Source organism: Typopeltis vanoorti, chromosome 17 (genome assembly GCF_054136105.1).
Source record: "Typopeltis vanoorti isolate ZY-2024b chromosome 17, IOZ_Tvanoo_1.0, whole genome shotgun sequence".
In the NCBI taxonomy this organism is placed as follows: domain Eukaryota; kingdom Metazoa; phylum Arthropoda; class Arachnida; order Uropygi; family Thelyphonidae; genus Typopeltis; species Typopeltis vanoorti.
Genome location: NC_143565.1, coordinates 115,652,136 through 115,724,224, shown reverse-complemented (window position 1 = coordinate 115,724,224; position 72,089 = coordinate 115,652,136). Strand labels below are relative to the sequence as shown.

General features: G+C 37.2%; 1 protein-coding gene across 2 annotated transcripts; it reads left to right on the top strand.

Annotated features, from left to right (window-relative positions):
* The first annotated feature begins 32,221 nt into the window (after positions 1–32,221).
* On the top strand, positions 32,222–70,261 carry LOC150097823 (GATA-binding factor 6-A-like). 2 transcript variants are annotated; one of them, XM_090407290.1, is made up of 6 exons: positions 32,222–32,804; positions 44,605–45,467; positions 52,255–52,436; positions 68,467–68,592; positions 69,585–69,714; positions 69,843–70,261. In XM_090407290.1, exons 2-6 carry the CDS (start codon positions 44,702–44,704, stop codon positions 70,136–70,138), a joined length of 1,500 nt encoding a protein of 499 aa, XP_090263416.1. In that variant the 5' UTR covers positions 32,222–32,804; positions 44,605–44,701; the 3' UTR covers positions 70,139–70,261. The 2 variants fall into 2 exon arrangements, with proteins under 2 accessions (XP_090263416.1, XP_090263415.1); XM_090407289.1 differs by having other exon boundaries at positions 52,255–52,463.
* Positions 70,262–72,089: the final 1,828 nt, after the last annotated feature.

The window sequence follows — 72,089 nt, the reverse complement described above, 5'->3', positions numbered from 1 at the left end:
ACATCGCCGAATTGAAGCTATTGGCTCTTTACTTTAAATAATTTATGGGTGCACCTTTTTAACAACTCGTATAGCAGAGAATATATGTTCTTTTCGCTATACCCTTGGTATTATAATTTGGTCTAGCAACTCACTGATGAGATCTCAATAAAGATGGAAACCGGTCTGGGTAGTGACCTCCCACCATAATGTATAACATCATACATCTCCTAGGAGATGGGTTTTATATTATGGAAAATACTAAGAATAGCGATCAGAACTTTCTCCACCTTTGCAACGAGTTGCCCTAGTTTGTACTACTTACTAGGACTACTTGCATTAGCTCACGCTAATAGTCGAAGATACTTTTATAGTTTACTATATTCGGCCTGAAACTCTCTGATTCCAATCTTTGAGTTTCTTATTCGGTTTTAAAACAATGTGGGATTTAATATCCCCTTAATTTAAATAATGTTTTAAATCGCCGAAACGAAACCTATTGGCTCTTTATTTTAAATAACTATCTAAACACATTTTAACAAAACCTGAGAACTCAATTCTCAAAAAAGGATTCAATTTTGCCCTAAAACCTACTGCCATTCCTAAAAGAGAATTCATCTGCAACTTAGAAAAAGACATCTCGTTGCTACCACACCCAATAGCTAATCACTTACGATTAAAATGCAGCATAATCCTCTCCGCTCCGTCAAGATCTCCTAACACCAACTCTAACCAAATGGAAAGAAGAACACCACTCAAATTAAAGAATAATGAAGACATTATCATACTTAAAGCGGACAAAGGCAATAATACCGTTATCTTAAATACAAAAGATTATCAAGAAAAAATTGAAAATCTATTATCAGACACGCCTGTCTATGACGTTCTCAGTGCAGATCCTACGCAAAAAAACCATAACGACACCAATGAACTATTACGTGGAATGATTAACTGGCCTATAGAAATAATAAAAAAAATAAAATCCATGCACCCAAGATTGTATGGCGTTCCTAAAATGCATAAAGAAGGTATACCATTACGTCCAATAGATGATGGAATATATTCTCCCACTTACCAACTGTCTAAATATCTAGCCAAGATTTTACAACAGCACATTCACAACTCGGATACTTATATCATATCAAAAACTCACAACATTTTATTGAAAAATTAAAAAACATCCCTATCTCTGAAGATGATATACTAGCAGGCCTTGACGTCACATCTCTGTTTACAAACATTCCAGTTGTGGAAGTCATCCACATCTTAGACAACTTGTTCCCAAGAAACATCACTACTTTGTTCAATCATTGTTTAACTTCGAACTCTTTCGTTTGACAAAAAGACGGTCTACAAACAACTTACCGGATTAGCCATGGGTAGCCCCTCTCTACTTCTTGTGCTGACCTATTCATGGAAGACTTAGAGGATAAAATCTTATCTCAAATTACCCCAAAACCGAAAACGTGCTACAGACATGTAGATGACATCTTTATCATTTGGAATCATACGAAAGAAGAACTAATGGATTATCTCAACCAAATCAATAGTTTCCGCCATACCATCAAATTCACATTGGAAATTGAAAAAGATGAAAAACGTTTATTCCTAGACATTCTAATAAAGAAACAAACCAATAACAGTATCAACCTGTCTGTGTAATGGAAGTTACCTCCATTTCAACTCGTCACATCATATATCCCAGAAACTTAGCATTATCCATATGCTTAAGAAAAGAGCTATACAATACACCACAGACCAAGATGACTTACAAAAAGGATTAACTATAATATCCAGAGAGTTATTCTTAAATGGTTATCCCAAAAGACTCTGCAACAAGATTCTCTTTTCGGATATACCACAAAGACAACATGACACCCAATACATCAGTACTATAACTATTCCATTTGTCAGCAGCATTTCCAACAAATTGGCTATCCTTCTAAAACCACACAATATTAGAGTAGCATTCAAGTCGGTCAATACTATTCGGAAATTTTTATGATCACCGAAAGAACCTCATAAATTTTACAATTACTCTGGAGTATATAATATACCTTGCTCCTGTGGTGTTAGTTACGTTGGTCAGACCTCTAGAAGCTTCGAAACGAGAGAGAAGGAGCACATAGGATATGTCAGAAACAACCAACAAGATATATCAGTCCTTTCTTGCCACTTTGCCTGTACCAACCATCTGATTGAGTGGGATAAGAGTCATATGCCCTATATAGAAGAGAACTACCATTCCAGAACCTTCAAGGAGGCTGCTATGATCACCCATTCAAAAAGCAACCTAAATAAGAATCAAGGTCTAATCCTACCGGAAATTTGGAAAGCTTTAATGAGATCACTAAACATCAAAGAAATGAACTTTCACGCCAATTACATTATGTCTCGCAACAAATAAATCATGTTCCCTAGACACGCGCATTGTCTCACGCACAGTAATAATTTTGTATGAATTAGAACTGTCAGTTAAAACCTAGTCTGTTACCTTCATATCGCTTACCAATTGTATTCAAGATGCCGTACTGAAGATGCCGATAGCTAAAATCGATGAAACATGTAGGATGGTAAATTAAAACTCACTTGACTAACATTCCAAAAAAAAAGTGTTATTGTTATTATAAAAGTAGTCAAGAAAGAAAATCACACTATGAGTTCATCTGTTGTTTCTGGCTAAATGATGAAAATATCGTCTACATAGCATAGCCAAAGTTTTGGTTTTTTATGATAATTGTTTAAAGCATTATTTTTAAAATGTTCCATAAATAGGTTAGCCAAAGCCGGAGAGAGGGAAGAGCCCATAGCCAATCCTTCTTTTTTATTCCCAAAATTTGTCTTCATACCTGAAAAAAGTATTATTTATACAATGTTTATAAAGATCTGCGATGTCCGGAGGAAGGAGATCTTCAAGGAGATTCACAGTTTCGTTTCTTGGAACATTTGTAAAAAGACTGATAACGTCCAAACTTGTAAGATGTCTGAAGGTCCAAAGTAAATATCTTTTACCTTCTCAATAAAATGTGCACTGTTCTTGATGAAAGATGTTTTTCCTGTGTGAGGTAAAATCATTTCTATGAACAAAAAGAAGGATTGGCTATGGGCTCTTCCCTCTCTCCGACTTTAGCTAATCTATTTATGGAACATTTTGAAAATAATGCTTTAATCAATTATCATAAAAACAAAACATTTGGCTATGCTATGTAGACGATATTTTCATCACTTGGTCAGGAACAACAGATGATCTCATTGCTTTCAAAAATTACCTGAATAATTTATATAAGAATATAAAATTTACTTTAGAACAAGAAGAACTTAGAAAACTTCCTTTTCTTGACATCCTATTAGAAGTCAATGAAAAAGATAATAAACTTTCTTTCTCAATATATAGAAAACCCACCGACACAGGAAGATTTCTCAATGCTGCCTCACACCACCACCCTTCACAAAAAATAGGTCTAATAAAAAACCTAAGGGACAGAGTGCATAACATTTCCAGCATAGAAAAACAGAAAAACGATGAACTAGAATATCTATCACAGATCTTTCAAAAGAATGGTTATGAAACCAAGACTTTCAAAAAAATCCTCCACACATCTCCTACAAGCATCTCTCAGAAACAAGATTTCAAAAACACTATCACGCTTCCATATATCAAAAATATTACAATTTTAATTAAATTAAAATGACAAGATGGCTAAATTACTTAACAAATATAACATCAAAATAGCCTTTATGCCGCTGGAAAAAATTTCAAGATTTCTACATCTCCCGAAACCTTCTCATAACCCTTTATATAAACCAGGTGTTTACAACATTTATTGTTCTTGCGGCATCTGCTACATAGGACAGACAGGACGATCTGGGTAAATTCGCATGAACAAACACCAAAAAGATGTACAAAACAGAAGAGAACACAAATCAGGTCTAGCTTTCCACACCACTTCCACCGGCCACAATGTACTCTGGCAGAAAACAAACATGTCTTATATAGAAAAAAACTGTTACATAAGGAAATTTAAAGAAGCTGCAAACATGCTTAGAAATCCAACACAATGCAATAAAAACCAAGTCTTAATTCGTCTTAATTCTACACCAAGTTTGGTCAGCTTTGATAAAAAATATACCTCAGTCAGGCCTCGGACCTTATGATCGTGAACAACAGAACGGGGCATCATCCAGCATTGTTTAAACTTAGCCCTGCTTTGAAGCTGCATTCTGATTTTTTTTAATTTTATAAACAGTCAGACGGCTACAACTGAATAGTATGAACTATTAATTTCTATTTTTTTGTTCTAACTTTCAGCTACCTTTTACCCCTGAAGATGTAAGTCAAACGACTTACGAAACTTGTCGGGTTTTATTTCTTTATTGTGCTTTTAGCTTAATAAATTAAAAACAAAAAATGTGGTCCGATTACCGGAATATGCCTTATGATTAAAAGTTAAGTTTCTAGTATTAAAAAACTGTTAGCTGACCAAGTAAGACTGATGGATATTAAACAGTCCAGGATGTTTAGTTATGCTTTGTGGAAAATTATTATCAGTATGAATATACTATTACACTGAAAAGATATTATCAATATGCTCTCTCTCTCTCTCTCTCTCTCTCTCATGACTGAGTTATTGTATTTCATTACCTTGTTTAAATTTTTATTCATTTCACGCATCGAATATAACTGAATAATTCGTTTTTTTTTATTCCTTTAGAAAGAGAATTTAGATGAAACATACACGAAGCCCTCTCCTGAGTAAGTGTAAGTTAGAAATATTTTAATTTAAAAATGCATTACATCTAACTAGTAAATATGTTCAACTTACTCAACGTAAAATTTATAAAAACAAACACTTTGAAAGAGTGCAAAAAAAGACTCTTTTTACGAAGATTTACGTTGCTATTTAAAAAAAGAGTAAAATACAAAAATAAAATAAAAAATTCTTTTTCATACATTTTGAACAAACACTTATAACTCCGTTTGACTTTGCAGGCAGCTTAAACCATCCAAAATAACCCTGCACCTTGATAGAGATGTTCTACAATATTCTTTCAAACCCAAGTTTGAGGTAACCTTTACTTTCTTTTTTTTTTTGTTTTGCACAGAGATTCTTTTTATTTTATTTTCAACGCAAACTTTGTTCTCGATATATTGCGAACAAATATATTCACAAATCTGATTCTGGATGATGGTTGTATTTTAAAATTATCAAAATTACTTGAGAAGAATCGTTTCATACTTTGATACATGAAATATATAAATAATAAATAAAAGAAAAGGAAACTAAAGATAAGCAATATGTTAAATATATAATTTATAAAAGTACTTCATTCACTCAATTTCTTTAAAGAAATAAATATATACCAATCCATAAAAGGTATGAGCGGAAGTCTTAGAAAAATATTAATTTATTTAATTTAATATTAAAATTAATTAATATTTAAATATTAAAATTAAATTAGATTACGGATTATAATTAAATATAAGATATATCAAATATTATTTGAGAGAAAAATGATATGTATATATATATATAACGCCATTTCTTTTTCAAACAAATGTTTTATAACTACACACATGGCACGTAAGTGCTGCCATCTCGTGGTTCCTAACACTAATATGTTCTTGCTAAAACAGTAACCTTCAAAGCCGATTTTTTGAGTTACGGTGGTTTTTTTTTTTTTTTTTTTAAATCCAGAAAATTACTTTAGTCTTTTGACTAATTTGTCTCTTACTCCATATAAATTTGTTCCGATAGCTTCCTACAGAGAATTCATTCTCGTTATTTCCATTTTTGCTTGCTTTTGTTACTGATTGATAGGATAAGTGATTCAGTTGATTCTTCTGGAAGGCTTCTGAACTTCATAAGTTGTCCCCTGCGTTTATATTCTTAATGATCCATTTATCCGAAGCACGACAAACAGGTACAAAGATGACTTCATTTTGCAATTATAAATCATCCGTATGAAAAAAAGGCTTTGAAATTTCCACTGCAGCCTTCAACTTTTAATGGAATTGTGAGAATGAATTAATATCAGACTTCATTCTTACACTGTTATTGCTCTACTGAGAGTTTCAGTCAGCTACGCGCGTGCACACACATACACACAGAAACAAAGTCTTCGTGTTCTGTTGTTGTTTTCCACCGATTACAGTGATATCAAAAACAGACTTTATAATGTGGGTATCGCAAGAGTCGGGGCAGGGAATGGGAATACTGATCGAGTCCATCAGAGAAAAGAAAGAAATTCGTGATGGATCTCAATCTTCGTGCTAAAATAGCTTCGTCCAGCGCTGAATCAGTTTATCTTCTGCTATTTTTAAGGATTACTTAATTTAAATCTATCTTTTTAATTTATTTTAAAATTTTAAGTAGCATGTTATTTAAAATATTTCAAATATTTTAAATAACATGCTCAAATATTTTTCAAAGTGCAATATTAAACTTTAGAAATTTTTAAATATTTTTAATTTTTTTTATTATTATTTAATAATAATAAAAAGCCAAATGAATGTTCCTTTACAGTATATGACTTACGATAATTTTAACAATACGAAAACAAAGTCTTATCCATTCTGTAAGAAAATTATAATTTTGCAATTTTTCAAATTTTGGGGATGTGACTTTTTTTAGAAATGGTAATCTGTTTCCACGTAATGCGCATTGCGGTATTAGAAAACTTCTAGTATGGAAATAAACCTTAACCTAAAAACTGGCCTCAGACTATAAAACGGTATTTTTCAAAGTACAACAACGTAGGCTGGTTCGTGGATTTTTTTAGCAGAGGAACGTTCATTCTTCATTCGGAATTATTATTTCAATGGGATGAAACTATTTCACACAAAGCGCATAATGTATAATTAAACTCGATAAGTTGACTTAATAATTATGAGTAATTTATTACTACCGCGCAGTTAGCCTTGTGGCCGTGCGCTTCGCAACCATATGCATGGGGAAAGAGCGTCCTAGGTTCGGTGACGGGAGGAGCTGAAGGATCTTCCTCAGCCATAGCCAAGTTAGCCGGTCATGGACGTGGACAGCAGGGTTTTTCCCCCCAGTTTATCTGGGGGTTTTCATCCCGAAAAGCAGGCAAACCGGCCTTGAAAACTCAACACTACAGACATACGATACACAGAGGAGTAGGGTTGACTACCTTATCCTGTGAACGGCTTGAGGTCCGATGATTAATAAACCCTCGACACCGCAAGGTAAAAGAGGGAAAGGAAGATGAGATTACATGTACTTACAAATGTTATTACGGCATACTGTTTAAAAATTCTCCACTGAAAATTCTGATTCAATTTAACACTGTCTTTTATAGTTTAATTAAACGTAAATAAGTTCGGTGTACTAGAAAGGAGAGGATTTGAATCCATCATCTCACTTTATAATGCGTTAATATCGCCTAAATTTCTTAGAGAGGAGATTAGATAACTTTCACAATAACATCGATTTTTCAATGAAAATTCCGGACCGTAGAGCTTCCTTAATTTCCTTCTCTCTCTTTTCTATTCTGTAAACTTTAAATTTAATCAAATATAAGTCAAAGTATAACGTAAAATACCTAATATTTGTTCTTTTTTTTTTTTTTTTTTTCAGGAGAGAATTCTTCACCAGATGACACTCGTGTGTGTGGTCACTGAAAAAGATGAAAACGCGGGAATTGCTCAGAATGACTACGACAAAATAATTCCCTTTCCCACTTCCAGGTGGGTTGCGGTTCTACTGATACGGGAAAGGAACTCATTCTGATAGCTGTCTTTGATAGCAGTGTTGGCGGGTTAGTGCAGTGTGGTGTGGTGTATGCCAATCCCATTCATGGTGAGGGGAATGATTGAATTAGATTATTATACGGCAAAGAAAAATGAAAGGTTGAGAAAGCGAAACTGATATCACTGAAGAAGAAAATTCACTTTCTAAAACGCATCCAAATACGTTCACATAACTCTTGGGATGCTTTAGACCACATCGACCAGATGTGAAAATTCGGTTTTAATAAAAATGTCAACGAGACAGCAGAAAGTCCAGCTGACTTTCACTATAGAAATGCCATAATGATTGTCCAGGCCAGGCTCCTTGGGCCTTGCGCTATTCTCATTCATTGCAGTCAACTATTCTTATGGTGTCCATGAGTGCGCAATGTCAATGAGAGTCAACTGCATTTTGTAGCTTTAGGAATCCCGATGTGTGCTCAGAGACTGGCTTGAAGATGAGTTCGCAGTGCGATACACGCATCCTTTAAGTCATAATAAATTGAGTTTAATCCTTTATCCAAGTGTGAGCAAACAAAGTTTGCGCCTTAAAATATGTTCAGGACTGAATATGGTGTTGTACTACCTTACTGGGATAAGGTAGTACAACACCGGGGAACTCGTAGGAAAGTTGGACCAAGCTAACAACACTCCTATGTCAGTATCTTCCATAATGCAAAACACATCTCCTTGCGGATATGTCTAATGTTATGCATTAAGGGAGGGGCCACAACCCAGACTAGTTTCGACCTTTATTGAGATCTCTTCAGTGGGAGCCAGGCTCAGAAGTGGAGATACCAAGGTGGAAGAAATAGGAGAGGTCATCTTTACCTATACAAGTTGCCAAGAGGTGTGCCACCTTTTTCATTAAATTACTCTGGATTTAGAGAACGATGTAGAAAGTTTATTTTTCACTTGGTACGGTAGTACAACACCTATCTTATCCAGGTAAGGTAGTACAACACCATATTCAGTCCTGACGATATTTTCAGGCGCAAACTTTGTTTGCTCACACTTGGATAAAGGATTAAACTAAATTTATTAGTCTAACCAAGTGAAAAATAAACTTTCAGCATCCTTCAAGTGTTTGTCACATCTTTAAAGCAAATACAACAGCGCAATGTTTGAAAACAAATTGTGTGTGTGTGTTTTAATTTCTTTAAAGTTTTTTGTTCATCTTCTGGAATTCTCAGACATACTCTTTCCTCAAAATGGGATTTCAGGTTAATAATTAGTTATACTATGGAGATTATGTGGATACGTACAATTCAAACTTACGTTTTTTTAATTAATAATTTCTTTTTTCGTTTACAGATTATCGAAGTTTTCAGCTACATTGGAGGTTATATTGGAATTTGGCTTGGAGTGTCTCTTGTTGCTGTCTGCGACCTTCTTGAGAGTTTCGTAATGGTGATAAGATATCTATGCTGCTCGGCTGCTAAGAAAAAAGCGCCTGCATAAGTATTATGGATTCAATCTTGCCAGCAAAGTTACTGGAATTCTAGATTATTACAGATGTTATCAGAGTATTTTGGATTTTTCAACCACCTAGGGAAACTGTTTCTGAATATTTATAAATAGATATCCATATTTGAATATAAAGAAAGCATTTATTTTTAATTTAAGTGATGTTCACTTTCCTGAAGTAATTAAAGTTTATTCATAATGAATTATTCTCGCAAATTTCTTGTGTCAGAGAAGAACTGTCTTTTAGTGTACAAAATAGCACAAAAAAACCTCGAAATAATTGATTGAAAAAAAGTGAACTTATTTTTAAATTCTATCAAATCCTCAGAAACAGAAAGGAAGCGATCATCGCAGAGTTCTCTTTCACGATTCCGAATTACCTCTCAGTCACTTCATGTTTGTTGGCGGGATGAACAAAATGGAAAATATTTTATTTCTACTTGCGACCGTATATATAGAGAGAGAGACTCCGACCCTACGATACGTTTTTATTTTGTACTACCAACCAAACTGAGAACGAGCAAATGAGGATTCCCATTTGCGTCCTACTGTAATCATTAATACATGAATAGCTTTATGAAACACGGAGAGTAGAGGGGAGAAAAAAAGCGATTTATAATCATCACAATATCGGAACAAATTAATAAATTATTACTATTAAAATAATAATTCTAGTTAAGTAATATAACGTGTTTGTTTACACTCCTGGGAACTTTCTGATATTTACGACTCAAAAAAAGAACTTTGTTGGGTTCTTGGAAAGAAGTCAACGAAAACCCCAATGAGGAGAGGTGCGTCGTATCATTTAACGAGCCACGTGTTTGTAGCCGGTGTAAATTGGAGAATATGATGCTCTCAAGTCAGTGCAATAGTGTCCGGATGAAATGGCTGCGATTCAGTTTGAATGAGACGTTATGATAGAATCCCGTGTCGCAGGCCTAAATGTTCGACAATTTTTCACAAATTGGATATCCAGGTCAAACAATTAGTGACACCATACCGAGATGGAAGTGCATGGAGCCAACTGAAAGTGCTATTTGTAGTGGACGACTCACCGCTCACTGACAGTTACTGTGGGGTGCTACGAAGGATAATATGCAAAAACCGCCTTTCGTGGGCACACGCGTCAATGCGGAGTTCCGGGCATCCACTGGAACATAAAAACGTTCAGAGCCAATACTCACAGCGTGGGTTTCCATGGTAAGACTGCGATATGCAAGCCCCACATTTCCCGACTCAACGTGCAGCATCGTCTTCGATGGTGAAAAGAGCGTGTACGGTGGGACGTGGAAGCTTGGAAAGCTGTGTTATGGAGCAACGAATCACGATGCACCCTGTACCGAGCAGACACAGCGGTGTGGGTGTGCCGGATGTCCGGTGCACTTCTATTACCAGATTGCGTAACCCTAACCATGAAATGTGGAGGTGGCGATTTGATAGCATAGTCTTAATTTTCCTGGTTTGTCCTCTGACCATTTGTGGTGCCACGTACAATGAACTGTGAGAGGTATCTGGACATTCTGGAGAATGAAATGCTTCCTATTCAGTGCGATTTTTACTGAACTGATCATTGACTCTCTCATGAAGACAATGCACTGTCAGAAGGCTGCTGCTGCAACTGCGTAGTTTGTGGACATGAACGTCACACAAACTCCACAGAGCCCTGGTTTCAACCCTATTAAACATCTGCGGGATGGATTGCGAAGTCGGGATGAGGTCAATCTAGGATTGCTGCAGTCATCACAGCGAAAGAAGATCCTTCGTGTTATTAAGATAGACGCCATTGCTGTTTGTTCCTTACACTATGTTGTCCACATACTTCTTTACAAGCAGTGTAGTCACCAACTTTTGCGAGGTTTGCCTTTTTTTCAGACTATTTCCGGAATTAGTTGATCTTTTAAGCATTCGAGCAGTATTTATTTTACCAGGAGTTTTAACTGAATTTTAAGCGCAAAACTCAGAGAAAAAAGATCGCAGAACACAAGCATGAATACATAAACATAAATGTTAGTTAGAGTTAAGAACACTTTTCGCCGAAGATGCTACGGAAACACAAATTTATTTATTTTCTTTTATTTTCAGTCAGTCAAATTGATAAGTCGCTTAATAATCGCAAAGATAATATTCGAAAATAATTCCAAATAAATTGAACTTTAATGAATGTTATTATCAAAATTCAAACATTAATGAACAATAACGCAAAATATTCCTCTAATAAGGCAAATTTATTTAGAAACAAGGTGAAAAACCTGACGACTCGTTTGCATAGTAGACCGGTTTCTTACTTAAGTGGTCATGAACTGTAGTAAAAGTGGACATTCAAAAGAGTAAAAAAAAAACTTTTTTACTCTTTTAATAGATGGATACATAACATCCAATATTGTCGCAAGAACCGAACCTTCCACCAACAGTATACGAGTATTCAATCCTCGTATACTGTTGGTGGAAGGTCAAAACGCCCTCCGATGAAGAACAACAAACATCCAGAAGAAATTCATCAAACACATTGACATCCTTCATAATAGATCTGAACTTAGTGTAATAGGTTAAGAAGTTTTGGGACATCTCCATACAGCTAAGACTGACCCCAGCACGATCTTCATAATTGACTCTCTGATATAAGAACCAAAAGAAAAGCCCGGTTCTGAAATAGGAAATACGTCTCGATGCTCTCCCAATAGACAACTCTCATAATCGCCCTCGAATGAGTTTTGAACCTTTTAAACCACACTTTAGATAGGACATAACAGAACGCAGATTACTACGTCAGCCGCTTATTCTCTTTTCCTGCTAAAATTAGGGAAACTACTTTCGACACAACGACCCGTGAATAACCATGTGTTTCCGTAAGTAAATATTAAGACGTTTACTGAAGGAACGGATAGTGTCGCCATCTGACGACAAATGATTCTAACTAATATCCGAATAAATTTCTTGCTATAGTATTTTTTTTTTTTTAATTATGTTTTCAGAAGCGTGAAGAAAATACCATAAGGAATCGAAGTCGGAGATTGTAAAGGTAACTGCAAAGAAAGTTTTAATGAAACTATAAGGAATGTCAATGGGATAACTGAAATAATAAAATCAAGAACAAGCAAGAAAGATCTTAAGAACTCTTATTCATTTAAGATGTTCGACTAGTGACTTCACATCACTTCCTTCATTCCAGAAGACGATATTTTTCAATATTTCCAGCATCCTTTCTTTCGAAACGTTGATTCAACTCCCTTAATCAACAGGTTGCTGGGTGGAGGGGGGGGGGAATTAGTTCGTTGTAAACTTTGATAAATCAGACTAAATAAATAGAATCGAATAATTTTATATAGAACAGAACTATAAATGTGTGTTGGGTGCGTTTTAGAAGTGGTAGTTTATTAGTTAATTCATTTTATTTAATTAGAACTTCAATGCGTTAAAGCTCCCCTCCAGCTACGTTTCTATCTCATAAGATGTGATATACTCTAAAGGTGCAAAAAATAACACAGCAATAATTATGTGGTAGAACTCGCACTGTTATAAGCCAAATATGATTTGAGGATTCAGATTCGCGAGATGGCTGTAGTTGTCTGTCGCGCTCTCCCGGAAGCCTTTATTCATTGGTGCTCTCGATCACTAAAGGCTCGAAGGTCAGAGACTGGGTGCTAAACTGCCTTCAAGTAAAGCTAAAAGAGCTCCTCAATAGCCGAAGCAGAAAAATAAAAATTTTTTTTCAAAATGGATACTTTGTGGCATTCGTAAAATTCGCATAATATTGGTAAAAGGACCCAAGAGATTCGCAGAAAAACCTCCCTACCCTCCAGCTACCGTCTAGACAGCGCACCCGGAAACAAGAATCATCTGGTAGAGCAACTTTTACCCACTCTTCAAAGATTGGTCCAATGACGGCTCTCAGATGCAAAGTGGAGATGTGGTCGTCCATTACTGGGCGTAAGCATGAGCATCATGACTGAGTGCCTGCTTTAGAGAGGAGTACGTTGGAATTGTGGCATGCGAAACACTCACTACCTTTAATTCTCTAGTTAAATTCCACGGTCACTCATTTCAGAGTTTTTTGTCTGTCATCCACCACGAGAATCAATAAAGCAGAAGACAATTATTGACCCAACGAATGTTGTTATCCTACTCTTGGTGCACTTTAGCTACAGCACTCCACAAACAGCCTACAATATTGGCGGTTTTCTCTTTGTTGCCAGTTTTCATCCGTTGCCTCACAATCTGGCCTTTTTCGAAGTCCGTCAGATCGCAACACTTCCTTCATGTCGATCAGGAACTTTGAATAAACCGATGGTCGTACACCTCCAGTATCGGGCATACTGGATATCTCCGTGATACCAGTGCCATCTGGTGGGGAGAGAGATAGTCTACTGTGAAATAATAGAGCTGATCATAAACTATGATGGACTACGTATTTATTTTATTTTAATTATTTATTTTTACCAGATGGAAGAAAGGCATCAGAAATGCTACATTTGGAAACCATTGGTCCACTTCTCTATAATGCCCTGTGAATCTCCCAAAGTCATCATCACAAATTCCATTCCCTTTTCCTTTAGCCTAGGTTACGTAAGCGACAAGAGTAAATTAACGATAGAAAGAGGTTGGCAGCAGGATTTCTTTTCCGGTCAACTCGGCTTTGCTCTCATTTACTGAAAAGACACACACCTCCGATGACGGACATAATTCCCTCGCTTCACTTCGTTATAAATGCTTCAATCCTAACGTCAATCGTGGTCTATAAAAACTGGGCAGGAAATTTTAATGCCAATGTGGATAATTTTTACGTAAGTCGATTTCCTTTATTCGTGATTAGGAATGAAAGAAGGCGGAAGAGATAAGACAATTGGATTGGTTCCAAAACAAGTACAGAGAAACGGAATTGTGGGAGTTGAAGGAAGTACTGAAGTAATGAATGTCTGCGATGAGTTTGATAAAACGAAGGAGTATTTTAAGAGAGATGATTTGCACTCAGACGGATTGGGCGCTTGGCATTTAGAACATTTCTTGATAAAGGAAGAGCAAATGGTCAAAAACAGGTAAATGGGATTTGCTAGGGAGGCAGGTGATAGAGTCAGCCGTAAATAGTACTGAGGTCATCAATCTCTGTGAATTTGGGATTAATTGTTCGCAGAAAATTAACAGTATACACAGTGAGCTAATCCACACACAGGAAGGTTATGGGAGGAAGGGAGTATTGCAGTTTATGTATACTGATGCTCGAAGTATTCAGAATAATTGCGAAGAATTTTTGTCATTACTTAGTACAACTTGGCCAAAAAATATAGGAATTGTGAGACTCGGTTAACTAAGAATGATACAGTTGAAGGTATTGAATGTAAGGGGTACAGGCAGGACAGGGATGACAGAATGGGGGAGGGGTTTTACTAATGATAGACGAAGCGTTAACGCCAAAAAAGGTAGAATTGCCTCAAGGTGACACGTGTGTAGAGGGAAGTTCGTTTGAGGCTGTTTGGTGTGAGATAGAAATTAACAAGGAGAAATATGTAATCGGTTGTTGTTATAATCCAAGGGATTCAAGGAAGAATGTAGATAGTATGTATTGGCAAATTAGCATGATGAGTGAAGGTCGAGTAATTATTATGGGGGATTTTAACTTTAGGAATATAGATGGGGAGAAGGAATGTTCTCAAGGAACAAAGGAAATGGAGTTTATACAGTTGTTAAGAGATAACTACCTGAGACGGCATGTAATGGAAGGGCCAAGAGATTCTAGGGTGTTAGATCTGGTAATAGAACCGGATAACATATCAATAAGTAATTTAATTACACTGTCTCCACTTGGGGAAAGCGATCATGTGGTCTTGACCTGCCTGGGAGATTGAAAGACTTGCTGAATATTCTGTTAAGAAGGGGTATATGTGGAATGACAAGGCTGGTGATTATGACAAGCTGAGAAGTCAGCTTTCAGCAGTGCTATGGCATGAGAATTTGAAGGGGAAATATGTTGATGGTGAATGGGAGATTGTCAAGGAGTATTTAAAGAAAGCTGTATCAGACTGTATTCCCACAGAGTCAGAAGGAGAAATCAAGTAGGACTAAGATGGATGAATAATATTATTAAGCAGGAGATGCGTTTAAAGAAAAGGTTGTGGAGAAAGTATAAAGAAAAAGTGATAAGCGTTCCCATGAGCAGTACAAGGTACAGGCAAAGAGAGTAACCTGTATGGTAAGGAAAGCCAAAGCTAATTATGAGAAGAAGCTAGCTGATGGGTCCAAAAGAAACCCTAAGGTGATCTTTCGCTATGTGGCAAGTAATAGGAAGAATAACCATGGAAAGATTACTTTAAAAAGTGTTAATGGTAGGGAAATTACAGAAGCAAATCAAATGGTTGAGTTCCTCAGTGATCATTTTGCAAAAGTGTACCATCTTGGTTGTGATAGTGCAGTGTCAAATGTGTCATTGACTGATGAGAGTCTAGAGATAGACGAAATAGAGGTGCATAATATATTACAGAACCTTAATGCTAACACTGCCATTGGGTTAGATGGCATATCGGCCCATGTGTTACGGGAATGTGCAAGAGAATTAGCACCACCTCCTCTAACCAGGCTGTTTAATTTAAGCCGCAGTTCTGGTAAAGTACCAATAGAGTGGAAAGAGGGGAAATAATTCCCCTGCATAAGGGAGGCTCCAAAAGACAGAGGTAGAAAATTATAGACCAATCAATATATCTGGAGTGGTGGTTAAGGTTTTGGAGAAATTGGTAAAAATTAGAATTCGGAACTGGGTGGACAGCAATATGATACTCTATAAGGGGAAACATGGTTTTGTGAAGGGTAGATCTTGCCTTAGTAATTTGCTCACTTTCTGTAATAAAGTAACAGCAGAGTTGGTAAAGGAAATCCTTACTCAGTGATACTGCTATAGTTTGCAAAGACATTTGACAAGATTCCAGACGGAACTCTGTTGCATAAATTAGAGCAAATGGGTATGGATCTGAATCTGGTGATTTGGATTAGAGGATGGCTGGGGGATAGATACCAAAGAGTGGTTTACCGAGGAGCTGAGTCCAGGAGAAGGCAAGTGACTAGTGGTGTACATCAATGCTCAGGGCTTGGTCCTTTATTGTTTAATTTGTACATGAATGATATTGGAATACTTTGAAAGAAAAATCCACTTGTTTGCTGCTGATGATGCAAAAAAAAAGAAAGAAAGAAATTGTGTCATATTTCGGTTAGAAGCGTACGATGTTCGAATTCACTCCGACCATGACCTTTTCGAGCTCTCGATATAATTAACTTTTCCCGTTACTACAACTTTAATACTGTCGTGTACACAATCATAAACCGCAAGTACAATACGCTACTGGGTACAGCGATTTTCCTTCTTGGTGAGGGTAATCATAAATGAACGTTATATCATTGTATTTAGTTTCATTTTCTCCTTATGAATGATATGAATGTCGTATAGAAATATAAAAAATAATAAACCTTCCATACCTTCTCATATCGTTCACATTTTCGTTAAATAATCCTTTGAAAGACTCGCATCAATCTGCATAATTTTTATCAACCTACATCGAATACCCAATTTTCTTCAAGGCTTTTTTTCTTTTTTTTCTTTTTTCATTCTTTCGGTAGCCAAGAAAATAATACACACTTGCTTACTCCGAATTTTATTATTCACCATAAAAATTTAATGAATGAAAAAATATGTATTTGACAATATCTTTGGCAATTTGAAATCAAAATTTCAAACCAAAATTCGGCTATTTCAAATCATGTTAAACTCATGTTTTAAAACAATTATGTAGACAATACTAAGCGCAATATTTAAATTATAATTACATTAATACTCTATGGCACCGTTTCCCAAACTATAATTCGGGTGTGGGGGATATCAAATTAAACAATCGATTTTTAATGCAAAGAAATTTTTTAAAATGAAAAATTCTTACCCCTTTAACCACTGTACCGGATTATCATAACCTTGCGTGGGGTAAGTGACATTAAAACACGGAGGGAGGTGTTTTTTTTTTTATCATTCATAGTTTGATATTCTCTGATAACATATCTCATACTATATTTTAATTTTTTTTTTCAATGACTGGTATTCCTCCATCATCATACTTTGGGAAACACGGCTTTTTTGGATATACAGAATTCTAATGGAGTATTTGGCGACGAGAGTTCTATTTCAAAATGTAATTGCATTTAATCATACAATAAAATGTAATTGTCAACAAGTATAATACTGAGCATGCACGTGCATGTGTGTGTGAGAGAGAGAGAGAGAGAGAGAGAGAGAGAGAGAGAGAGAGAGAGAGAGAGAGAGGTTTAAAATATTTCGATATATAGACTTTCAAATCCATGTAAACGAAAATGGACCTGAAAAACCCTACTCTGTTTCAAAGGACTGATCAAGTTATCCAGGTCTTGCAGATAAGAAGGAGCTCAGAAACATCAAATAAGAAATCTCTTCACGTATACTAAATTTAAAGATAATAAGGAAAAGAGGAAAAGAATCTCCGTGGGGTTGACTTCCCACTGCAGAGGACCCTGAGTATTCTTCGACTTCGGTGGAAGAGATTATTCTCATCAAAACCTGAAAAGTTTAGAGCTATGACCGAAATCATTCGAAAGTTGAAGAATTCGCTCATATAAGTTTACGATGAATCGGCACAGAAAAATTGTTAAAACTTCAGGAAGAGCTATAAACTTATCACATACAAAGAAATAATCAATCGGAGCTTTGCAGCCCATGCTGTAGATACCACCAACAGATTCAATTGGAGGAAAACCACTCTGCGCCATCGCAGCAAAATTAGAAAAGAAAAACTCTTTTTGAAATCTGCCTTCAGAAAACAGCCCAATCTGCTTACACAAAACTTTTCCCTCTAAAAAAATGGAAAACTTCGATATCTCAGTTTACATCATAGCTCACCGACAGGGGCCCACCGAGAGAGTTCCACCTATTTAGCACTCTACTCTTTAATCCAACTTGGTTTGGTGTTGCCTTTGTCTGTGCGTGGGTTATAAGTTTTGTATTATACTCTCTGAAAATGCTTCTGTCACTGAGACGAAATAGTGGAAGAATTAAATAATATATTTTACTCCTTTTCCCAGTGTTATTTCACTTCATTAAGACCCGAGTTCCTATCATCAATTTAATCCTTAACACACGAAAGGGATTCACAATCTATCCTGAAATTAAGTGTTAGGTTCCTTTCTTGAAAAAGAATCGGAAGGAATGATCTTCTACGGATCTAATTGATAATTTCTCCATTCTCGCAGTGTTCTTCTTCTGTTCTATCTTCAGGTAGTACGCAGAAGGGATTGTTCTGCTGAACTCTCATTTTGCCATTCTTCGGCTTAGTATATAACATGACAGGAAATTGCTAGACGTCCATTCACAGCTTTAGAACTGCGAATCCACCAAGCAAAGTTCTCTTGTTACTTTCCATCTCTCCATTTTCTCTTGAACACTCTCCTTACTCATAAGATGCCCCCAAAAGGACTACATTACTGAAAAAAAAAACATCAATAGGTTCCCTGTTATAATACGATGCAGGTGCAAAGCCTACTCTACATCCTCCATCTCTCTCTCGTGTCCGTGTGTCAAACTAAATATTTATTTATTTATTTAACCTTAATAAACTAGTAAATAATCTACTTAAGTAGTAATGAATAAAAATTATAATGTTGAAAATTTGGTATATAAAATATGAAATCTTTAAATATTTCATGCTTTTCCCGCAGATGCTCAAACTGCCAATGAATTTCATTTGAAAATTTGTTTCAGAGAAAAAGTGATTTTAAAATCACGGTGGCCTCTTTAAATCTGCCGTCATAGACCATTAAAAATTCAGATTAAACATGAGCTATGAATTTTATGACGTGGGTCCAGATTATCAGTTAAATAGAATTCCAAATAGCTCATTAACCTGGTCATCTTACTGTGTTTTAACATCATTTATAAAAGTTGCTTGGCTCACAAATAATTAAACTAGACCTTCCAGTAAAGCAATTTCTATGTTCGTGTGTTATTTATTTATCACGCATGAATGTATTTGTAATTGTTTATAAGTTTAAGAAAATCATCTGAGATAATCAATGTAGAACCAAAAAAAAATATATTTTTATCTTAGCAGTTTCAGTTTAGTTATAGTTTTCGACATCAGATGGCGCAATCCCTTTCCTCTTTCCTTGACACTCCCAGGTAATAAAAAGGAAGTAGTTGTCTTCTGAAAGGTGAATGTCATTCGATAGCAAATACATTATTCCACTCTGGATTTGTAAGCCATCCTAAATTTCTCTTACTGAGTAAGACTGCTGTGTTACTCAAAAGGGAATTGATTATCATAATTAGCCACTGACCTTGACCTAATTACGCTATAGTTATGTCTTTCGATTAACAAGCACAATCACCAATTATCGCTACATAAATGTATTGGGAATATTCAGTTTATTAGAAATTTTAATATATGTCAGTTATAAATGTCCTATTTTAATGTATCGATGCCATTCCGCTAAGGTTTTTCTATAGTGAAAATAATAAAATTCAAATGGTTTGTTCCAAAGCACAGACGAATTTTTTCGGTTCTATATTTCTGTCAGTTGACACTGTTTATGATGGATTCAAGTGGTGGCAGCGATCAGTGTCTGAATGTTACTTATTGCTACCGTCAGTGGTTTCTGGTTTTGTTTATTAACATGAGTCTCGGTTACTTCGTAAGTTACCCAGGTGGGAGATGAATGACATCACCCAGCGTGAGCCCATCGACCCGTTTATCGGAGGCCTGAATATATAAAATTGAAAAAAAAATAGAAAAAATATATCCCTAGCTTGTCCACGGTACAAAATTTACCATATTTTCAGATACCCTTTCGATAGTGGGAATAACACAAAAAAGTGAGCCAACGTCGTATAATCCGAGTTTGTAATAGTATTAGACTTAACTCCACTGCTCAAACGTTCATACTCCATATCATACAGCGTCAATTGAAATTAGCGTCACCCACAACGTGGATGCACCTTTCGGCAATCTCGATTAAGACCATGCATTAAACCTATTCAAAAGGCAGGAACAGCTGATCAAGGGAAAGTAGCCAGGCCAAATCCAGTTCATTGCCTCTAAGAGGTCCGAAGCAACTCAGGCTCTAAGGCAAGAGTGAATAACGTCTATAAATTGCGTATGTTGTTCTGTTTTTATGGACGGAAAATCATAACGACCCCGTATGGGACCGGCTAACTCCCAGACATGGATGACATGGCTCTAGAAGATCAAGGAGACTATAATAGTCAATCTTCTGCGATATCCAAATAAATGATTACAAGTTCCAATGGATCCCAAAAATGAAGTAAAGAATAAATAGAGAGAGAAAGAGAGGGAGATACGAAAAGTGTCCCCTGGGAAGAAACCATCTGGAAGAAAATACTTAACCACCAACCGACCAAAAGACAATGGACGACAGTGGTAATTTGTCATCAAAAATCAAAGAATTAACATCTGCGTAAAGCTAAAAATACTGAAGAGGTTAACCAAAAATATCACACGTTTTCACTCAAAACCTCAAAGATCCTGAAAGTGGTACTTAAGGAATCACAGAATTGTAGATGAAATAGAAGTTGACGTAGTCAGTTGCAAACTTGACCGAAATAAAGTCAGCAGTATGCATATGTCAGTGGGCAAACTGCGGTTGCCTCATCAAGCAAACTACAAAGAATGTAAACAACTTTCTAAAAAAATGGCAGATCCCTCACAACCGGATAAACTGCAACACTTGCAGTCTCGTCAGGAGAGGTGTTTAGTGGAATTCATCGAAACAAACCTTACATGGGAAGCCAAAAACAGATTTGTTAAACATATGCAAACAATTTTAATATATCAATGACTAAAAATGCAAACAACCTGACTAATAAAGTCCCCCAACTGTAGGAGTTTGCCAACCGATACGATATAAAAAAAATAATCCTAATCAACGAGACACATCTTCGGACAACCCTAAAATCAAAGGAGTGTTTGGAGTGTTTCTTTCGTCAGAGGAAAAAACTTCCCTTAATGACAACGAGTGCATGTTCCACACCCCAATTCCTTGGCAAACCGAGAGCCAAATAAAAGGCATCTTCGCCAAACACATCAAATTCAATTCCATACTCAACCCGCGTAGTGATCTAGAAAATAGACGGTTCCTTCACAAAACAGAAGAGCAATTCCGACATATTCTCCTACCGCACGGAGTCATACAGCAGCATATCCCAACATCAACAAACTCCAGATCATTGAAAATAAGTGTCAGCACATGTCGCTAGAGCCCATGAATCAACAGGAACACACAAATCCACCACTGGACTATAATCCCAAACATATCTACGCACCTCAGTCGCTAAGTACTTACCAGCTAATCTTCTAGGGAACAAAGTACCATTAACAGGAAACAAGTGGAAACACATCCAACCGCAATATTTCTCACCTAAGGCTCATACAAAAAAAAAAAAAAAAAAAAAAACGGTCCCCAGTAGCTGAGCGTTCTTTCTCACAAAATGTTTTCACATAGTTCTCAGTTAACAGCAGAGGAAGGAAAATAAATTGTTAAAGGTTCATCTCGTTTTCTGATTATCATTTTATCGTGTATATGATGTATAATATGAGATGATTGATCATTGTATTGCCACTGATACAAGTGATGTTTTATCTGCGACGCCACCGCGGTGATATACAGTACACCTTCACAAGCAAATAAAACAGATTTCGATCTTGGTTTGTAAAACAAGAAGACAGTTTTGCGGCTTGTTGGCTGATCTCGCGACTAATATGAAACATATAATTACATCGATATAGTTGTGAGAGGGCAAAAATCATTGAAAAACTAGCAGATTAATGATATAAAATACAAACCAAATTTATTTTAAGTTCAAATTATTTATTTTAAAGAATTAAATTGCAGTTCGAAAATTATTATTATTTTCTACGTATCAGATACATCGGAAATAAAATTAAAAGTTATCTTTAAAACCACACGTTAAAAAAACGAAGATACTGTTGGAGGAGGGGGGGAGGTGAGACATGACCAATAACGCACACACACGCCCACTCTACTTAAGTTTACACTATTGTATCTCACAGTTTATTTTTTTCAATCCGGTTTGAAGATGATAACTTAAAAGCGCTTTCTCTTTGCGTATTCTGGATTTCACAATCTTCTTCATCTTTTCAATCTCAGTAAACAGTAATAATAATAATAATAATAATAATCCACGTAACCAAAAACAAAGGGGGGGGGGAGAATGCTATCTACGGAAAAAGCCTACAAATGCTTAAATTTAGCTATTGAACTTTATTATTTTGTTCTGAAACATTAAAAATCTGTAAAGGACTGTTAATTCATTTACTGAATGAATTCACACTTCTTAAAACATCGAATCAATTAAGATATCCAAAAGTTAACCCCTTAATTTTTAGCGTGATTAAAATAGTTGCTATTTGACACTAACGCTTTCCCTCTGGATGTCCCAAATTGTCCTAGTTCAAGGACAATTTGGCACCTGCCTAAGATCAGCATTAACTACTGGGAAAATTTAGCATCGAGCAAACAGGAAATCAAACCAGGACAAAGCCTAAGATTTGATCAAATTTCATCAGAAAGTGTGTTAATATATTCGGCAAACATAACTCTATGGAGATGGCAAGTTCCACTTCTTCCACACTGTACTCATTGATACCAATATATTTTATTATCAAAATTGAAAGAAAATATCACCAGAAAATCTAGCAGAGTATTTTATACCACAAATTTCAGTCCTCTCGTAGATCCAGCAATGAAGGTTTCTTATTTCCTGATACGCTTTCTTCTCTTGAACAAACCGTCCACGTGATTTAAGGATCATGGAGCAACCTATTCACTGCTGCTTCCGTTCTGGCATTGCAGGGACCAAGGAAGAAGTGGATAAACATGTCTCATTGCACAAAGTCGTTTTATCTTAGAACACTAAAATCTTATAATTGCGTTTTAAAAAAGCAAACCGCTTGGTTTGCATTGAGAGATCTGCATTTTCATGTAAAAGGATAAAAGGGAGTACGCGAAATTATTAGAAAGATCCCGAGATGTGTCTAATCTTTTTGAATTACTCATTCTTAAAAGTATGCTGATTTTTTTGTGCTACAAAAGGCATCGCGCCTAACGAGATTCGAACCCAAGTCAAACATTTTTACCAAAAGGCATCCTCGACGCCCTCTGATCTACAGAGGCTGGAAACAAGTTCACTCCGAGGATAATTTCACATTAGAGAATAAAATATTCCTTGAAACGTGCAACGATTACATCAAGCTTTGCTATAAAAATTAACTACACCTATTTGTTGTTCTCTTTACGTTTATTTTGTTTATCTTTTGTGCGTTTTGTTTAAGTGCTTTTTACACACGCGTGATAATTTCTAAGCAGTTTTAAATTTCTAAAAGCGAACTCAGACGAAAGAATTAAATGAAAGTATAAAATTACAGACACTGAATTACATAATTGGAAAGATAGTTTTCGTGATTATACACGGAAAGGACTAAAGATGATAATATTTCTGAACAGGATTAAGTAACTTTCGAATCTCACGCTTAACTCAATTAAGGAATCTGTTTGTTTGTTTTTCTGCATCGGACAACAGGAAAAAAATATTTAAAAACCTTCCAAAGAACCTAACATTGTCAACTTTCAAAAAAGGGATATAAGACATATCCAGAGAAATAAATTCAATTTGCGAATTATGAAAATTATGAATACACACACACACATACTATTTGAATTTTTTTTAATTTTTCTCTAGCAGCTGTCATACTTTTTTAAAAAAAAAGTATGACAGCTACTACAGAATCCATTATATGTAAACAAGAAATCAAAGAAAATAAATGAAAGGTTATTGAGGTAAAATATTCAGAACAGAAATGAATGACTACGGCATCACGCAAAATGAAGTAGAGGAACAGCAGTTTAAAATGTCAATAGAATATCTGATGGCTTAATAGCTTTATTTGGAAAAATAAGGACAAAAAAAGAAGTAAAGAACTGGATAGCAACGGGAAGGAGACAAGACATCGAGGAAAAGCAAGAAGATGGTTTTGAATATAACAGCGATTCGAGAATTCGAAACGCAAAGCGCAGAAACATAGGGGGAAACTATGACTGCGATCTCCAGAGTGAAGACAAAATAATATACTACAGAATGGCAATACGAAAAATCATCCAGAACAACACGAAAAAAAAGGAGAGCGACCTCCGTAGTGGCTGCTAGTTATGTACAACTGTTTTTTTTTCTTTCTTTCTTCTAGATGGGTGAAGCAAGAATGCTTTTTATCTTCCCCGTTATCCGTAGAGGTCAATGTAAGGATAGGGTGTTATTGAGCTATAGAAAGCTCTGATCATGGCAGGAGAGTAACAGCAATAGCCGAGTCTCAGTTAAAACTTCATTGACTACAGCATTGCCATCCATTACCCTCCCTGGGTACCCATTTTAGTCGCCTCGTACGACATGCATGGACTACAGTGGGCGATTTCTAAGTAAAGCCCTCTCTAAAAATTAAGACGATCTCCCGGGCCACTCCCTACGAGTGGCCGAAAGACAGACCAACTCAGGGTTGGTTCCACTCAGTGAGGCTCCCCCAACACTGAGCAGAACCTCTCATATTCCAAGGAAAAGCATCCACCGACAAGGTCCCTCAAGGGCCACGCCGGATAACACCCTCCACAGAGACTGAAAATGCTCTCTCAGGGCAAACCCCCCGGTTGGCCCTCCTATGACTCCATTTTTAATTGAATTTTAATTGAATCCAACCAGATGAAGACAGGAGACACAGCAGAATAGTTGCTACAATTTGTAGCAATGGTTCATACCTGTTTCAATTGAACAAAATAAATCAGTCGAGTTAGAACTGTATACTTTTTATAATTTGTAAATAGAGGGCATGCTAATTCCACGAAAGCTTATAAACCTATCATGCGTTAATACCGTAGACGGGCTATACGTTTAGATAATCCGAAAAATCTTCTCAAGAAACAGAGCAAAAATTCGTGTGCCACCTGAAGACTTTCGCAAACGCTACCAGCTGTTATTCGAACCGATACACTTCTCGGTTAGAGAACGGGTAAGCTATCCACTTTGCCAACTAGGACAGCATAGTGCACGTACCGTTATTTAGTGTCATGAAATTAATTATTAAAGTGTATATACATTATTTTGCACATGAGTTTAAGTTTTGCTATCCTATAGTAAAGATCCTATATTAACACGGTCGTTCCATTTCAAGGGTAATTTCAATACAACACTTCTCTACCTCAGTTTTAGCCAAATACTAGTAAATCGTGCGAGTTTGGGGTTCGTTGAAATTACGGAAGCAAATTAAAGCTGTGAAGCCATTACATCAGTTAACTCCCGCAAAACCTCCTGTTTTGGGGGAGCAACTACTTTTTTGTTGTTGTTGTTGTTTACTGCCGTATGAGACCAGTTCACTCACTTTTAGCTGAGTTAAGTATTGCATATTTCATCGCATTATTTCAAATTCTGTTAACTCACCTTGAGCTGAATATCAACTAAACTTGAGAAATATTAATCTCAGACACAAATATTGGGATCAAAATTGATTTTCTCCACCATTGAAAAAGTCTCATTCCATTTCCTAATGCTTCCGTCATATAAGCGAATTCTCTCGTTCCTGAAGCACACAAACCAGCCTTAGAACATAGGCAACATATTTTGTTCAGAATCAAACACGTGTTGATTCTTCGATCGAGGGAGGAACCGAGAGGGGGGATGACAAAGATTTACAAGTGTGCTACTATAAATAATGACGTGTTTTAGGCATAACTCGGCTATTCTAATTTATAGTGAAGTACAGAGGTCATCCTTTACCAAATCTAGAGCGCATTCGTATGACGCCATCGTCCATAGGTCAAGACACGGAGGGCTTCGTTTGTCGGGACGAAAGAGTCTCTTCCATTTCTCATACCCCCCTCCCCCCAATTTCCAATGCTTAGACTACGAGACGTTCTGATGGGCGCCGGTATTGGGTTACCATAGTAACAGCACCGTTGACACTTGATCCACAGATGGGTGTTGGGTAGAGTGATGACAACGTTAGTCCCGGATTATTTAAACATGACCTTCGCCTTCCAGCGCTCCGCCAAACACGAAGATTGTTCTGTGAAGTGGATTGCCAGAGAAACGGCTACACAGACAAGGCTATTCTGGCTCCCCGAAACCGTTTTAAATAAACTACCCTTCCAGCATCTTGGTGGTCGCAGGGGAGGAGGGAGAGAGAGAGGGCCGACGGCAGTTGGAGCGTTTCATTCCAGTCGTTTATGTGACTTCCTCCATGCAACAAGTGGCAGCGGAACAAGAGCGAAAATTAGAATTATTACGAAATCTTCTGAATGCATTCTTGCTAATAAAGCTTTTCATCCCCCCCCCCCTCACTTCCTTTCGTTGTGCAAACACTTAACTAGCCAACCATCCCTTTATGAGGATTTGCCATACTATTTCTATTTAACTGTTTATTAATCGGTAATTTTTTTTCAACACGTGGCGCCATCTATCTATGGAATCTGTGTTTCGTTAGAAGTTAAATTTATTTAAATAAACTTCAGTTATAAACTGACAATCCTAACGTAAATCAGTGTAGCAATTCAATCATTGAAAGCCTTTTTTTTTCTTCCGCTATTAAAAGCTTTAGCATAAAAAAGAATTCCAATAATCTGTACCGGTAATTCTGGATATGTTGGAATATATTCATAATCATAAAACAAACAAAAATAATAATATTGACCAAACGTGTCTACTCCGTAGCCAACAGGCTGTGGTAGGTTCGAATCCAACCGTGGATATTTCTGCATATCTTTAAATAGAAGATCGCAATCTGTGAAAAGAACGGACAAAAAAAGGTTGACCACATAAGGAACAAACTGACATTACGTTTATTAATTATTGGTATTGTTTTTGAGGCTACTCTGATATCATTCGAATTTCAAGAGTGCATTTTCAATCATTATAATAATACTCAGTAACTGTTTCTAATCTGAAGGATAGACTCCTGCTGCCTCAATATGTGGCTCATATGAAATGTTTCTAATGCCATTATTATTTTTTTTCATGAAGTAGGTGAAACAGTCGAGTAATAAATTGTAAAAATCGGTTTAATAATGCGATTAGCTGCTGTGTCGGAGCCATTTTGCTTCTTCAAGAAACAGTTGGATTGTAAATTTAGACTGGACGATGAAAACTGTATCGCCTGCGAATGAAAAAGAAAAAGAAAAAAATAGAGCACTGTTTTCAAAGTGCTCTATTATTATTATTATTATTATTATTATTATTATTATTATTATTATTATTATTATTATTATTTATTGAAAGAGGTAAAGACACTCAAGTGTCAAATGGAGCACATGCTACAAAAAGAAAGAAAAAAAGAACACTTCAAATTGAGGGAATAAAGAAAGAAAATACAGAAGACTTAAGCAACATAATGCAACTGATCGGCAGCAAAACTGGGATTCAAATCGCAACCACAGATATCTCCTATATCAACCGAGGCCCACAAAAAAAATAAAGAGAGACCGCCACCAATCATCGCTCGTTTTACCAACAGAAATCTGAGAGACTCCATTCTTACAGCAAGCAAGAAAACAAGGCCGACAACAACGATCCTAACTGATAAGAAACTGCCAACACCAATCTATATAACGGAACACTGGACTCCATACTTCAAAAATCTTCTATACCAAGCAAGGAAGACAAAAACAGAGAAAAACTACAAGTTCCTGTGGACAAAGAATTCCGAGATATTTTTGAGAAAGAATGAAAACACTCGAGTATACATAATTACAAGTGAATCCGACTTACACAGCCTACCAATATAAAACACTAACTCTTTACATCCTTAAGAATAAGATTAGGACTCATTTAAAAACTACATAATGGAGACCTCAAACACAGGCGAACATATCCAGTCAGACAACATAAACTTCAAGGTCTTTGACTCTTTGAAGAAATGGTCAGACAACATTTCCACCCACACCAACTTCACTATCATACACACAAACATAAGAAGTAAAAAAAAAACACTGGCTTACATTGATACCACAGCTCAGTTATACCATGATAAACATAAATGCATTAATACTGACGGAAGTTGCAATAAACGACTCAGAAATTTACGCATACAACATAAATAATTATCAAACCTCCAACTTATGTAGGTCAAACAAAAGAGGAGGTGGCATCGTGGCATTTATCAAAGTAAAATACAATGTGACAGAAAAACAACAACTTCGAAAATGCGGAAACACTAATTTTGGAAATCACAAATAACCATAAACCTAGTATCAAATACACAACAAACACAATATACAGACCCCCAGGTAATAATCCACTCAGTTTTCTTCACGAGTTAGAAACATGGCTAAGCGGCATCGAACCGCGTACAACACACAAGCTCATCCTAATAGGAGACATTAACATAAATTCTCTAGACCACGCTTCTTCAAACACTAACACATATCTTGATATACTAAGTCAGTACAACATAAACCTTACCATTAACTCCCCAACAAGAGAAGAAATACTCAATAACTCACTAACACAATCATGCATTGATCATATCAATATACGGGCTCCCATCCATACATATACATCATCAGTAATTAACGTAAAAATTGCCGATCACTACTTTGTCTCAATTTCGTTTTATTACGTTACCTACCCCCCCCCTCCTACCACCACAAAAGTCGACATAACTCGATCATATTAAAGGGTATTGTCGATAGCCATGTAATAAATACAGACTGGAATTGCCTACTTAAAATAAACGATCCTGTAACATTATACGAGAATTTCCAATTAAAGTTCACAGAAATATACAAAAAATAACTAAGCCTACACAAACGAAGCGACAAACAGACAACAATCCAGTAATACTTGACTTTTCTTTTACAGTAATACTAAATAGTATTACTGAAAAAGAAAATCTATGGAAAAAAGTCCAAAAGTCACCCAGTAACACACATTTACAAACCTCATACAAAAGCACAAGAAATCAACTAACAACAAAAATTCGTAGGACAAAAAGACGCTACTACTTCCAAAAATTCATGGAATAAAACAAGATTAAGCAAACATGGGCTACATTTAACGAATTAGTAACTAAAAAAAAAACTTCAGCACAAGATTTTATTGCAAAACGTTTCGATCAGGATACAAACCAAGAGGAACTAGCAGACTCATTCAACCATGCCTACACAAACAATATCACACAACTCAAACAAGAAAATCTATCAACGATCAACAAAAAACTACCGACACAAAGTCAACAACCAACGATGTATTTTCCACCCCTAACAAAACAGGAACTGAAAGAAGTACTCAAACAACTAAAACCGAAGACCACTCCAGGAATAGACAAAATAAGACTCACAGACCTTCTAACACACTTTGAACAAATAAATCCAATACTTTTCAGACTCGTGAATATAATAATCAACACTGGCATTATTCCACAACAACTAAAAACTGCAATAATTACGCCAATTTACAAACACGGCAAAAGAAACGATACTCAGAACTACAGACCAATACCAGTCATCTCAAAAATTCTAGAAAAACTAACACACACACCAGACTACAGAACTATTTACAGAAGTACCACATCATCTCACAAAACCAGTACTGTTTTCAGAAAACAAAAAGTACCATCACTTTATTATAAGACATTGCCGACGCAATAAACAAAGCGCTCGATAAAAACAAGTACGCTGTTCTTTAACTGCTTGACTTAACCAAAGCATTTGATACACTTGAACATGACATACTACTCACCAAACTATACTCAATAAGAGGAACACTGCATGCATGGTTCAAGAACTATCTCTAAAAACAGAACACAAGTAAATAAAATAGGTACATGTCACAGCAGGAGTCTACAAATAAAACACGGTGTTTCTCAAGGGATTATATTATCACCCACTCTATTCATCATATACATTAACGATGGTCATAACCTAGCCATAAGAAATCAAATATTTCAGTACGCAGATGACACCGCACTACTAGCAATCCACACAGACATCAACACGGCTCTCTGCAAAGCACAACAAGACCTAAATGAAATCTCAACATACTTCTTCCAACAAAACGAAATTCTAATCAACGGCACCAAAACACAAATGTTGATAATACACAACCCAAGAATGATGCCCCAGGCGCCACTATCGATACACTGTCACACATACGGCTGCATTAACAACAAAAATACCTGCCAATGTTCCGAAATCAAACCTATAACACATGCAAAATACTTCGATCTTTACAGAGATTGTCACCTTAAATGGATAGAACATATAGAATACTTACATACCAAACTCCGGATCATCGCAGCAAAACTCTTCAAGTTAAAGACATTATTCCATCCAACATAAAAAAACTCCTATATCACGGTATCTGCGAATCTCTACTCAGATACGGAATAAGAGTCTGTGCAAACACATCAAACAGCCACCTAACAAAATTAGAAACATTACGCAGGAAAATCGTGTCAACAGTGATCCGGACACCTTACACGCAACAACCAATATCCGACAAGCACTTGGCGATACACAGAATGCTGAGCATAAAAGACCTGAAACACTACATGACATTAACAAGGAATTACTTCAACATCACTATCGAAACAACAGGGACACATATCGTATAACACGACCTACAACTACTCTCTACATCCCCACACCCTTCAACAACTCATACTGTTCTTCTGTGATATCACATCAGATACCCACGCAACTCAACAACCTACCAAGAAAGTTAAAACACGTAGATAACTACAGAACATTAAAAAACAAACTCTGGAAAATATACCAACCAAGTTAATATAGTATTAACACCTCTATGGACCAAACAAATCACCAGCATCCAACGCCTATATTCCATCCATAAAAAAGTACCAAAGACACATAAATAGTGAAGGCTAATCCCATTCTCTTCATAAAAGCTAACCCAAGCTTCGAAGTACGTGGGATTAGCGCCTCCATCAACTAATCCTCATAATTACGTTAGCATAGTTGTTAAAAATATTGCTTAGCAATGAACTCTTAGAACAGACTGCAATTATTAGTAATATTTTTGAATTTTATAGTCAATTGTGAGCTGTATTTTCTCTGCGTTTTGTGCTGAATCATTGTACTGTACAGAAAATCTAACAATATATTCGTTGTGTAGATGTGAATACTCAGTATGATAATAAACCTGTAAAAATTATTATTACCATTATTATTTTTATTTTTAATTAATTAATAATGGTAATTATGTATTATATAATATTATAATATAATATTAATATATTATATTACGTGAAAAACTTGTGAAAAAATCCTGTTTCCGGTGCGGGGAATCGAGTGTTTCTGTCCAAGATCGGTTAACTTTGTTTCTTTTGAAAAATATCTCGATGAGATTTGAACCCAAATCTCTTTCTCTGTGGACATAATCACCATTCTGGAGGTAATTTTGTTCATATAAAATCCTGCTTGGCAAAATTAAGTCAGTTTAATAATAATAATAATAATAATAATAATAATAATAATAATAAATGTTCTTCAGAAATCTTAATAGAAATTAAATATCATATTTTGCATATTATTACATATACTTATCTCAAAATTGTGGTGAATAAAGGTTCCAAAAGTTGTTATCACGTGACTGCAAATCTTTCAACAATTTTGTGATAACCATTGTTGAAACTGTCACAGTTACATTTGCAATTTTAAAAACTGTTCAAAAGCAAACCTTGAACAGTTTCATCAACGTAATTAAATAATTTTATCAAACAGAAATCGGACTTGGAAAAAACCATAATAATTAAATTAATGATTAAATAATATCTGTCATTGAGAAAAGCCGAATGTTTTAATAAAAAGAGTTTTTGATTCTAATTAAAATAAATGTCTTTATAATTCACGTTTTTTTTTTTTTTAAATTAAAAAAAAAACACGAATCTCGAAATCAGACCAAACATTCACTTTTAAGACTTATCTTTTATTACGTCCGCCTCAATTAGGCTACCGTTAATCCCGCGTATGATGAATACTTAGCAAGGAGTTGCTACCGACGGGAGATCATTGCTCATACTTTGTCGTGTTTAGTCATGGATCACATGCCGACGTAAACTAAAACCACCTCCTCTGCTGCAATTCTGGGCCGAGCGTAGTTTCACGGATACACTCACTCTATCGAGAAAGCACCTGACCTTTGGCCGTGCGGTCCAGAGCTGTTGGTGCCAGTGAGGGGAGTGGAAAGCGAGGGGGGGACGCAGGAAAGAAAGCTCAGCAAGTGAGAAAGAGAGCGAGTTGCCCACGAAGAGTCAACATTTCCCCTGCAAGTGTAACAGTGTGCAGCATTTATGCACGTGCCTCCTAACCAGTTGCTTCCGACTACCCCTCCTGTTTACTGGCAAGTCCGGCCCAAGGAATCTCGACTGAGGAAAAAGGAAGCGACCCCTTGAGGAAGGTGGTCAGCTAGTTCCGTAAGTGACCTCCACTTCCCTTATCCAGTGGTTGCCGGGAATTCTGCTCAACTGCACGACGTTCACTCAACCTCTGCCATCCTCGCGACGCTCTTCGGGACCATGTAAGTACGGAGCGATTTTTTCTTTGCTGGAACTTTAGATAAGTTATCCCTGCACTGTGTGTCATTTTTATCAAGCAGCGCGCGCGCTTATGTATGTGTGTGTCTGTGTGTGTGATTAAAAGCACAAGTTCCTGTCTTTGGAAGTCTGGGAAACTAAATGCGATAACCTGAGCTGATAAGTTATTATTGGTCGGCACTATCGCCCGTTATCAGTGGAGTGTGTTCTGTTTTGCCCTGTTTATCGGGGTATTGTGAGGAGGAACCCACGACGAATGGGACTGAGAATGGTTTTGAGTAGGCAGAAAGTGGTCGAAGGAAAATACGCGGTTCATTTTATAATTCGGATAATCCCGAGTCGTTTAGGTGCTTGTTCATTCCCGTGGCCCGCATGTAACAATTTTGCTAACGATGTCCTTACGAAACACATCCGGAGTCGACATCCCTTCGCAAAATCTCCTGCGAAGATGATTTTAGCTTTCGCTTTTGGTTTCTTAACCTCCCGAAGTCTGTCATTTTGAGCTGATAAACGACTGCAGCTATGAAGAGTTTGTGAAAACATTTCTTGACCCTCCCAAAAGTTACGTTATTTCTTTTTTTTTTTCTTAAAAATTCGATATGTCGACTTGCATTTCAACAACGTGTAAGCAAGCACTAATAAGGATCATTACCATACCGCAGTCACTGAAATATTTATTCTATTATGTACCATTTCCTGAAAGCAAACAGTTTTTACGATGATCCCTGACTTCACCCTACAAATGATTTTCTGCCCGGATGAACGAAGCTCCAAATTAAATTGGACTTCGCATTGTTATCAACTTTACAAAAACTGCTTCTTCGAAGCACAACTTGTTGCGGTGGCTGAAATCAGACCACAAATTGGCCCCAAGTAGGATTTCAGTCATTCATAAAAGAACTATATTCTTTTTTATTATTTTTTTTAAGTCTCGGAATCATTTCTTGCTTGCGCGATTAATATTATTAATTAGCAATAATTGTTTTCCTTTGTTTTTGATAAACAATTTGAACCTTCATTGTTTTTCCCAGTACTGAATAAGATGGAGTTGCTATTCTCGCACTATTTCAGTCCTTATCGATGATGTTTGCTCTTCTTCTCTCACCACATGATTCGTATTTGAAAATATGCAAATGACAAAGATGAATCTTCGTTCTTGCTTTATTTTATGCCTGAATTTATATTTAGATAAAACCGAATACAAGATTTCTATTTTTATACCAAACGAAAGCAACCAAAGACTTTAAATAAATCTGAAAAACACAACAGCGAGATCCTCTCTCTGGCGTTAGCCTACTTTCAGCAAAAGAGATGCCTTTTGCATCGCTATGATTGAATGACGATGCGATTTCATACGAGAAATATATTCGCAATCCTTTCAGTATATTTTTAGGGTTTTCCTAAGGCGATCGACTTACTTTTGGTTTTATTGGATCCCACACAAGAAGTCATAGGCCGACGATGATCACGTGATGTATGATAACCATTACTGGAAGAAATTTGTTAGTTTTTTCCTCGTTGTTCCATTGCAGCACAGCCGAATGTTTGCAGTTCAACAATATTCCAACTAAACCAAAGAAATAACTGATATTTTTGAACCAGTGGTTTACAAACTGTGACCCTTGGTCGTCCGATGGCTAATTACAAAACAGCAATTGACGTATGGGTAGTAGAAAGGAGCTGAAGTATCTTAATGGACTTCGGTTATTTTTCCATCGAAATAAAAAAAAAACTTCATTTAGCGAATTCTTTCGCTGAATATTCATGAAGTCTCCTAAATATCCATTATTATTGCTCTTGAAAGCAGGGGAGGTCTGTTCAGAGCTGAGGTCAGTTTTCTTTTACCGAGAAGTTGTTTTGGTTGGAAGTTTTTTCAAGAGGCGGTTAAGATAAGACTATTATGGCCGTCAATTTTAATGTCTGTTGACTATTCTATAGTGTGGAAGGAAACCTCAACTGCTCCTGAGAACGGATAACTCGGATTCTGTTGAAAAGATCAAGAAAACCGAATTCTGATATTTCTATGGTTTAGTAACTTTTCCTCTGTGATAAAGTCGAACGACTTTCGAAACCCGTCGGGGTTTATTCTTATTTTAATGAAAGCAGTTCTTGAACGTTACTAAATATTGGGTCTCCATACCGAATGCCCAATGAACAGAGTTCTCTGCAGATTTAACGTAGTCTTTACAAACCTAGGAAAGGCACGAGTGATCTAGGAGTAACATTCACGTGAGTCACCGCCTCTCAGTGAAATGTCAGAAATTTGGTTTGCAATTTTAATTCTGGTGTTGTAGAAGGCAAAAAGCGAGAGCGGATTAGCCAATATTGTGTTACGTTTCAAAATTTCGAGTAGAAAACCCACAAACGAGGATCCTTCACTCGCTGTTTTTATTGATGACAGAGATAATAATGGAGAACATTTTGTTAAAGGAGGGATAAAAAGCAACAGAGTTTAATATTACTTTTTCCTGTTATGATAAAATGAAGGAATTAGTTTTAACGTGAAAGATTAAGAATTTGTAGTGTTTAAACATGTGGAAGAACCAGATCCATCAGCTGTTACATCTACTGAGAAATATCGTCCGATAGAAGGTCAAATAATAATATAAAAACGGGTGCCAGTCCCTACTCCCCAGTGCTTTACATGCATTAAATATTATTACGTATTGCAGTGACGTCTCAGAGCAGGATTTCATTCCTCTTGCACCACACATTGTGTGGTGCAAGAGGAATGAAATCCTGCTCTGAGACGTTGAAATGTCTTTTATTACTGCCATTACATTATTTCGGAATCCCCGTTTTGCCGATCCTTTACGGTTTGTTTTTTAACGTTTTTTGTTATTCCGATATTAACTCGGATGGAGTGTGAAAAATTATCTTCCATGTTCAATAACTGATTTTAGTGTTGCAATTACGTCTTAGCATTGTTTTCTTTGGTTGGGGTTCGAATCCCTTCCAGGACTGGAGAAAAGAAGATCCATTTGCCATAAGAAGTAAGAGGACTGTTCTCCCAGAAACTCCTGTTTTTCCAACGGAGCATGTGCGTGGTTAACAAATACACTGACCTCGCTTAGTTTGCTTCGATGGTAACCAATGCAACCCTTGAAAAAAGAAAGAAAGAAAGAAAGAAAGAAAAAATACAGATCTATTCTCATCATTCTGAGTTTTCCTGGGGGGGTTGAACACAAAGATCCAAAGGGAAAATATCGTTGTTTTCACCCCATCGTCCTCATATTTGAACATCTCGAAATTGACTTGTTCTTTCCCACAATATTCTTAATTCTTCTTCCGCACCACAGTTTGCATTTCCGATATGATTTAATATCGTTTGTTTGTTTCTCTTTTTTCTGCTTCTGTAATCATTTGCGTTTTCTTAGTTCACACGTTGTCTCTGCCGTGAGTCCTTAGCATCAAAGTGATCTACTGTCCCAGTCGTTATTCTTCCAGAGATCTTGCGTACATTGTTTTTATTATTCTCGAAAACCCTTCGTATGCTTCTGAAAGTCAAAGTAGGGTGGGTGTGACTTCGATATAACGTGTACAAGATATACATTGGTCAATCTAATTTTGTGATGTATTGCACTCTACTTTGAATCCTATTAAAGCATTTTAACTTTGATTAAGATACCAAACTTCCTCTGGATACCTCTTAACCATTATCTTTTGTATTATTCAGTATCCTTTTGTAAATAAGCATTAAATGCTTGCGTTTATATAAAATTAAAAAATATAAACAGAGATGGATGGAACACGTTCAAAGAATGAAAACAGAAAGATTACCAAAACAAACCTTAAAGTACAAGCCATTAGGAAAACGAAAACCAGGACGTCCTCTTAAACGATTCAACGATGACTTCTAAGGCCATGCTAGGCCTAAATCTTTGATACGCATGATGATGATGATGATGATGATGTTTACATTAAGTAAAGAATAGTTCCCAGCCACTTACTGATACTTACTCCTGATACTAACAATTCAGTAAATAAATTTTAAAAAATGTGATGAAATGTAGTTGGGCGTCGATAATATTGGCCAGTTGTTTGCTTAACAAGAAAATGAGTGCTAAGCCAAGATTAATGTCAATTTGTCTATAAAGTTAGGATAAGTATGGTGAACACACCCGACCGGCCATGTGGGTTGCTTAAATTCTCTTAATTGGAAAAGATGGCCTTCATTTTTCGTTTCCTGTTGGAAGCACCTTCACATGTTTCTGGTTGAAGAAATTAATCTCTCTCTCGATATCAGCTTTCCATTTTCCGTGGTATCGCCAAATCTTCATGTTGATCTCCTGCTAGGATCCTCCATACCCTACTTCGTCCCTCATCTTGTCGTATTTTGTTATAAGATGACCAACTGGTTGCTTAGGTTATGAGATTTGTTCTTTTTTAAAATTCCTTCTCATTACCTCTGAATGATTTTTATCCTATTTGTTTAAGAGGTTTTTTTTTACTTCATCTTTTAATACTTCCGAAATGTGATTTTCAAAAAATGTAGTTTTTTTTTTTTTTAAGTTCGACTACTGAAATGTTTGAAAATTTGTAGTCCGCATTAGTTGATGTTAAATCTTTTTTGGGAAGGGCCACGATTTCTTGACGTAATGTTCCGCCATTTCCCTTCTTTCTCATCAGTGCGAAAGGCAATCATGGTTTGTAAATCTTCCTTTGCCCAGCCATTAATGACGCAGTTGCTTTTAAATCGCCACAGTATTTCAGATATGTAGTCGTACCTTATTTATTTAAGCATATTTCCAGCAACCTCCTTTATTTTCATTAAATATGCGAGAAGACTTCAAGATTTTCTCATTACTATAATGCATCAACACCAAGTTTAACTTCTTGAAGAAAATTCGCAAGCAAGCGTTTCATTCTGGGCATGAACTTCGGTGATTTCTCTGATTAGGGCATTCTTTTCTAAGGAATAATGAACACAAAAACGTGTTTATGCATGTTTGAAAACTTTTTATAATAGCATGCTCAATCCAAGTCGGCATTCATTTTCAAACATCGACAATCACAAAAGGCAAAACTGACGCGAATAATTCAAAAATTTAAAATTATTGCCGAGTAATTCATAAAAAAGCATTCCCAATAACAAATGACGAAAACACTTAAGCGATGTAATTTTTTGTAATTGTAGATTGGATTCAATGTCTCGAAGTACATCAGAATCACCGAAATAACTTTGCAAAAGCTAAAAACACAGCAGCAAAGAACAACAACAACAAAAAATCTGATTTGTTGACATCAGTGTATTTTTATTCAGAACCCTCCACGGGCAGTGCTTGTCCCTTGAAAATCACCGCCAGTTTTTCAAACTTGTCACATGAATAATCTTCTTTCATCCCTGCTTCTTCCATTTTGTGTACTGACTGCCTAAAATCATTCTAATAAACATAAAGCTCATATTTTAGGTCCTCAGACATTCTTGGATGGATTGTTATATTTCAAGACATAAATCAATAAATAGTTTTTATTCTGCAGACTGAACATTCTTCCACACGTTTATTATTGGCAACTGTTACTACCTCTTCCCACATAATTATTGGTAACAGATGAACTAAGGTGAGATAGAAGGAGATATTGCTATTAGTGCCACCTATTACATATTTTCTCCAAAGAGAAAGCGCGAAATATAAATCCACAAAGTCAAAAATGCCACCAACCTGTGGCCTGACATTATACGTCTTATTAACATTGCAAACCTATAGTGCCATGATGAGATAAGGAACTTTTTTAATTCTTTTATATTTTTATATACATATTTATTTATTATAATTTTTATTCATTTTACCTAGTCTTCAAATTCTGCTAGACCTAGAGACGAAACTTGGAAATTTATCAAGCCACTTCAGCCCTCCAGTATTCGGGGCGGTGGTCTCACACCGGCCGATGAAATGTATCTTCCACCTAAAGATGGACGAACATTCCTGCCGCTGACGGTATTCTAGCACCCACACTTGATGATCATGTACGCTGGCCTGTAGGCCAACCATGCCGGTAATATGTAGAATAGTTATTTTTTTCCGATTAAAAGAAGATACGAGTTATTAGAAAAGTAATCTCGGAGCTAAAACAAGATCGGAAAAAAAAAAAAAGGTTCAATCGAATGTGATAGCAAAGTGTGGTTTAGAATAGCAGCTCCTGTTACCACAAGAGATTGCTTGGTATAACAGAAAGAATGGGTTGCTTGGGGACAGCGCGTGGTCTCGTAATAATACTGCAGGATTTTATTAGCCATGCCGCTGTTTCGGATGCCATCCAAACTGGATAGAAAGAGGAAAGGTTGGAAGACTCAAACTTCGATAAAAGTATAATTGTGAAAAGCAGAAAATCTTTCGTTTGTTGGTGTTATATTATTCACACGATTTTTATTGAGTTTGTTCAATCGTTCTCTCGCGGGATTCCCCGGTTGAGAAACCTGGCTCTTTTACTAGCATTTTCACGGGATTTCTTACTATTATTTTCTTTCCTTAAAAGATCAGTTTACAGGATAAAAAGGGCTTCGCTACAAGTTGCAATAATTTTGACATATTTTTGCAGTTCTAGTAACTGCTTATTTATGAGCACGTGCAAGTCCTAAGAACTCTCCTCGTGACCTCATACGACCAAGAAGTTCTCCAACCTTAGAGTGAATATTAGAATTAATATTCCAATAGGAGAAGTCGAAATTCAAAGGATTGTGGAAAGCTCCCACAATGGTTTTCATAACTGCAGAGCGAATTACTCCATCAGGATGTTCAAATGAGGTTGGACTTTCTCCCCGAACTTCACTCTAAGCAAACCTTTACCCAAACGTATGGTGGATTACGTAGTATACGCGGTTGTTTGTGTAGGTCTCAGGGGCTCATCAAGGTCTCCCATGATGAGCCCCGTGGAAGTTATAAATAATAATGAGATTCATATTAGCAAATAAACACGAATTGGACGAATCAAACCATGCCTGGTAATAAATGTATCAGCTTGTTTACGTTCTTTTCGAGAGAAAAACATGCTTATAACACACACACACACACACACATTGCTTTTGAATTCATCTACCAATCCTCGGAAATACAAACACAGCACTATTATCCAAGTCTAGCTGTGCTACCTTTCTCAAATCACAAAAAAGCGTAAGAACTCTTTAAGCATTTCTACTTGGGACCTGTCATCTGAAGCCTGTCGTCACTCGGAGAAAAAGACTGAAATTATGTCCAGAAAGAAATAGGAAAAAACAAAACGGGCCTACAGGTGGCGTTACATATTGCAAACATTAAATTCCTTTCGTGGTATAGTGTTACGTGTCAATTATGAGGTTCATTAAACGGGCTCTCTGAGCGTATTTTCCTTCATTTTTTTATCTCCCGCAAAACATTCTCGCTTCACGACCTTGGTTAAGCCTCAGTACAACTTAAAAAAATAACTAATTAATCATTTATAAAATAAATTACTGAATTCGTTTAAATGCCAACACCTTTTGCGTTTCTTCAGTTATATGCACTGCTATAAATTTAAATCATTGAATAATAACTAAAAAATAACAAATGTTGTAAATGGCGAGAAAGAAAAGCATTTTTGATTTTTTGCGTAAATAATTTTGAATGTTTCATTACTGCACGTGTGAAACGCAGTTTTAAGGATGCTTGCAGAACTACTAGACTGTCTCCGTGTTTTTTTTTAATCGTTCATTCTGGGATTACTTCCAGGAATGCGTGAGGGACATTATACAGAAAACCTGCAAGTTTCTTAGCAGAAGCAAGATGCATACATTCAAAGGCACGCGCCAAGTTGGCTATTTCCTTCCAACCCGGAGCAGAGAGGAAGCGGTTCTCGAGGCCCTTCCCCTGTTTCCGCTAACAGCTTTAACAAACATGCGCCCCTTACGTAGGAGACGCTGGGATTGACGTAATTCCCGTTGGCACCCGGACGACTTCCTCAAGCAACAACAACAACAGAAAATTAAACTGTAAGATGAAATTTTAAAATATCTTACATAATAAGAGAATTCACCAGGGAAAAATTTTATTTCGAAAATGTACACTGAGCGGTCACATTATTAGGGCACCTCCTCCTCTGATACATCGGAGATTGTGGAAAATTCCTAAGATTAATGACGGAAGCAGAATTCCGTGAAAATTAATGAATACGATAATTTTAGGACCATTTCAAGGAAAGGATTTGTTGCTGAATTCGCAAAGATTTCGACATCGTTCATTCATGATGGATAGAACGAACCACTTAGTTAAATGCGCGTGTATACTACTTGACCTTCACAGTGCAGCCAATGGCCTTAACCTTTGTCCGCCCTGTTCGTTCCGTTCACCAATCACTACCCAATGCGAACTAAAAGGGAGGAAGGCATGGGGGGGGAGGGGGTAGAGGTATCAGTCTTCATGTCCTTTAGTTGATGCATGCGAACAAGTACATGTACAGTAATGCACTATTTACTTGATGATGGAGCACTTCTCAGGCAGTTTTGGATCGTTTGCAGAAACACACAAAGGTTCAAGGATGTTTTGGAACCCTACAGATGCGCGCTTTCTTCTCCTTAAAGGATTAATAATCCCGTTGATGGAATATCTCCGCCGTTTTTGACTCGAAGACATCACCACAGGTTTTGGAAAGATTATTTATTCAAATAGGAGTATTTCATTGGGGTAGTTTTATTCTGCATTCAATTTGGGTTACATCAAAACAATACGTAGAATATACACGCACAAAAAAAATTAATAATAATAACAATAATAATAGTAATAATAATAATAAGCTAGGTTCAGAACTATATAAATACGCAGGAACAAGATTCAAAAAAAAGACACTTATTATTTTTAAATAAAATTTACTCAACTGGTATCCCCCCAATAGAATGGAAAAAAGCAATTGTGATTCCTATCTTTAAGAAAGGTAATAGAGATGACCCTAAAAACTATAGAGGTATCAGTATACTAAATTCCTGTTACAAAATATATAGCAGAATCTTAAATAACAAACTAATGAAATATTCCGAAAACTTTATTCTAGAGGTACAGAATGGATTTAGAAAAGGACGATCATGTATAGACCCAGCCTTTTCCCTAAAATTAACAGTAGAGAAAAGAAGAGAACATAATTTAGAAACACATATTGCATTTATTGACTTTGAAAAAGCATTTGACAAAGTTAAAAGAAACATATTATTTAACATATTAAAAGAAAGACAAATACCAAATAATATCCTAAAAGCTATCACAAGTATATATGAAAATAATCAAATACAAATGAGATTAAATCACGAGCTTTCATATACAAGAGAGATAAACTAAGGGGTCCGATAGGGATGTCCTCTCTCAGCAACTCTTTTTAATATTTACCTAAATGAAATAATAATAAAATGGAATAAAAATTTACATCAAGGAATTAAACTTTCTCCTATAGTAAACTTAAACACTCTCCTTTTTGCCGACAACCAAACTAAACGACGAAAAATAATTACAAATTCGGAAGATAACTTACAGAAAGCTATTTTAGATTTAAATGAGATATCCAAAGATTATGGTATGATAATATCAACAGAAAAATCAAAAACTATGGCCTTTAAAGGACAAGATCCAGCAAGAACTAAAATAGTATTAGATAACAAGATCTTGGAACAGGTGAATTCATTTAACTTCCTAGGATGTATGATCACTTATGAAAATGAAAAAGATATAAACATAAAAATTGCAAAATATTTCAAAATAACAGGTGTGATTAACTCTATATTTAAACCAAACCTAGTTCAAAAACAAACCAGGCTAAAAGTATACAATACATTAGCCCTACCGGTCTTAATGTATGGAAGCGAAATCTGGACAATAAAACAAAAAGACAAACGAAGATTAACAACAGCAGAAATGAAGTTTATGAGAAAAACTGCAAAGTATACCCTATTTGATCACAAAAGATACGAAGATATTATGAAATAATTAAATCAGGAATTAGTAATAGAAAAAATTAAAAAATATAAACATAAGTGGATGGAACACGTTCAAAGAATGAAAACAGAAAGATTACCAAAACAAGCCTTAAAGTAGAAGCCATTAGGAAAAAGAAAACCAGGACGTCCTCTTAAACGATTCAACGATGACTTCTAAGGCCGGAACAGGCCACACTAGGCCTAAATCCTTGATACGCATGATGATGATGATGAACAATAATAATATAAGAAAGTTATAGCTTATTATTAATAAACAACTTTACGGTTTACGAGAACTCAGAAATTTATAGCGTATGGGATCAGTATTCTTTAGAGTTCCGGAAAAGCCACATTTTACATTATTTAAATTGTTATTTAGAAGTTGTTTGTATGGCATTCTCAATAAGCCTTGAGTTTACGGAGAGGAAAAAAAAAAAAAAAGACCACCAGAACCAGAAAAATAAATTAAGTAGTCTAATGAGCTGCTTCCATTGAGCTCACCCAGTGGTGAATATTATGAGTGGAAACCGGACGACAACCAGCAGTCATACATCACTTCCGATACATCTCTCGTGTTTCAGCAGTGAGGAAGTTAAAACCCTCTTAATTCCATTCTTAGAGTTCAAAGTCAATAAAAAAACATTTAATAGTTCTCGTGTTACTTGTTAGTTCCATTTAAAAACGATGTGCACGTTGTCGGAAAATATATGACAAATCTCAAAAAAAAAGGTTCCAAATTTCCTTTTGATGTATCTCTGTTATCGTCTGTTACGTCTCGTAGCGTCCTCCGCATATTCCAGTTCATTATTCCCTATAAACAGCGCAAGCAAATTAGAATCAACAGCATTGTCATTGTGATAGCGTAAGTGATTAAAAAAAAAGCAGGCTTCGTCCAGAATGACATTTTTCTAATTTTAAAGAAACAAATAATGATTATAATTCTATTGCAAGCTAAGATTAAATTTATTATCACTTTCTTTTTTCTTGCTGGGATATTTTTGAACCAATTTTCAGCGATCTAAAAAATCGTTACAAATTTTTTATAAATGACTACAAAACAGCGAACTCGTTTCATCCACAATGCAATTGTTGCACAATCACGTGCACGTACAGCGCGTGTTTATATTTATCGCTTTCAGATCATCTTAAATTAGACTGATCCCACGAACTGCTTGTAGCTACTCGAGCGAACACGACAGAAATTTGAGCTTCACTGCCCGAAGTACATCATCCACATCTCTATAACAGGTGTCGCCATCTGTGCTTCTCAGCATGCATTTAACTTCCGAACGGCTACTAGGTGTCGGTAAAGGTCTGCAGAACTAAAAGCAACACTACACCATCGCAGCGAGGAGGGGGGGGAAAGGGGGATTACTAATGTTTAAATGCGGTTGCTAGGATGGTCAATCCATCACGTGGATGTACCAGGAGAACTCATAAATCAACTAAGAAGGAAGCTGGGTTTGGTAATTGAATTTATCGGAGGATTATCTGCTGTCACTTAATTACTCCGCTGACAGTCTGCGAGCAGATAGTCGGACTGACCTATTAAAGTCCCACCCCAAATTTCCTTCCCCTGATGTCTCTTACTGGGATGCACGCTTGACGTAGTTGAGCAAGAGCGTGGTGAAATGTGCGATGAGCCGAAGAGCATTTAAATGGGTTTTTTTTTTATTTACATAAAAAATTGCATTTAATCAAATTCGTTCAATTAAAATGTTTGAAATGTCTCATTTCGTTGCCATGGTGATGACAATTCCAATAGCATTCCAGTGCCGTTGGAGTGTTCTAAAAACCACATATAAGAAAGGGGGGGGGGGGGGAAAGAGTGCTTAAATTTCTTTGTTTAATAGAAAATTCTCTTGTTTTAGGTTATCTGTCTCTCCGCGGAGCTGTCCTGCTTTCTGAAGCGTGCACGACCTGTGACCCTGTCGCAACGTCAGTCAAGATCCGAAATTCGAAACCATTATGGCCGACAGGGACGCTGTTGGCTGGTTGGACCCGGCGGCATCTACGGAATCGCACGAGGCGGGGTCGAGTCATCCTCCGTTTAGCAATCCCGAGGTGGAGAAACAAGACCACGTCGTTGACCCGTCGGAGCAACTGTCTCCACAACTGAGCGAAGTGAAATCGGAACCCAAGTCCGTTTCGGAACCGCCGAACCTTTCCCCTCACGATCCCTACCCTCCCGAACCCCCGCCGTCAACTTACAGACCACTGTCGGAATACGGCAGCGAACCACTGCCCGAATCACCCGACCACCACCACCACAGTCCTCTCCCTTCCGTAGCGAGCTACTACCCCGTGTCTGGTTCGCGTGACCTGCTCCAGCTAGATTCGTTCCATCACATGCCCTCTTCCACGGACACTTACGGCATTAGCCCCCCGCTGTACGTTTCCGGAACTCCGCCAACTCACGGCAAGATGTTTCCCATGCAGTATTTGAGTAGCGGGCCTCAGGAGTTGTCCGCTGCTCCTCAGGGACCCTCCTCTATCGCTCCCTGGACCCAGAGCGTCGAAGAATATAAAACGCTTCCGTCTCTCGGACAAAGGCTAGCCACCCTTCAAACGGGACCATCGCTTCTGCGTCCGCCTTCCCCCAACAGACAGAACGGCCTGGGACACTGCACTCCGTACCTGTCGTCAGAGATCAGCACTTCATGGACCACGTACGAGTCCCCATCTGGAGCTCTTTCGTACACAGTGCAAAGCCAACCTTTCATTACCAGACCAGGTGAGTTGCCGATTGTTTACTAAGTGATAATCAATGCACGCATCTGCCTGTTCTCAATAAATGCTTTCTCCGTGTACAGTAACCCTCCATACATGAAAACGAAATCAAAACTAAAATACAATACCGGAAGAGGAGCGATAGTCATGCCCTCATAAAGTTCATTACGATTTTTTTTTTATGCACAACTCGTGAAATCAAATATTCGTTAACCATTTTTGTTTTATTCGTTGAACTAAACCCTGAAAATCTGTTGGGATGTGTAAAAGTCGAAACTAACGTCATAATGAAATATCGATAGAAATTCCTATCAACTGTTCTCTGTGATATCACAGGGATAAAGTTGCTCTTTTATCTCCGAAAGTGTACGCAACCCCTCGTACATCAAGCGTCTGTCCTTCACTGTCGCGATAGCCGCTGGCCCTGATAATAACGGACGCGAGTCTGCTCTAATCGGAGGAGAAAGCGAAGCCTCTGCGATTAGCTGAAACGCAAACGATGTCCACTTCGTTTCACGGAACTATTGTTCGAAACTCGTGTTTCCGCGTTGTAACACGAGAGGGCGTAATCACATTATTTAAAGTTGACGGATAAATTCTGTAAGCACTTCGGTTTGCCAATGATAGGCTTTCCTGAATAATTTTATAAATAACTCCTACAATTTTGTTATTTTTGTGCTATTTATAAATCCCAGCTATTTACAGTTTGGAGAGACTAGTAAAGTATCTCAGCGATGGGTGTATGCAAGTGTCACGTGCCAATTATTTTATTAATTATTTAATTTAATAATTGAACTTATAGTTCGTCCTTGTCGAATTTAGTGTTGATGGGACAAAATTCGGTGCTTCTTTGAATGACGTGCTTAGGGGTGATTTTTTTTAAATTAGAACAAGCAATACGAATAGTTTAAGATACCATACAAGGCATAACAAGTAATGATTAGGAATAGGTGAAATATCAACTAAGATCAGGAAAGCCGCCATGTAAATGGAAATATTTTCTTGATATTCAATTCACTCGATTGTTTTTTAAAATTAACTCTCTGTTTATATACGACTCTAAATTCCACTGATCCATATGTTATCGATGGTAATGAAGACCTTCTTCTTCTCCTGCAGCTTCTCCCACTTAAGTGGGGTCACTGTTTGTAATGAGTCTCCTCCTCACCTTCCTGTCTTGGGCTGTCACCACATACAAGTTCTCCATCCTCAAGTCCTCTTCTAACAGCTCCCTCCATCTCTCTTTGGCCGCCCACGCTTCCTCCTTCCTTGCACATCCATCTGCATGACCCGTCTTCCCACATATTCGTCCTCCCTCCTCATCACATGACCAAACCATCTCAACCTTGCCTCCCGTATCTTCGCTCCTAAGTTCGTAACTTTCACTGTTCCCCTGACATAGTCATTTCTCAGCCGATCCTTTCTGGTCACACCGCACATCCACCTAAGCATTCCCATCTCTTCTACTTCCATCCTGCTGATGTTATTTTTCCTCCGGACCACAGTTTCTATAGCATACGTCATAGCTGGCCTCACTACTGTCCTGTCGATTTTGCCTTTCAGATTGATCGGCACACTCTTATCGCATAACACTCCAGCAATCTCCCTCCAGTTCCTCCAACCCGCATGTATCCTGCATTCCACTTCCTTCTCAGCTCCTCCATCTTCTTCCACTGTTGAACCTAAATATCTAAAGTCCCTCACCTTCCTGATGACATTTCCTTCCAGATCTAAATCTGTCTCCTGGCCGCCGCTCACTGTGCAACGCATATACTCTGTCTTACTTCTGCTCAGTCTCATACCTCTCTTCCAGTACTTTTCTCCAGTACTTTTCTCCAGTTTAGTTCCCGCTTCTTCTCTTGAATCTGCACACAACAAGATGTCATCTGCATACAACATTGTCCAAGGCGCATCTTCTCTCACCTCCTCCGTCACCACCTCCATCACAATGTTAAACAGAAACGGACTTAATGCTGACCCTTGATGCAAGCCAACTGTTACTTGAAAACTTTCTGTCTGTCCCAGACAGGTCCGAACACTTGTCTTCATATTTCTGTACATTTCCCGCACCAACTTGACATATTTCTCCGGAACCTTCTTCTCCCTCAGACACCTCTAGACTTCTCGCCTTGGCACTCTATTGCTTTCTCCAGATCAATAAAGGCCAGATGTAGCTCCCGTTGTTTCTCTCGAAACTTTTCCATCATCTGCCGTAACCCAAAGATAGCATCTGTTGTTGATTTACCAGGCATGAAGCCAAATAGTTCCTTCGCAATCTCCACCTCCTTCCTCTATCTTCCAACAAGAACCCTTTCTAGAATTTTCATTGTGTGGGATATCAACTTTATTCATCTGTAATTTTTACAGTCTTGTGCATCCCCTTTACCCTTGTAGATGGGGACAAGAGTACTCTCTCTCTATTCCTCGGGTATATTTTCCTGTTGGCAAACTTTCATGATCAGGTCCCACAGCAGGTCAATTCCCTCTTCCCCCAGTGCCTTCCATGCCTCCACTGGAATCCTGTTGGCCCACCGATTTTGCATTCCTCATCCTCTTCATGGCCTCCGTCACTTCCACTCTACCGATGTTCTGCACCATCCCTTCAGAAGGCTGCCCATCTTCTCTGTGAGTCCTTGCATTTTCCTCATTCAAAAGTTCCTCAAAGTATATTCTCCATCTGTTTCTTATGTCCACATCCCTCCATAATACTCTTCCTTCAGCGTCTTTGATCTGCTTCACATGTAAGATGTCCTTTGCTGCTTTATTTCTACATTTCGCTAGTTGGTAAACTTTTCTCTGTCCTTCCTTTGTTTCTAGTTGATCATACAGATCTTGATAAGCCATGGCCTTCGCCTGTGCCACCACAACTCTCTTGGCTTCTTGCTTTTTCTCTCTGTACGCCTCTCTGTTCTCTTCCACTCTGGACTCATCCCACTTCTGCTTTGTCTTCCTCTTAGCTGTCACTGCCACTTGTACATTATTATTCCACCACCAGCCCTCCTTCTGCTCTCTAATCTTTCCAGATGTCTCACCAAGCACCTCGATTGCACAGCTCAGGATTACTTTTGAATTATGTCTCCACCAATCTTGTACACTTTCCAGTCCATCCGAAATCCTCTCTAACACCCTCTCCCTAAAACGATTCCTCACACTCTCTTCTTTTAAGCGAAACCACTTAATTGTCTTCATCCCATGGCTTCCAGAGGTTCTTATCTTCGATCTTATTTTAAAGTCTGCGCACAACAGTCGGTGTTGCTGCGTCACTTGATCTGTTGGGATTACTTTACAATTTGTCACAACCCTAAGATGTTTTCTTCTAGTCAAAATGTAGTCAATTTGTGAACTGATGTTACCACTCTTAAATGTTATCAAATGCTCTTCCCTCTTGAAGAAAAACGAGTTCACAATTGCTAGATCAAACGCTACTGCAAAGTCCCCAACCCTCTCTCCTTCCTGATTCATCATTCCCACTCCGTGGCCACCATGCACCCTTTCACAGTCTCTATTCTGTCTCCCTATGTGTCCGTTCAAGTCTCCTCCGACAATCACCGTCTCGTTTTCTTCCAGTTCCCTCATTTCTTCATCTAATACGTTCTTCCAGAACTCATCTTTCTCCTCTGGTGTACAGCCAACTTGTGGAACGTATACACTACATTATACATTATAATGCATATATATTATAATGGTAATGAAGGCCATTATAAGAAAAACAGAACTTAACATTACCACACAGATATTAATATCGGTTTATCCAATTCTTGTTTTTCGTTACTGTGTATTTCTAATCAATACATTCTAACCTCAGGAGGAATCGACTGAAATATTGAGGTGTTTATTTTAATCATAATATGTTAATATAAAAAAAAATCCTCAAATAAAAATAAAGTAAAATTAATATGAGCATCTTTCGAAGAGTTGTTATTCAAAAATATCTTAAAAAATCATCAAACAATCGGTTGAGAATATTTACGGCTTATGAAATTAAATATAAGTACTAACATTAAGAAAAAACGTATATTACGCTATAAGATTATTAAAAAATATAAAAAAGTTTGGTGTTCATGTCTCCTGAAGTATAATAATATTAATGCATGAAAACTTTTAATACAATTTTTCCAGAAAAACATATTAACTCTTTATTATTTCTAATAGCTTATGTTTGAATCGTAGGCGTTGCAAGCCATCATCAAAATTAAAAAAGATAACAAAGTAGATCGATATCAGCTGATATTTAAACAGATATACGGCGAATATCTCCTGAAGAAGATGTGGGGATAGTGTGGTTACACGAAAGATGTCAATATCCTCCAGATGACATATGTTTCTGCGCCATCTGCTTAACATCTTACGCCAGCACTTAAATATTTCCACACCCTCTGGGACTTCTTGTTCTGACTGCTGTCATCTTGCACAATATAAATACCACACTGCTAGAAAAAATATCCTTCCAACATTACAAGTTCTGCTTCACTTCCTGAGCTAGGACCGTAAACTACGGACAGCTAGACTACCTTAGGTCATCCGAGTCTATAATCGTAAGCATGTCAGACATAGTCGAAACGGGGTGGAAAAAAAAAAGAAGAGAAAAAAATTCTTCTCGGTTGAACTGAAATGCTGTTATTGAAGTAAGGACTTGGGATGTACCTGTCAAAAAAAGCTACTTTATGAAGGGTCGAATGACCCGCTGTAGTGGCGCAGGTCAAGGGCTGTGATGGGATAAGTGAGTGATGTAGTAACTTGGTCAGGCGGAAATATGATCTGTGCGCATTTTCTAGTTTATATAGAGTGAAAGAAGGAAGAGAAGGGGGGGATCGAAATGCGCACTGTATAACTGAAGACTTTAAGAGCTCTTCCTCTAATTGGAGCAAACCTATAGTTCGATATTTACAATTCAGCCCTCGCTGTATAAATCGATATATTACCATCTATTAAACCAACTTTTTTTTTTCGATCGTTTAATGAGTGTTGTTGTTTTTTCCCCCGCTGGAACTCTGGTTTATTTTTCCCAAACCAGACAAAATGGATAAGACCACGTGCATTTATAAAAATAAAGCAATCGTGTCATAGCCTTAGCTGTCTTAGCACAAACAATAATCACTTATTGCAACCTTCGAGCAGTTGATCGAATCGAAAGTTGCAAAATCTACTCATTACACTAGTTGAACTTCTATCTGAATATGCAGAACACTAAGCTCCAAAGTCAGTGATAATTTAATAAATATTCGTGCAATCTACTCAAAAAATGAAGGGAGATTTAGTAAGATGCTTTTAATTCTTCCATGAAAGGCACCTTGGTGTTGCTTCATTTAAGTTTTGTTCCCTTCAGAGAAAATATTTACAAGTAACGCAATTCAAAGTTTTTTTTCCCTTTAAGAAAGAACCTCATAAGTCAGAACTGCGTCTGGCAATCGTCCAACATGATATTTACTTAATACTCTGTTTATGTGTGGTGCTTGGAGCACTGAAGATGTTTATAACATCAGAGGACACTGAAAATCTTCATGGCTGGGATCCGGCTGTGGATATAAACCGTAAGTCTTGTTATGCGAGCATAGCCATTTGTGTCTGTATATATATATATATATATATATATATATATATAAATCAGTTAAATTAAAATTTAACTGATTTAAATCCCAATTACAACTATTCTCAACTATTACAATTATGGGAATAAATATAAATATTAGGAGCTAAAATGACCAAGCATATAAAATTGCTTGGTTATCCTAATATATATATATATATATATATAACGAAATTACATATATTTATAGAAGCGAACTATATTAATTTACAGCGAAATATAGAATTTATATACGCGTGTAGAGAGAGAGAGGTGACATTAAAAATCAATCGAAATAGAAGTTGTTGTTGTTATTGTTTATTACTCTGTGCAGAGCATGTCATATGTCATCCTTTTAACTAAATATGATACAGCTTATGATTTGATACAGACAGTAACTGGCGTAATAGACTTATTATGAAAAATAAAAAGAATAATAATTAAAAAACTACATAATGAGAGCGATCATGTATAATGCAATACCGAAGTGCTGGCCGAACTGCAAAAATTAGCAAATAGCATGAGGTTTCTAATGTGCTGCCATCTGACGGAACAATTCTAAACTATAATCAGTATTATTAAATTAGCACTCATAAATACTGTCGTAAGGCTACGAATCGATTTTTTTTTTTCATTGTTATAATGATTTAACTTATCTGATATCAATGAATCACGCCCACTTAAAGAGATTGTCATCAAATACGCCTGAATTGATTTAGCTGGCGGGACAAATCAAGCCAGAAACTTACCTTAAGTGAGATAATAATAATAAAGTAAATTAGAACAAAGATCGAGTGGACAGCGTTCTCGTTCGAATCCTGTTATTGATGCTTGTGAAATTTAAGTGCTAAATGATTTTCATTGTCCGATGTGAGGCTACCCTACTGCTTACTGGAAATACATACAATAATGTATTTATATGTCTGCGAAAAATTATTACTGATGTATCATGAATTTTTGTGTTTTATGATAAATACAAAAAACCAAAAATGCCTCGCGAACAGCAGCGAACATCTCCCACCCACGCCGCATGATGCGACTGAAATTCGCACCCACCCCTCCACTGATATATAACCTTAGCCCACCCACCGTACTACAGATTTACAACTTTTCGTGAGTGAGAATCACACAAATAAATAAATGAATTAACTTCGATTCATTTTATAATTAACGTTATCTGAGTTTATTACTCGCCTTTGACAAATGTTTTTTGTGTCTGTTTTAGAGGGAGAGTACATCAGTGCTGCGATGGCCTTAGAAGAAGGTCGGGAATGTGTGAATTGCGGAGCCATCTCCACGCCTCTGTGGCGGAGGGACGACACCGGTCATTATTTATGCAATGCGTGCGGACTTTATCACAGAATGAACGGCATGAACAGACCCCTCATCAAGAACCAGAAAAGGCTGGTAGGTGAAGATTGTGTTGCTAGAAAAGTGAGTTGGAATTGGTTTAACCTTACATTTTCCTACTGTGTGATTATGCTGTGCGCGGAAATTTAAATTCTATGTGAACTTGGTAACAGAAGCTCGGTTAGAGGGGGGGGGGGTTAAATTAAAAATATAAATTGAATACGGGACTTTCAAAGGCGTTTTCCTATTTTAGAGGAAATATCTTCGTAGCGAAGATATTCGGTTCTTATCTGAAATAAATTTCATGACTCAATTTAAAAATAAATAAATAAAAAGTTCGATAACAAACACGCAAGTGGGGAAAAAAAGCTCTTCGTTGTCGGAAAAATTCTTCCTCTTTTGGTTCTCATTTGCATATTTCAACCCCCCCCTCAGACTTGCCTTCATGTTCACGCACTTTTTAATTTTCGCTTATATTCTGAATTCTCCGGTATTTCTGCTATTCGCCAGCCACTCGTGCCCTTAAGAGTGGAACACTGTTGATTTCTTATTCTCTAAGAGGCAGTAGAAACAAGCATCTTTCAATCACAGTAAAAGTTTGATAAATCATGGGAAAGCTACAAAAACGTTTCTTTGCCCAAAACGTCTTCGTATAAAATATGTGAGAATTTTTATTGCTCTTTTTGCTAAGATTTTTGTTTACGAAAGGTGCTTGTTATAAAATCTCTAATCGCTGATGGTTGGACTGATGTGTACTCGTTCTCCTAGGAATGCGGTATTTCACAGACATGACACTAGCGTGATATCTTGCTTTACATTCTTATTGCGCGTTTTCTAATCAGCTTATTCTATTGCAGAAAAGGTACTTCTAATGCTACCAGAGTGAAAGTCACGTGCAATGCACGGTAAAATCAAAGCACCTATTTCTTGGGAAACGTTGCCTATCAATAAGAATTTTTCCTGCGACCTTGATCACAAAAGATGCTAACATAACTTATATAACTTAACAGACCAAAGCAATATTCTTGTCAGCAGCAAATCGATTTGAATTCCATGCCACTGGAATTACCTTTCCAGGCATGAAAACAAAATAAAAGTGTGGTTTTATTATTTTAGAAGAGTGTTATATATATATTTTCTTACGTTTGGAAACTATTTAAAAATATGTAAATTAATAATGCTTTTGGATTTTAGATAAATTACTTATAACTTTTAAAAGATTAAAGCATAAAAATTTTGATTTCTTGAAATTATCTGTCTGATAAGTTTCATGACATTGCACATGATTTATTTAGCTAAGAGGAAAAAATTGCGGTAAAAATTCCACCCACCCACCCACTCACTACTTCGTTCAATTGCAGCTTCTTCGATCATCCAACTTTAATTCCCATAAAATACATCAGTGAAGGTGGCTAAATGATGCAATTGAATGTTATATTGACAATTGACAATTGCATTAATGGCTTTAGGGGTGAAACAAGATGCTTTTCCTATTCCCCGCTATCTGTTAGGGATATAGTGAGGGGAAAATTTCATGAGCAGTTGGCTCGCCCTGAATGGGCATGGAGATTATGTATCTCTACTGGAAATTAAAATGGCTTTTGGTCTTTTATGTTTGAATGGATCCGTTGCCTCGTAGGCTACAGCTTGCTGAACTAGATCGTTGGGTGTATGGACGTTTTTAGGAAAAACTTTGTTGCTAAAGATTGTAGAAAAGTGAAGAGATAAGATATATTTGTATCTCGATGAAGCTGATTGTTTCTGATGAACCATGGGGCTTTCATAATCATTCGCAGACACTTGTTCTGCACTCGCTGTATTTTGATAATGTTAGCATTAGAGATGTGGCTCCAGATTGGAGAAGCATAAGTGACTATGGGACGAATCGTCAGCTGGTATAAAAGCAATTTGATTCTGATGTTTAGCTTGTTGTTCCTGTTAGTTAGCGGTAGATCTGGGCAATGGCTTTAGATGCCTTTGCATACGTAGCCTTGATGTGTTGGTTAAATGTTAATGTTTTAACTTTTAACCTGACGCCAAGGTATTTTGTTTCTGTCTGCCAGGGAATTTTAGTATTGAATAGTAAGAATTCTTCTGCAGGAGATATTGATCCATTTGTGAAGAGACTGGCTGTGCTCTTTTGGGGATTTACTTGTAGTCTCCATTTGGAGAACTATTTATCTAACTTCAGAAGGTTTTCTTGAAGCATTTTAGTAACAAGGTGTGGCCGAAGATCTGGCTAATAATGCTGCATCATCCGCATATAGGGCCATGATGGACGACATTGGGGTGTGCGGAATATCTGACGTATATAGAGAATAGTAATGGAGCTAGTAAGGATCCTTGTGGAACTCCGGCTAAGATATGACGCTGGGATGAGGTAGTACTATTTATCTTGACTTCCATGCTTTATTCTGTAGATATCATCTACCTAGATGTATCATTTTCAATGAGATACCGGCTGAGATAAGTTTATGTAGCAATCCAAAGTGCCAAATTTTATTAAATGCTTTGAATAAATCAAGAAAAACAGCTCCAGTGTATTGATGCTAGTTGTAGCCGGTGATGATATATTCAACTATTCTGAGTATTTGTTGTGCAGTACTATGGTACTGCCGAAAACCAAATTGTTCTTTTGGAAGGATGTTTAGCTCATTTACTGAAGCTTGAAGTCGTAAGAGGATGACTTTCTCTGCAAGTTTACCCGAATTGAGATGAGACTGATGGGACGATAATTTTAAGGAAGGTGTGGGTCCTTGCCTGGCTTACGTATTGGGATGACATCAGCCAGTTTCCAAATGGGAGGAAAATAGTGAAACCTTAAGATTGCATTTATTATTAGGGTCAGGAGCACTACAACTTTTCGGGGCAGCAGCTTGATCACTTTATTTGTGATGCCAGCTGGACCAGGAGCTTTATTGTTCTTTAAATTTTTTATGATAGCGTATATTTCAGCAGGTGATGTGGGCACAGTATGGTCAGCACTGGTATCAGGGAGTTTTAACGAGTGTCTGACCTGTCTGTGAATTTTATACAAGTGATTGAAGTCTACGTTTTCATATGAAGGTTTGCACTGCTTTTCTAGTTTTTTTATGCCATGGCTTCTGCCTTGTCTGCGTCTGTGTGAACAAAGCCAAGGTCAGAAAGTAGAGGGGGAAGGGATCTGCCTTTGTGTTTGATATTCCTCAGTAGTCCCAAGATAGAGGTGATCAGTATACATGAAATAGAGGCTAACTTTTCTTCCTTCAGTTGGCCTCTGTGGGTTTGAGCGCATCTCTCACTTCACCATTCAGTCTGTTAAGAACTTTTTTATTTTGTGGTGTTGTGGAATCTCTTTCTTGCTTTTTTTTTTCTCTGATCAGATTCATAATATGTTCTGGCAGAACCGGGCGTGGGGTCAGTTTTGGAGGACGTGAGTTAATTTGTTGGGTGATGACTGCAGTTTCGACTTCTTTTGAACTTATATGAGGAGCTGGACCGATGTAGTCCGGGAGTTCTTTTAATAATTTCCCCGAAGATATAAATGCGTGAGAGGGAGGAGACAGATGCTGTTGTTTTCAAGATGGAGTAGAATTGGGTTGTGATCAGATGTCAGCTCATCCAATGATTTCAGGCTGTACTGGAATTTGATATTTTGCAGGATATCCAGGATGTCAGCAGTGCCGAACGTACTCTGATGGGTTGGTTTAGAGGGACCTGCCACAATTGCGGAATTGGAGCCTGCGTAGCTGAAGAGGATTTGGCCGTTCTTGTTGGGGGTTCTACAGTTCCATGCAGGATATTTTGAATTTAGATCCCCGGCAATAACGATTTGTTCTCTAGTGCCCAGGACGGCGTTTAGATGTGTATGTAGAAGGGTTTTTAACGGCGGGTTGTAGACTGCGTAGATTTCAGTCTGCCAGCCGAGCTTGTGAAAACCTCCACGCCTGTAACCTCAAGGTTAAAGGTTGGAGGGGTATTTACTGAATCGTGTTTGATATAATTTTTAATAAAGATGGCAGTGCCTCTGTAGGCTAGCCTGTCTGTTCTGTATGAATGATATTCCCTGATTTTAGGGCTGTCTGAAGGTCTTAGATGTGTCTCACTTATTAGAACAATATCTGGCTGATATCTCTGAGTAAAGTCTTGGAGCTCCAAAATTTTGTTTCTGAGGCCATTTGCATTCCGCTCAACGTCTGTAAAGAGGCTGAAATTAGTTTGTTTCTATTCATCTATAAGTGCTGTGAGGATGGCTTGTGCTTCACGTAGGAATCTTTTCGTGAAGGTTACTGAAGGGTTCGGCATGCCGAAATTTTGTAGCATGTTTGCTAGAGAGGCAGTGATAACAGCGGACAGGTTTGCAGGCGCTGCTGGCTGATTCTGTTCTTGTGTTGACTTGTTGGAACGGGCCACATCTGCATAAGTTCTTGTCTGCCGTTGGTGGTCTCTTTTCTTGAAAGCCTCTGGCTGTGGTGCAGGAGCCTCTGGTATTCGTGTGTTAAGAGGAAGGCTGTTTGGCTGTCTCCGACCGTCTGTTCTTCGAGTGTTGAATACATCCCCTGTAATCGACCGGGTGTGGGCCACCGCAGTTGGCACACTTAGCCGGGGTGATTTTCGGCTTGGTGCAGGTGTTGGTGGGGTGGCTCTCTCCACACTTAAGGCATCTGAACTCTGCTCGGCACAGTTTCTGAGCGTGGCAAAATTTCTGGCATCTATGGCACTGTCCTGTTGAAGCCCTTTTCCTAAGATGTTCAGGACTGATCTTAAGTCCAGAGATCGACGTCAAGTCGTATATGTTTTTGTAGGCCTCGTGGATTTCGGCCAAGACCAGAGGCATCGGGCTCTTGTCAGCTCTGGTCATTCTGCTGACCTTTATGGGTGGTGATAGCGGAGATCAGCAGCGATTTCATTTGTAGATATGTCCTCAGAAACACCTCGAAAAACTACCTTCAGGTTTTTCTCCGAGCTGAGGAAGGTGTGATATTGCGCACCATTTGAGTCTAACTCTTTAGTCAATCTTCTGTAGTCCATTATAGTGGGGTTGGATCTTTTTGCCATCGTCTACATTTTTGGCTGTTTTCTATGATATTTGCAGATCGGACATGGTGGTCCTTATGGACGTCCATCCGCCCTTTTCAGGGAGAATGATCGGGGGTGCCTTCTCTTTGGGAGAGACAGAGGAGTCCGTCATGGGGCCATCTTCATCCATTTCGTTGTCCTTGAGTGGCTCTATGGTTGTTGCCTTGCGGGCACGGACCTCTTAAGGGGAATGGAGGGGGGGAGTGGAGACCACCAAATCCAGCTTCTCGCCCTTCTCAACCTCTCCTAGCAAGGAGTAGAAATTAAAGATGCTGGGCCACTCGTGTTCAAATTTCCTTAGAATCTTTTTGAGAATGCTGAGCTCCCGCCCTTTATTGAGCGAGTCGATAGAAGCGTCATCTTCCTCCTCGCTCATGGTGATGACAGCCAACTTCTTGCAAATTAAAATCCCGCAGGTTCAGGGATCTGTCGACAATATACTGTAGACGGAGGGAGTCAAGTAGCAGAAGAAAATGTTTAAGTGTTGTGTGTGTGGAGGGGGGGGGGGGGGAATGATGCCGTGACCTTACTTGTCTGCTCAGCACAAATATCCTACCTCCCTAAAATCCAGATATCCACCAGAGGTCCTCTTCGCGGGTGGGTCCTACGCGGCGATTGACCTCGTACTCACACATTTCGCGTAGAGGGGGGAAATAGTAGGAGTTTGAGCTGGGTTAGTCAGTGCAAAGCAAGAATCACGAAACCCCTCGGATAATGGAATAGGAAACCTAAAGAAGCCCAGCTATCTCGTGAACACGTCCGTCCTCAATCTTGAAACTAATCAAAAGTCCTTTCTAATCCTTGAATGTTATAGCGCAGAACGCAAAACATCACTTGGTTTGATGGGTGAAGCACGAATGCTTTTCATATTCCCCTTTGTCTGTGAGGGAGGTGTTTTGAGTGGAGTGTTCTAGGCTCACCCTGTGAGGGCATTGCTATATATTTTATAATTGTAGTATTCCGCTTCATTGTAGTCCGAAGCTTGTTTGATCAGCGGGTTTGGATGATTGCTTGCCCTGATGAAGAACTTTTTGATAGATCGTGGAGAAGGGAGGAGATATAAGGAATGTTGATTTCTCTGTGAACTTGGGAGTTTCTTATGAACCATGGGGCATCCAGAATCATCCTCAAGCATTTGTTCTGTATCCTTTGCAGTTTTTGGATATTTATATTTGAGGTATGGCTCCTAGCAGGAGATGCGCAAGTGATGACTGGGCGTATTGCCATCTTGCATATGAGTAGTTTGTTACATACATCCAGCTTGGGTAGAGTTGAGCGATTGTTTAGATGTCTTCAAGCCTATGTGTTTTATGTGATTGCTGGATTGAAGTGTTTTGTCAAGCAACATGCCGAGGTATTTAACTTCAGTCTGCCATGGAATCTTCACTCCTAATAGGTGTATGTCCTTCTTGCTCTGGACCTTCTTTTTGGAAAACATTATAGCTAAACATTTTTGGGAGGTAACTTGAATCCTCCAGTCCATCAGCCACTTTTCTTGTACGTGATTACTGCTTTGGGGTCTATTAATTGCCAGTCAGTCGGGGACTGAGTGATTTTGCTAGTAGAGCAGGTCATCTGCATATAGTGCAGTGATGGTTGTACTACATTTTTGGGGGTCAGCTATGTAGATTGAAATAAAAGGGGGACCAAGAGAGCCCTGAGGCACACTGGCCATGATTTTGCGCCTCGTTGATGCAATTTCATTTATTTTGACTTGCATAAATCTGTCTTTAAGGTATGAATCTATTATTTTATTAGCTCAATTGGTAGGTTAATTCTATGAGTTTATAAAGCAGGCCCTGATGCCACACCTTGTCCAAAGCCTTTGCAACTCTAAGAAAACTGCAGCTGTATGGAGGTTCCAGTTGAAGCCTTTTGTGATTTGCTCAACCAGTCTGTGTATTTGTTGTACAGTACTATGTGTTTACGGAAAGAAAATTGTTCTTTTTTTCTTTTCTTTTTTTTTTTTGGCTAGATGAGGACAGTGTAGGGAAAAGGTGTTATTGAGCTATTAAAGCTCTGATCACGGCAGGAGGATAACAGCAATAGCCGAGCTTCAGTTAGAACTTCATTGGCTACAGCATTGCCATCCATTACCTTCCTGAGTACCCATTTTAGTCGCCTTGTACGACATGCATGGGCTGCAGTGGAGCTATTCTTATCCCGGCCACCGCAAGGAGACTCAAATATTTGAAACTATTCATTTATTCTGCTTTCAATTCTGAAAATGGTGGGCTAAATAAACTAATTTTTTTTATAAATTTAAGTAAAGTTTCTTATTATAAATACGAAAAAGAAATTAAATATTATTACGTGCACGCATTTTGTTTAGATTTATTTAAAGTGTTTCCTTCTTTTAGAGTTTAGCGTCCGCAAATAAATTTCGTCATCTTGAAAATTGCATTCAATTGAATTAGCAGAAAGGATGGGAACATTCACCGCAGGTTAGAATGAATCTTTAATTCTTGAAGAGTAATTCGAATATTCTTGACTGGTTATTTGAAGGCTCAGATGCATTCTTCGTTAATTGTGTATTCGAAGAAAAGTCTGGCAAATTTTAACCTAGCGGAAGTCTAAAAAAAAATTGTTTTGGAACAATGTAGTCAAACTTCTTTTTTATTTCTACCTATGAACGTAAAAACCCCACTGTTCTCCGACATCTCTTGCATTTTCAACGGAATTCATTTCCATCTGTGTGTCATCTCCTATCCAGGAGCTAGCTACTCATGGTTGACTACGGACGTAACGACATGCGGTAAGGACCCATCTCTTCCACCTATTTTCGTACGTATTCATGACTATCCGTGTGTGAGTTCACAGGACGAAAAACCCGAATTTCCGGGTGAAAAATCCTCTACCTCCGTATGAGACCCGCTAACCCATCTTTAGTCGAAAGATGACCAGATAAAGGTTCCTCAAGTCTTGGTCGGGAATCGAGCCCAGATCTTTCCGACCAAAGTGCTTCATCTATACCGACTGAGCTACGGAGACTCTATGGACAGCACTATTTTCAAAAAATAAAGAACTGCTATAAAATATTAAAATAAAATGTGTTGATTTTGTAAGAAAAAAAGTCAACCTAAGGAAATAATCGAGTATTTAAAGGAAGATTTTTTTTTCTCTTTGACTGATCATCACTACAGTCTTCTGTTTATTACTTATAATAATAAAAATGCTGTTTATAGCAAAAATAAGCATCTAAATGCAATTTTAAATGAATTGCAAATATTTATAAAGGTGGGTGTGTGCATGCGTGCGTCCAGAAAAAAATCCTTAGCTCACTTGCTGTACTGCAGACTTGCAAGCTTTCTCAAGCGGGAGTCACGTAAAGAAATTAATATTATGAAACCTTACTGACTTGTTCTTGGTCGATTAATTCAAAAAGGTTGCTCGCAAACACTTTCCTTAATAAGTTCGTTTCTACGCAAATCATATGAACTAGTTCAGAGTTGGAATTTGTATTAAATATGAACAACTAGCCACTCAAACGAATCTCTCCGCTGCAGTGTAACGTAGACCACGACTAGTCAGTTCACCTTTATCAGATGTAAATAACGTCCGTAGACATTTGTTTCAATATTTAGTAATTTTGAATGTTATCTGAGGACGAATCCAACTATCTTGGCAGTGGTTTGATGCCTTCATAAAACGCATTCAAAAGAAATGACGTCCTGTTTTGTGATGCTACATTAGTTCTCTTTGTCACTAGTCGTAATGTCTAATGCATCTTCATTTACTAACGTACTTAATTTTACACGTGTAGCCTCCATAGTTCAGTCTGTATAAAAAGTGTCCTTTGTTTTCTTCAGAGTTCTTTTTTTTTCTTCAAAAAACTCGGCTTTTTTATCCCTCCAAAAGGTAATAAAAAGTATGCACGCAATTATCGGCTATAATACTCTGCTCTGATAGCTGTCGTTAGTTCGTTCTGCCGTAATTCAGAAACAACCCAACCCAACAGCAATCTAACTTCCACGTCTTGAATTATTTGTTTCACTTCTGTTAACAACTTATTTTCTAACAGCTCATCCTCTGTGCTTAATCACAGAAATTTCTTTAGGCTTGTTCTTTCTCATAAGATATTTCTGATAGTATCGAATCGAGAAGGGAAAAAAATGTCTGCTTTGTTCGATACTTACACGTGTCTAATGTAACATCCGGGGAACAGCTTCATCGTCTTCAAGCCAGCCTTTCTTTTTATGACCATTTAGATGGGGGTTCGTAGACTTCTTCATATATCTATGGGAAGGGCATCGCAGGGGCTGCACTTTCAATCAGAATATTGATATGGAAGTTAGAGTTATCCAGAATTTGCATCACTTTGTTCCTCTTAAGGTGAACAATAAAGTGGACGATCCCTTGAGGCCGCAAGTTTATGATGAAGGGCATTTTTGACTGCCTCGTCAAGCCTCTCATCGGAATTCTCAACAGAAAGCGATAAATTTATGCGAGTCTATTGTGGTTGTTGGGACTTTAACATCTAATTTGAAACTTTCCACCATCTTCTTACAAGTAACGAGAGATCGCGAGTGTGATTTCACATCTTTTATGTTATGGTAATTCTTTCCCATTTAGATTCATGTCACAAAATTTCCAAAAGGTCGCGTACTTGCCCTTTTCCTATACTCTTTCTGTCGCTCTCTAAACTCTGTCAACCACTCTGACTTCGACATTCTCTCTCCCTCTCTCTCTCTCTAAAGCTCAACTTTCTGCAGGGTTAAATAATTAGTGAGGACATTCATTATAAAATATTAATACCAGAGTCACTTACGTTTAATATTTTTATTCGTAAAATTTTCGGCTAAGTTTCATAGCCATTGCCCATGCTGTCATAGCAAAACTCTAAAAACCATTTAATTGAATGCACGTAATATTGCGTGCACCATAGGCCGCAGGAGAATAGCTCCATCTGCATTAATAGATATTCATAATAAATTATAAGGGATTGATTTGGTTAATTAATTATTTTTAAACGTAAGCAACATTTAATTACAAGTAAGGAACAGGTGAATGGCGAGTATCAGTCTAAACCGGGAAAGTTTTAAGCAATCGCTTTGGTTCAGGTTCGGGTGTGAATATGCTTTAGCTTTCTTTCTTTCTTTCTACAGTCTTTCAAGAAGAAAGACTTTTGTGTAACACTTCGGTTTTGTTCCACCGCATCCTGTGTTTAGTAGATAACGAGTGGCTTGATAAACCGGATTTGTTGGGTTCTTTAAGTATTCTTGATGTTCTTCAAGACGAATTTGTGCACATCGATCTACCAGTTTGTCCATAATACCATAAGCCACGAGAGCGGGGATCCTGTGAAGTCCCAGATAAGAAAGAGGAGGATATTTGTCTTTTGGTAAGATAAAGAAGGTATTAAAATTTGCGAACTGGGCGGAAAGAGACTTCTAAATTAATCTATCGAAGTAGTCAAGCTATTTTTTCTGAAAATCCCTCAACATACGGAATACAAATTCCGGTAATTTCTTGTTGAGGAGGACGACGGTCATTCTTATTCCCATTCACATTCCGGTTGTCTAAAACTTTCTCAATTTTGGGAAGTTAACTAATACTCACCATTCACGTCCTTACTTGCAATTAAATGTTGCTTACGTTTAAAAATAATTAATTAACCAAATCAATCCATTATAATTTATTATGAATATCTATTAATGCAGATGGAGCTATTCTCCTGCAGCCTATGGTGCACGCAATATTACGTGCTCTGGTATTAATATTTTATGATGAATTTTTTCTCTTGCGACTCCATTTTTAGACGAATTAGTGAGGCCATTCTTTTTAGGAACTTAAATGTCCACCACACATATTGGTTCCCTTTCTCCAGTTTTACCAATCAAGCAGGTGGGGATGTTGAGGTGTTTGCCATCAGCAATGACCTATCTCAGATCATCAATCTTCCTACCTGCATACTAGACAACCCCCTCCACTTTGAAAGGGCCAAATGCTGCAAACTCGCCTCCTGCCCAAATAACAGTCGCTCCTTCTGATCCCTTGCCAAGGCCATTGGGCTCAACTTCTGTCTACCCAGGTTTCCACCTCCCGATAGTACTGTAGCCACCGCACCAAAAAACAAGGCCAACTTACAGGCATCACTCTTCTCTTCCAATTCCTGCAGGAATTGGAAGAGAAGAGTGATGGAGGGAGGAAAAAGGTCCCTCCCTCCACGAAGAACAGCACCCTTCATGTCTCCCATAATCTTCCGACAAAAAAAAAAAAAAAATCTGAAGAATCCTTTATAACCTGAATACAAACAAGGCATCTGGTCCTGATGGTATCACACCCATTATGTTAAAAAACCGTGCCCCAGAACTAACATCTATCCTGTATCGCCTCTTCAATCTGTTCAACTGGCATCTACCCTACAACATGGAAACAGGTTTGCATCCAGCCATCCCAAAGAAAAGTGTTAAAAGTCAACCAACGAACTAGCAACCAACTGCTCTCACTTCTGTTCTCTCAAAAAATTGTGGATAAGGTTATCAACAACCAACTCTTAAACCACCTAATCAGTTACCAACAATATGGATTCCGCTGCTCGCGATCTACAGCTGATCTTGCTTTCACCACCTACGTCTGGACTCAAGCCATGAAAAAATTTGGAGAAACTCGCCTGGTCCCTCGACATTTCCTGTGCCAACCTCGCTCAAATACTTTTGATCGAGGTTGGTACAGAACCCTTCTCGCCAAACTGCCATCCTCTGGTCTGCCTTCCTCACTCTGCAACTGGATCGCCAACTTTCTCGCTAGCGTCTGTGGAAATTTGAGGAGTATAAACCGTCTACCATGACACTTAGCGGGCGGATTACACTCCTCAAACTTCCCCACCAATGCAGGAGTACCCCAGGGTTCTGTTCTTTCACCCCCACTCTCTTCTTCTTGTATGTAAACGACCTGCTCTCACAGACTTCCAATCGTATCCCTAACTTTGTGTTGATAGTACACTCCATTTCTTTTTCATTCGACAAACCTGTTAGTTCAAGTATTAGAATCGTCAAGGTCTACCACGACCAGGGACTTGAACTCAGATCTCCTAGCTATATCCCAGTGAGGCTAGGACAACCTTGTAAATTTCAATGCCACCAAAACTCGGTTCTGTCTGATCTCTCGCTAGAAAGAGCTCACATCCCTCCCCATTACCTTCAGTAATACTGAAATATCTAAACATGATCAGATTTTTCTCCTTGGACTGAGTGACCTACACCTTCGATCTTTCCTGGCACAAACACATTTCAAACTAGAGCTTCTGCAGCTGCAAAACAATTGGTGACTTTTTTGCACAAAACATTACTTCACAGTTGCTAACTCTATACAAAGCCCAAATCTACCCAGCCATGGAATATTGCTCCCATATTTGGAGTGGAGCACCAAAATCCTCTCTAAAATTTCTCGATTCTCTCCAGAAGATGGCAATCCGGCTAATTAATGATCCCTCTCTCACAGACTTTGCATTGTGCCTGTTCTACAGTTACTTTCATGGACAGTGCCCTGCTGTTGCCACTATGATTCATCCACTCTCCTCTCCAAAATCATTAAAACAACATCGACTGCTAACCAACACTCTTTTACAGTCTATCTTGAAACTCGCCTAACGAACTTCACTTCCTCCTCTTTCATTCCATCTACTTCTGTCCTTCGAAACAGATTCCTCATTTCTTCTATTTCTGCTCCCCCCCCCACACACACGACACTAATATGCTATAGGTCTGCTGATCATTCATGTGTGGATCATATATATATATATATATATATATATACAGACAGAGAAGGTTAGAAAAGAGGTCTAAATGCAGTCACTTAACTCTTAGCCCTGAGACTGTTGAGATTGGAGTACATCCACAAGTGAATATGAAATTCACCCATAACTGAATCCAGTCGTAGCCATTGAAACAACGTCGCAATAATAACGCATATCTAGCACACTGGGCCCCATTCTACTACTACTACTGTAGCTTACAAAAGAGATCCGCTACTTCTTTTTTTTTTTTTACTTTTTTGTAAGTGCACGCGGAAGAAGGTTTTTTAGGGGAATACGACTGGCTGAGAATGCAGGGATCGTATTCACTTGCAATATGGCAACATTTAAAAATGATCACATAAGCGCCAGTTATTTAATGAATATTTTAGAAACTGTCTTTTAATAATTTATAGATGGAAGGAGCTAAATAAGGTATCCCCGCTAATCAAGTGATTTAATTCTTTAGCTAACTTAACCTGCCTTCTGAATCCTTCAAAATCTTTCCACTTATCAATTGCATCGATGGGAACACAAGAAAGAGTTTTAAATTTCTTTGTACTTCTCCTTAAGCAAGGGGAAGGATCGTGAAGAACAGATCCCACTGGTCCACCCCGAATTCCACTCCCGTTGAGTCAATCCTCCATCACTAAGTTAAGTTAAAAGAAATGGAATTACTTGTTAAACAATTCACTTATCTCGTCAGAATTTCACACAAAAAAGTACTTTACTTGGCTATGAGAAAATTAGAGTTCATTTGTGGAAGCATCTTGCTAATGATTATATATCCACAGGCAATCTGCTTGTCTCATGGACTTGGTAAGCAGTCTTCAGAAATGTGATTTGTTCTGAGATCTAGGAAGAACGGACATGCTCCATATGGACTTCTTAGTGCCTGAGATTTGCAGTCTTTAGAATGCGAACAATGAGTAGAAGAGGTCTCTTTGTATTTGGCCTTGTCTCCAACTGCTCTCTCGCATGCTGCAATTTGACTTTGTAAGGTGACCTTAGGTTTATCTTCTTAATTGGGGGTGCAATGCCTCTTGTGCTGTAAAGATTAGAAGTGAATCCACACAATTCTTTAGGCAGGAAAATATTTGACATCCCTTCCTTGCTGTGATAATCTGTGGGGGAATTTAGTAAAGCGATATCAGCAATCTGGTGCTTCAATTCCTGCAATGCTCTCTCTCTCTCTCTCTCTCTCTCTCTCTCTCTCTCTCTCTCTCTCTCTCTCTCTCTCTCTCTCTCTCTCCAGATATCAGAGGCTTCTTCGATATTTCATTTCGCTTTGGAATCCATGTCTGCTTCTTCTTCTTTACTTTCTTGATATTATCTTCAAGGCATTCAGTTTAGTCATCAAAATTCTCTTTACATTTTTCTATCAGCATTATTAGAGGCCTTTTAGCGTTACCATTCGCATTCGTTGCCACTGATAATAAGAGTATTTTATTGGCAACAAACATTGGAATATTTGTCGTTGTTCTTCCTGAGAAAACGCAATAGGACAACCCTTTATCTCGAGTACAAAGTTCCTCACATACCTTCATGGAATCCCCGTGGTATGGTTTGAGTACTTGGGTCGAAGGTAACGGAAAGTATGTAGTCGGTATCATTATACATTTCACAGGTTATAACGACTTCGTTATAGCGGACAATAAGCGACTGACTCCAGTACTTGGAGAAAGGTGAGTAAGTACCGATTTGATTATCCTGACCTACCTTTCCTGATACCTCAAAACTCACTGAAACAGCTCTCCATTAAAATCAAATATTTTCAAAAAATCTTTGCATCGGTTCAGTTTAGTGGGGATATCGCTAATGATGACAGATTTATAGGCGTCAGCTGGAGAAGTTGAAGTGATTACAGATTCCGTGTACGTAGTTTTTCAAGCAGCCTATTATTTTCTTCCAAGTCTCCGAAGGTAATATCGATATTATTTATTCCTATGATCAATTTCCTCTCTCCTATCTTGAGAAAAGCAAAAAACCAAAAAATGAAGTTGTCATAGTTTTGTAGATGAGCAACGTTAATTTTCTCTCCTTGATATTTGCAAAATAAAAAGGTTGTGTACAAAATTTACAAGATAGATGGCACAAACAGAAATCACTAGGGGAGAGCCATATCCTGACCTAGGAGTATATCAAGTAAATATATGAATATATCCGGTGAATACGAAAATCACCAGTACAACTACAGTCAAGGCAACGATAGGAAGCAGCTTGCGCGACGGTATTATAGGGGGCGTGTCTACCCAGCCAACTGAAAGCAATCAGCATATATAAGATATCTTAAGCAATCTTAGATATGCTGATGATAAAAAAAATTCTCACATCTTTTTCATTGAACCCTTTTACTAGGAATACGCCTTGAAAGTGAATGACAGGAAATTTTAATTGGTCGAAACTTCTTAGTCCTTATAAGGACTGGCTTAAAGGGGCGAAGCAAGAATGCTTTTCATCTTCCCCGTTATCTGTAGAGGGCAGTGTAGGGATAAGGTGTTATTGAGCTATTAAAGCTCTGATCATGGCAGGAGGGTAACAGCAATAGCCGAGCCTCAGTTAGAACTTCATTAGCTACAGCATTGCCATCCATTACCCTCCAAGGGTATTGGATTGAATGAATTAATCACCGCATCTCACGGTCGATTGATTCCTCCATCAGGTCGAAACTTCTTTACTTACTTTTACCTTTTATATTAAATTTATTTGAAAAGAATTAAAGTGTTAAATTTATATTTTTAAAATTCTAAAATTCTTTGAAATTATTTTATAATAATATGTAAAATCCTATTATTTATTAGCTTTAAATTTATTTTGTATAAAAATCTAAAAATTGATAGCTTAAAACCTTTTAATTTAATATTTTACCCTTTAATTGATGGCTTAAACCTTGTAATTTTTCATTGCATCTATTGATAAAGTTGATTACGATATTTTAATATGTTGATTTTTTATAGCCAATACTTTACTGCAATTTATAGCTGCGTATTCATAAATTTCGAAAGGTAAATTCATTTAAACCCCCAAAAAATGTATTTCGTTTCTGTATTACACGCTGTTTTGATTGTTGTTGTTGTAAACACATGAGGAGTGTGCTTTCTGTGCGTACAAAACAGCTTTACAATCCTTCAAGCGGGATTCACATTGAAAATATCAAAATCCTTGTACGATAATTTTGTATTTCAAACCAGGTTCTGATCCATCTGGTATTGACTCTGCATTATTTTCATTACTTCGCTTTGTTAAATAATATTTTTTATCGTCCTTTAATTTTTTTTTATTATTTTTTTCCAGTCTGCATCACGAAGAGTTGGCTTGTCATGTTCTAACTGCCGGACATCAACAACATCCCTTTGGAGAAGAAACAGTGTCGGAGAGCCCGTGTGCAATGCTTGTGGTCTTTATTACAAACTTCACAGGGTAAGCGTATACTAAAATATATGTTTTGTAACAAAATAATATATTATTAACGATTTAATTAAATAAAATAATATTTTAATTAAATGTAGTAATCATATACTTAAATTAAATAAACTATTTAGAAGTTAATTAAAACTTTTGATAAAGATTACTAACAACACTTTTCTTTTATTTCAATACATAAATGATATATTAAATTTAAATGCATTATTTTATATATATATATATATATATATATATAAAAAGAATCAATCGACCGTGAGATGCGGTGATTGATTCATTCAATCCAATACCCTTGGAGGGTAATGGATGGCAATGCTGTAGCCAATGAAGTCTAACTGAGGCTCGGCTATTGCTGTTACCCTCCTGCCATGATCAGAGCTTTGATTTGATAGCTCAATAACACCTTATCCTACAATGTCCTCTACAGATAACGGGGAATATGAAAAGCACTCTTGCTTCGCCCCTTTAAGCCAGTCCTTATAAGGACTATAAGGATAAGGATTTTATATATATCGCATTTTAAATACTGTATTTTGATATAAATATATGATATATGATAAATAAATATAATATATATGATAAATAAATGTAATATATTTTATATTTTATTTTATATATATATATATATATATATATATATATATATATACTGTATATATATATATATATATATATGATAAATAAATATATTATATATTATTTTATATAAATATTTTATACATAAATTCCTATGTATATTATATATTATATTATATATATTATATAATAATTATATTATATTTAAGTTATTCTGTATTTTATATACTTACGTTTTTGATTTTATTGCAATTCCATTTCAATTTTTATTTAAGAATTAAAAAGAAAAATGTTAGCGAAGCGTGCAAGCAATCAATTCCAAAACTATCAATCTTCCAGATACTCCATTAAAATAATATGTCCAACACATTATCAAACTCTGATTAGTGAATTTTTTCTCTTTTGTTATGCAGGTAAATCGTCCGCTGACTATGAAGAAAGACAGCATCCAAACCAGGAAAAGAAAACCCAAAGGAAGCGGCAATAAAAATTCCAGCGGTTCGTCATCCGTCATCGCTGGCACAAAGCCCACAGATACTCCAGGTGCGTCATAAAAATTATTACGAAGCTTAAGGGAAAGGGAAATTAATCCAAATATAATATTTCAATGTTTATTATTTTGCTTATTTTCCTAATTTAAGGTGAAAAAAATTCATCGTTCTATTTTTCAGAATTTCCATCTAGTCCGAAATTAAGTGGCCATTCCAGTTTCCAAGTTCCTTTCTATCAACCGACAACAGTGTCATCCATGACGGAAACTCAAATTGCCACAACTGCAGTGTCCCCTCATATTTCGCATGCGTTCCAACTTCATCATCCACTTCCAGTGACGCCATCCACTACGCTGCCCATGTCCCCAGTCGCCCTCTCCTCTCCTCACCAAGTTATCACGATGGCCCCTTCCATTGCAGAAACAGAAGCTTCCAATGGCCATTCTACCCCAACCATCATGACGCTTAACACTTGAATTGTGAGATGTATGAACATTGTGTGTGTGTACGAACTGCAATTTGAATCTAACTTTTTCAATCAAGAATAATTGTTTGAAGACATTGACCTGCTCATTCACGAATAAATCTGGATACTCCTGTGTGGTTCACGTTTTAAAATTCCTCAAGAAAAAATAGTGCTCACTTTGAACTTCTGCATCAATCCTACTGAATGTAATTTCAGTATGACATAATACTCATTTATCGCGTTATATGTTTTAAAAATTGTTCTGGTGAAGCAAATAATGAAATGCATATTTCTGACTGTTCCAAGGCGAGAAGACTTGAATGCTATTTATAAACCTGGTGTTTAAGGTGAAATCAGACGTCATGAAGTTCGACTTAAAACTATACAAATGTTTGAAGTAATTTACTAATAAAAATAAATATAAATATAAACCAAAGTTTATAACATGATATATGATTTTTTGTGGGGGGGGGGGGAGATGGACCAAACCCTTGACTCTTTATCCCTTCATCTGACTGAAGGAAATGTGTGGATGGGGTGTTATTTAGCTCTAAGCTCTGGTCGTGGGGGGGGGGGGGGGAACAGCAGTAGCCAATCCTTAGTTAAAACTTCATTGGCTACAGCGTTGCCATCCGTTACCCTGGATCCGTCAGTTGCTTGATTATTCATCATATATGATGCATGATATCATCCTTATTTGGTCCTTATAAGGACTGGCTTAAAGGGGCGAAGCAAGAATGCTTTTCATCTTCCCCATTATCTGTAGAGGACAGTGTAGGGATAAGGTGTTATTGAGCTATTAAAGCTCCGATCATGGCAGGTGGGTAACAGCAATAGCCGAGCCTCAGTTAGAACTTCATTGGCTACAGCATTGCCATCCATTACCCTCCAAGGGTATTAATTAATCCGCCCTCATTACCCTATATATATAGATCAATGATACACTAGATTTTAAAGTAGTTTCTTACAGAAAAAATTATAATGGTGTTAGAGTTATTTCGGCATTTTCTTTTTTAATATAAAAGTATTTTAAAATATTCCGTAAGAATATAAATTATTTCTATTAAGTATTATACAACCTTTAGAAGTATCTATCTTTTTGAAAGTTAAAAGTTTTAAAAATGTGTAAATACGATTATAATGGTTGTTAAGCTTATGGCGCCAAGAATATTTTATTTTCTATAACAGCGCGTTAAACAGGGTAAGATAAAAAAATATATTTAATATTAAAGTTAAAATTATTAATTCTTATCACTACCCAATGATTCCAATAAAATGACGTTTGAAGCGAACCGATTTCAAATATTAAAATATTTGTATTGGTTTAAGCTTAAAGTATCTGTTTTAAAGGAGAGCGTTTCAGTAAAAGTAACATTTTACTGTACATAAAATTTTACCAAATGCGTTGTCATAGTAACCAGTCTGATTTTTTCGTAAACAAATAGTCAAAAAAATGCTACAGCTTGGATCAAGTCATATTAGTTCCTGTCTAGTCATGTTTTTAATTCATTTTCACATTAGTCAGTTAATATTTTCTTAAACTAATTTGTCTATCTATGAAAGAAAAAAGTTCCTAGAATGATAAACTGTTATTATTCATAGAATTAAAAAAACGTTTTTAGATCTCAAAGTATACTCTAAAAAAGTGGTTGTCAATTTCATTGTTGTCATGGAGATCACGTGCAATATTTGTTGTTTTGTTTTCATCTAAAACAATGGGTATGTGCAATAATAAATATATTGTGTGTACAAGGAGTCTGAGTGCTTGATTTCGGAGAACGAACATGCAAATGCGCGCGAGAAAATATTTCCATATAAGGAGTTTCAAATTCATTTCAACCTTGAAAATATAACATTCTCGTAGAAACGAATGAAGCTGTTTCCTACCGGATGATCTCTCTATCTCAAGTATAATTTTCTTTGGCTTATTCATTTAAGGCCTCGGATAAAAGAAAAATCAA

Bases quoted from the DNA above. Each gene is read 5' to 3' on its own strand.
- LOC150097823 (XM_090407289.1), top strand. From the start codon at position 44,702: ATGGCCGACAGGGACGCTGTTGGCTGGTTGGACCCGGCGGCATCTACG. The intron at 68,593-69,584 runs GTAAGCGTATAC...TTTGTTATGCAG, and splicing joins TTTATTACAAACTTCACAGG to GTAAATCGTCCGCTGACTAT. The intron at 69,715-69,842 runs GTGCGTCATAAA...TCTATTTTTCAG, and splicing joins AAAGCCCACAGATACTCCAG to AATTTCCATCTAGTCCGAAA.